The 72,089-nt window shown below is 38.7% G+C and overlaps 2 protein-coding genes, 1 long non-coding RNA gene and 1 pseudogene across 3 annotated transcripts in view; all 4 read left to right on the forward strand.

Annotated features, from left to right (window-relative positions):
• Nucleotides 1–7,629: 7,629 nt before the first annotated feature.
• LOC141569547 (uncharacterized) lies at nt 7,630–12,412 on the forward strand. Its single transcript, XR_012493265.1, has 3 exons — nt 7,630–7,870; nt 10,657–10,771; nt 11,991–12,412. It is a non-coding gene; the product is annotated as an uncharacterized LOC141569547 (long non-coding RNA).
• Nucleotides 12,413–28,928: 16,516 nt separating this feature from the next.
• On the forward strand, nt 28,929–31,139 carry LOC141569548 (akirin-1 pseudogene; annotated as a pseudogene).
• A 613-nt stretch (nt 31,140–31,752) lies between these two features.
• Nucleotides 31,753–45,675, forward strand: ADH6 (alcohol dehydrogenase 6 (class V)). The gene is made up of 9 exons (XM_019741143.2): nt 31,753–31,906; nt 33,431–33,532; nt 35,469–35,601; nt 38,577–38,664; nt 38,793–39,009; nt 40,386–40,646; nt 41,880–42,015; nt 44,578–44,716; nt 45,374–45,675. Exons 1-9 carry the CDS (start codon nt 31,889–31,891, stop codon nt 45,396–45,398), a joined length of 1,119 nt encoding a protein of 372 aa, XP_019596702.1. The 5' UTR covers nt 31,753–31,888; the 3' UTR covers nt 45,399–45,675.
• A 16,515-nt stretch (nt 45,676–62,190) lies between these two features.
• Nucleotides 62,191–72,089, forward strand: part of ADH4 (alcohol dehydrogenase 4 (class II), pi polypeptide) — a 14,810-nt gene continuing 4,911 nt past the window's right edge. The window contains exons 1-6 of the mRNA XM_019741145.2: nt 62,191–62,309; nt 62,808–62,909; nt 63,949–64,090; nt 65,471–65,558; nt 67,910–68,141; nt 69,261–69,521. Coding sequence (XP_019596704.1) covers nt 62,292–62,309; nt 62,808–62,909; nt 63,949–64,090; nt 65,471–65,558; nt 67,910–68,141; nt 69,261–69,521 — 843 coding nt within the window. The 5' untranslated portion in view covers nt 62,191–62,291. The remainder of the gene's footprint in view (nt 62,310–62,807; nt 62,910–63,948; nt 64,091–65,470; nt 65,559–67,909; nt 68,142–69,260; nt 69,522–72,089) is intronic.

Raw genomic sequence — 72,089 nt, forward strand, 5'->3', positions numbered from 1 at the left:
ACCCCAATCTCGCTGGCGGCCTGGCGAGACACAGGAAGTAGGATCCACATGATCTGCAATCCGCCGACTGCTTCTCTGCCTGCCTGCCTGCCTGCCTGCCTGCCAACCAACCAACCCACCCCACTTGCTAACTGCAATTCGCGCTTGCTAGCTCAGCCATGGCAGTTATACCAGTGGCTAATGGCTAACTGGTTACAGCTGATGGCCAACTAGTTACAGCTGACAGCCAACTACTACCTGAGCCAGCACCTTTCTCGTGAAGCTGAGAGCCTGGAAAATGCTCTCTGGGACTCTGTCCCCACAAGTGGCATGGGACTAGGAATATGTTACAGGTGAACCAGGGTAGGGACTCTTTGAAATGTTCATTCATTGAAAAGTCCCCTTTTAGGGCTTCATACTCCATGGTCTATATCGTAGGCATATAAATAAACAAGACAGTCTTATGACATTTAGGACTTGACCTCCCGTTACCGTCTGTGCAGCATCTGGACATCTGGTAGGAAGTGAATGGAGAGAAATAAGCTGGAGTGGCCAACAGGTTGCACCAGGCGTTATGCACTAAAGGAGGTAAGACTCACTCTCACTTAGCTCACTGGGTCTGAGAGCACAAGCTGCTCCCACCCTCTCCTGTATTGGCTCCCACAGCTGCATGAATCAACCCTCACCCCGTTCACAGGATGGTGAAGAGAGGCTGAGACAGCCCCCACCTCCGCCAGGCAGTAGTCTCCCTCTCTGCCCATTGCTACACAGGGACATCAAAATCATTGCATCTAAGAGCTCAATGGCCAATAGAAAGGGTCCTTCACCCTGACAGAGAGCTGTTTTTGCACATCAAGTACATGTCCCTGTGTTTATAGTAGGGCAAAGCCACCCCAACCCCAACCTACACCCCACCCTAAGAAGTTCCTTTTTACTTAGTCAAACCCATGTTTCCTGCCAGGAAAAGGAGGCCAGCTCTTTAATTATACACATGTTCACATATATATTTTTAAAAGTCCAATTTAGGTTTCTTTCCCAGTCTCTTTTTGCCATGTGGTCAGTAGCTGAAGCCTAAAAAGATCTGAAGCACCTACGTCCACATATAATGAGCACATATTGTTCTTCCACTGTGACCAAGGCAAAGGACCCCTTTGGCTGTCCTGAGACCAGTGCTGTGACAATTAACACTGTAGCTCCTTCCGGAGCACTCCTTCCACTTTATGATGAATTCTGTTCTGCACAGTTGTAAGGCAGCTGACCACAGGTTTTCTTAAGTCCCACGTCTTGCTCAGGGACCCAGCCTGCAGGGAAGGCCCTACTTTCGAAGGACCTCTGACTGCAGGCTTCAATCCTCACTTTGGGAATGCTTGTTAGATCTGAACAAAGTTTGTCCTGGTGATTTCTACCGCATTTCTGAGCTTTGAAGCTGTGCTAATCATACACAGGATCGACCACTAAAAATGAATGATTAGTGATGGAAATATGCTCTTGATTATCCCTAAAATTGAATTGTGGATGCAAGTTCGGGAGAGAAACCGTCAACACTAGATCTAAAATGACTATAAATGCAATGTGTTACCTAACATTGAACCTATAATAGCTATAGAACTGTGAGAACTGAATGTGGTTTTTATATCTTCTCAAAATCAGAAAAGTATCTTATATTAAAGAGTTATCCTGAAGCTGATACTCAAAGGAGTGACATAATATATACATAAAATTTCAACCTTGGTTTTCAAAGAGCAAGATTTTTTATCCCCATTTTTCAGAGAAAGAAACTGTGTGAAATGAGAAGACAGATCCAGCTACATACAAAACCAGTGGTGAGCTGATGTGAGAAGCTGTGCAGCTAAATGCCCTGTTTAGAGACCAAAGTGTGTCTCAGAAATTGGCGGGTTAGCATTATAGAGAAGGCCGATGTTCACGTCCCAGGATGGTCCCTCTTCAAGACACAAATCTCATTTTAAACACTGCATTCTTTTATACATTTGGAAAAATAAATTCCTATGTAAAGACATAATACATCCGTATTATAAAAGGGAAGATGGTGGTCACAAAGTGAACTGTAATTTTCATGGTGGCTTTAATTCTTCTCCAGAACATTAGTTGATCAAATTTCAAGACTTACTCCATTTGTTCTCAATATTATAGAGTCCTGAGGCTTTGAGAAAGGAGTGACAGGAGAAAAGAGCTAGTTGGCATACTAAATAGCGTGTGTCTTCTTCTTGATAAGGCTGCAGAGGTTAACTAAAACGTCAAATTGCTTTTCTTTTGGTTGGGCTGTACAAAGTCAGTATGGTGACCCTAGATATTTTATGATGATCAAAAACTGAGTGACAATGTGTGGTATTGATTCACGATAATTGCTTTAAAATTATGCTTGGCAGACAAATTATCTCAAAACCTGAATTCCATGAGGGTTTATAATAATGACAGGGGAATGGCTGTGAATCATTAAAGAAACACTAGCAATAGAAAGGCCAGTGGTCAGGTCAACCAGTCTTTGTTTGGTGAATAATTTCCCCGGCAATTCTTAGTCACTTTTGCATTAGCCTAGTTTGTCTCTAAATACTTCAAAGGAGTCGTGTAGTTACTAATATTGTTGGGACCTAAGTCACAGCACTTTGTTCGTATTGGAGCAAAAACTGGGAATGAGCATATGTCCTGTGCTTGTGACGCTCTGCCTGCCCTCAGATGCATTCTCTGCCCTCAGGGGTGATCCCGACCGCTGGGACACTAGGTCTCCCTCAGGCTGGGTGGATTAAAGAAGTCACCAGGAGGAGATTGGAGGACAGGAGAGAGGTTGGGGTGTTTGTTCTCTGTCTTCCTCATTGTCCACCCTGGTCTGGCCATTTTCTGCCTGTGGCCATTGCTCCTGTCGGAAGGCCCTCTGCTGTGGCTCCAGCTCCTGCTCGATTCTGGTCATTCTCCTCAGCCCTGTCCTTCAGGTCACAGGGTGATTACAGTTTCCCACTGTAGCGAGACCTTTGATACTTCCTCACTCCTTGTTGGAGTGACTAACCCTACCTACACCTCTGAAATAAACCCTTATTCATCTTTCTTCAGTTAAACTCTAATTTGATTGACTGTTTTCTGCTAGGATCCTTTCTGTATGGGTCCTGCCGTCAAGACGTTCACCAGATAAGTCAGTAGACAGGGACTATTCACGGTGAGCAGAACTGTGATGAGAATTCTAGGTTTTGGCTTACTGGGTTAGAAGTCCACCAACAGAAGGAACAAAGTCAAAAATATAAAATGAAAAGTACAGCAATGACCAACGCAAACACATAGGAATCACTAAACTAAACCACTGCAACTTCAAACTGCTTGTATTTATTTAGAACCAATTATAGGTTAGGAACTGCACGGGGTATGGTAGAACTTAACATGGGAGAATGAGCTCAGTTCAATTGTATTATAAACGACTAAATGTAAATAAAGTATAAAAGGAAGACTTGGAGTCACCGGGGGGATATACACACTCTATCCAATAATCCCTCAGTCTGTGAAATTGTTTGTAAGATGGAAGATGATTTACATAGTGAGTAACAGACCATTTCCCATGACTTATCTCTAGTTCCTGAAGCAGTTCTGGGCTGTGAACAACAAAATTGGGAGGATATGGTATTTGTAAGTTGCACAGCTGGTCCAGCATTGCAGGATTTGATGTCTCCATCGAACAGAAATTTTTCATCTGGTTTTCCATTTTCCTCAACTATACTGGAAAAGAGAAATAAACAAAGTAGCTGGAAAATGTCCCAAGGCACATGCGAAAGGAACCAGTTACTTCTGATTCTCCTCCTGTCTAAACTATGAACTCACTCCTGACTTTCGGGCTAGCTAGATACTGCCACCTGCAGCCTCTTACTCAGTCCTGCAGAGGAAATCAACCCTCATGGTATCAAGAACCTTTCGGACCAGACCGGTGGCTTAGGCGGTTGGAGCTCCGTGCTCCTATCTCCGAAGGCTGCTGATTCGATTCCCACATAGGCCAGTGGGCTACCAACCACAAGGTTGCCAGTTCAATTCCTCGAGTCCCTTAAGGGATGGTGGGCAGCACCCCCTGCAACTAAGAGTGAACACGGCACTTGAGCTGAGGTGCCGCTCAGCTCCAGGATGGCTCAGTTGGTTGAAATGTGTCCTCTCAACCACAAACAAGGTTGTCAGTTCAATTCCTCGAGTCCCACAAGGGATGGTGGGCTGTGCCCCCTGCAACTAGCAATGGCAGCTGGACCTGGAGCTGAGCTGCGCCCTCCACAACTAAGATTGAAAGAACAACAACTTGACTTGGAAAAAAGTCCGGGAAGTACACACTGTTCCCAAAAAAAGTCCTGTTTCCTTTACCCAATAAAATATTTAAAAAAAAAAAAAAAAGGAACCTTTCACATATGCATTTATTTCAGAAACACTGTTGGGCGTCTATTTTTGTTAGGCTCTCTGCCAGCAGTTGGATATAGATGAATAGACTGTTGCAGGAAGAAGCACATCAGCAGAGCACTGCAATATAACGTGGTGCACACAGTGACAATCATACGCAGGTTACTGAGACAGCAGAGAGGCACTGAGCTCAGAGGAGACATTTGGGGGAGGAAAGGCTAAACTAAAACCAAAAGGATGAGGGGATGTTTGCCAGGACAAGAGGACATGATGGAAGAATATTCTAGGAAGACGAATAGCAAGAGAAATCCAGGAAGCAAAAGAAACCCGAGCATAGTGGGTACAGGGGTACTCAAGCATTTAAGTTTGCCTGAGTGGGATGCGGGGTTCAGGGGGCAATGGGAAGTCAGCTCGCTGGTCACAAAGGGCCTATGATTCGTGTTCATATCCTGGAGGCCAAGTGCAGCCCTTGAAGTCTCTTGTAAGTACTGGGAGGAAGATAATAGGGTAGGAAAACTTCTCTTTTAGTACTGATAATCTTCCAAAACATGGAAAATTAAGTCAGTCACACAGACTATGAGTTTGGTTAGTACTGAAGTCAACTTAACTTTACAAACGCCGTAAATCTAACTCTAAGAATATTGTGATTCCCAAAGTCTTACTGAGCTTGCCTCTAGAGAAAGATAATGGACTTAAGTCCATGGTATTTAGACTCGCAATCTTCTGTCTTGGTTTTTAGGGGAAGTAAGCCAGTAGATAAATCCCCTTCTTCTTGAGGGAAAGGCAACATTAAGAAAGAGTTCCTGATCTGATGGGAATGAGGAGACCGCCTCAGTGAGACCTGAGCCCTGGCCCAGAGTCACCTGTGCTTGGACTTAATCCATCCTTTCAGGTGCTGGCCTCATCCTCTCACTCCCACACGAGCAGGGGCCCAAGCAGAGCTGGTCCAGAGAGCACAGGGCATTCAATCCCTCTCCACCCTACACATCCTCTCCATCCTGGGATCGTATCCTGCTCTCAGGCCTGAAGTGAGAGAATGGGGTACAGGAAGGTCTGTGGCACTTCCTCCTTAGCTCTTTAAAATATTTTTGTATTTCAAGAACAGAAACAGAGAGTTCTCAATTTGGGCTGTCCCGTGGCTGTGCTTGGAGGGTTAGGATAGGTCAGTCCAAAGCCTTTCTATGCTGAGACATGTGGTCCATGGTTATTGCTGGAATTTAGACAGGAGATGAGGGAACAGACCAGGGAGAACATGCTAGCAGGCAAGAGGGAGAGGGAAATGATTGATTCATATTTAGGTGGTAAAACCAAGAGCTCTTTATGATTTACTTGATGTGGGGACTGGTGCAGAGGGAGGAATCCAGCATGATGCTCAGCTTTCTGGTTTGAGTGGATGGTGCTGCCACAAACTAAAGTGGAGAAGTGAGGAAGGAAATCAACTTTAGAAAATGAAGGGTTTGATTTTGGTCATGTTACCTTGAGTTACCCATGGCACATCCAGGTGGTTATTCCCTAGTTGGGTGTTAATCTATAAGGGTAAAGTCCAAATGCCAAGCAATTCTTAGGGCAAACTAGTAGGGCATGGACTCTCGGGGATTTCCACTGTGTACATATTGAAAATGAAAAAATATTCTTGGGTAAAGGTAGAGAGACCTCATGTTAGAGGTCTCCTAGGTGAGGTGGGGAGACGTCAGGCAATGATTAGGTGTTTCCCCTTTAGGGACTCTTACTATTCCCACAAATATTGCCTAATGCACTGCCATCAAAAGACCATGGCTGACCCTTTTTATGAAAGCCTTTAGTGTGGAAGCCAGGGGTTATTGAGCCTCTGCAATGACCTCCAGGGTAGGGGAGTAGCCCAGTTTCTTCAATTTGCATTTACTACAATTAGAGTAAATAATTTGGATAACATGAGCTATTTCCCATGGTTTAGTCATTTAATAAAGCAACTGGAGGAAAGAGATGAGACCACATCCTTCAAATAAGGTAAACCTCAGAATATGGGGAAGTTGGCCTTTAAAAAATGACATATGTTATAATGACCATTTTTTGCATTTGAGATGGACAACAGCCCAAATTATGTTTCAATGTTGCCATAACATGCATCCTAGAAGCAGGTAGGTATGAAATAGGGCCCCCTGATAGTTCTAGGGCCAAGGTCCTAGAACCCAGTCAGTCCTCTCTCTCTTTTTCTGAGTTAGTCTTTGGTCAAGCTGACTATCTTGAGAGTTTCTCATGAATTCCGCCAAGTGCTTCCCAGAACCTTGATGGCTTCCTGGGGAGAGTCTATTTCCATGATTTTTATTTGCCAGAATGAAAGCACTAGCATGGGTCCTCTATTGTGCACAAATAAATTGTAAATGTTTTAGCACCTTTTATTGCTAGGGAGGCACTCCACAATCTCCTTTCCCAAAGTAAAGACAAAGCAAGTTTAGGAGTATCTCAAGAGGCTTCTTTCTAATTTGAGCCTTTGGAAGTTAGAGCTAGGTGGGACATCAGGAAACAGGTGCTGAGAGTTTTAACCCCAGGCGTGCCGAATCCAGCTACCACGTCAGGCTTTTGACTGATGTTGTAATCCACAATCAGAGTACAATATTTACATTTTATGTTTGGTTTGTTTATTTTGTAGAAATGTTTGTTTTGCAAATGGCTTTGCTGAATGAATAGTACTACATTTGGGGTGTGTCAGATTTTATGTAAGCATATGATTCTTTGCCAAAACTTGGATTGAAAGTTCTAAAATGCTAGCAGAGTTAAAACAGCTTTTTTTCCAAATGTGCAATTGCAAATTCAAGTAAACATTATTTTTAATTAAAATGTTTACTCGAATTTTAAGTGAGAGTCCTTCACTCACAGTAGAGAAAAATAAACACAAATTTGAAATGAAATGTTTGACAATCTGAAAGAGCAGTTGCTAAGAACATGTCTCGCTGCCTTATTTAATTTGTTGGCTACTATGATGATGTATTTTGCGTGCCGGATACCTAACACAGCCAGAAATATATAATCCTCCTTTTTTTTAATCATTAAGTAACATGTTCATTAAGTTGATAGAGAGAGTTACACGTGTGTTGTTGTTTTTTAAGGGAATAATTACAAGGTATTTAAGTTCTAATTTTTAGATAATCTTTCTACATGTTTGAGACATCAGGTTGTAAAAGGTTAGTGTTACCCCACAACACATTTGCTTTTAAAGTTTATAAATTACCAGCTTTTCAGGGTATGAGTGTCCTGGGTGTCTGAGTATAATCCTCTAATTCAATCACGAAATCAGCCGAGAGTGTTTACACAATGTCCACTGGGCACACGATGTCCTACCTGGTACTGTTTTAAGAAAGAACTTGGAGCACAGACCCAATCTTCTGCAACTCTAAAGGTAGAATGGCTTCAACTCTCGGGGAAGGCGTCAGTCACTTCTCTGCAGCCCGTGGGCAACTGGTAATGTCAGAGAGTGTTGGGAAGAACTCCTGGGACCTGCTTTGGGTACCAGGGAGTTTCACTTTCCCTCATGAAGGTAATTGAACTGTGTGAGGGAGTGAGAAACAGAAAGAGGGACAAATATATGTGCATGAAGATGGTAAATACTAGAAGCTAGTTTATGAGGCCTCAGTTAGCTAATTATTACAGAAGAATATTAAAAACCTTTGCTATAAAGAGGAGTGAGAAACGAGAAAGGGAATGCTGGTAGAAAGAATGTTTGCTGCCTGGATCTGATGTCATGAGGGCAAGAGCATTCCTGGGAAAGTGCTATACGTCCTTTTTCTTCCTCTAAGTAAAAATCATTTCATGTCAATCTTGTAACAGCTAAAGCCTGTTCTTTCCTGGATAAGTGTGTGAGGAAGCTGACTCTTGAGATAAATTAATGTATATACATGTTCATAAAGAATTATCATTTTCAGCTTCATGAACCTGAACAATTTTATTAACATTTTGAGGCAAAAAGCTAGCTACGCTCCCTTTATTACAATTCCCTGTAAGAGGAGGTCGGCTTCTTCAAAATAATAGCCTCTGGCATTTTGTTCCTTCAACTGGGAGGATTTTGCCCTCTGTTCTCGAGGCCTGCTCCAGCTCACCCTGGTCCCTGCCCTATTTAACACATTGCAAATTTAAGTGATATATTTATAGGTTTATTACTTATAATTGGCCTCTTGCCACACATCATATGCTATATAAGGGCAGAGACCATGTTTGTTTTATTGACCACTGTGAGTTAGATGTTTACGTGATTCAGTGCTTGGTACAAGGTTGAAATGGGGGGGAAATGCCAAATGAATGAATCAAGCATCATTTAAGTGATGAAATTCTAGGTTATTTTTTAAACAAGAAGCTGGGTATCTCGTTTTATATTCCTCTAGCTCTTTCTTGCTCATTTATCCTTTGATTTAACATCCAAGAACTTAGTCTGACATTGCTTCCTGGCTTCATTGACTAGAAATGAAAACTAAACAAAAACTATCAATGTTCTGATCTCTCCTTGGAATCAACATTTTCAGATGATTTGAAAAACTGTTCATAGGCAGTTTTCCTGGTAAAACGGCATAAGGTCTTCTGCTCACTATTTGGCCATGACAAGCTCTGAACTGAGAAATGATTCCACGAAGCTTCATAATAAATATTAAGTATGTAAAATTGTGGCATGTGTAACATTTATAAAAATAGAATTTATAGGAAACTCTATGCAAAAAGTGGAGTTCATTTCAAAAACTTGATCTGAGAATATACATGTTTATTCCTTAGATTTATTTCTTTTGATGGATCCATATTTGTATATAACTTTAGATATGCTTATTTAATATGTTTTGTAAAATATGAGATAAAAAACATAAACATTAATTTGTCTTACATATCTTTCTGGTTAAAAAATGCTCTGTGCAGCTATTTTTTTTTCATTAATTAGGTCCTAGGGATCTAGTATAGACATTGTGAATGGATGAGGAAAATGTCTCCAAATAATTCTTAGGTGGTGATTGTACATATACATTATGTATTTATATGTACATATAATATTATACATTTTTATAAACTGTGACTATTTATAAGTGCTTTGAGGATTGCCATAACTAAACTTAGCTGATATTTGAAAGTACTTCACAAAGGAATTCCATATACTTTTCAGGAATTTCACCTTTTTTTCCCACAAACCTAGATTAAACCTATATCAAGAAACTGGTAAAAGGAAAATCTTTTATCCCTTGGGTTCCAGCTACTTTTTATTGGGAAATATTCATTGTGCAAAAGTGTCTCATAATTACCTGGCTATTTTGCAATCTACCGAGCCAGGGCTGTCCAAGCTGCATTATATTCTTATATTGAAACCCTCATTTTCTGCTGTGCTTACCTGTTTTTCTTATGTTCTTATAAAGTATTTCATGTGTATTTAGGGGCTTTAATATTTTATCTATAGCCAATAAATGCTCAATAACCAAATGAATCTCCCTCTTCAAACAAAATATATCACTATAAAAAACTACTGTAAAATATTTAAACTTTATTAAGAATGTTTAGTATATTATTCATAGATAGATGTAAAGATAGTAATGCCCATGGAATTGTACCAAATTAACAACATTTTTTTTTGCTAAATGGAGTGATTACTAAGTAAACAGGGACTTAGGGTCTAACAAGTCTACTTTTCTGAAGTGAACATGAGGTTATATATTGTAATGTCATTCTAGCTGTCCTTTGATACTGAAGTAGTATTAGAAAAGGTACATTTACTGAAATATTAATATAGGCTGGCAAATAGTCTCATGCACCCTGATAGTATACTCGGGTTAACCTAGTTACATAACGATGATTTTAAAGTTAATCATTGAAATGTGCCCTTGAATTTCCTCATTTCTTTTCTAGTCTAATCAATGTGTACATGCAAATTTCAAAACCTATTAACTAGCGATTTAAAAAAAATATTTGCAATTGAATCCAAAAAAGAATGTTTACAACATGTTCAAGACCATCCTCAATTCAATTTACTGAAGTTATAATATTCAGTAAAATGAATATTACTTTAGGAAATACATATATCATATCTTTACATTCTAAACCCGCTCTAAGTGGCGGCAGCTGGTTAAAACTCAGATTTTTTAAAACTCTATTGTAACATAAAATTCCAAGTACACATTTTTTATGTAATGATAAAATATATCAGTACAACCTTAGAAAATATATATTTAAAATTATAATATTGTTGACCCAAGCCCCCTGCTAATTCCCAGGTGCTCATATGACTCTAAGAATTTATTTCACAAAGATTAGATATCTTCACCAAGTCTTCTACTTCTGCTTGTATTTATGAAATAGATCCAGGATCTCAGCAGAGGTGAGTGTGGAAAGGGAAGCTCCACGTCACCATCACACAACACGACCTCCTGCCACTGAGAATCTCAAAACGTCAGGACAGTTCGAATGCTGAAAGGTAAACATGATCGTTTTACTGATTTCTGTCCGTACATTCCAAACAAGAACAGTTTAAGCAATTATCTTCTTATTTGTTACAGGAGACTTAGGTACATTCTGCTGTTGGAAATCCTTCTGGACCTGAGGTCCTCACCAATTCATTTTCTTTCTTTGGGGTCTCTGATAGGGGTATCACAGCTGATTCTTGAAGCCTCAGCACAGTTGCAACAGGTTGACAAGGGGGAAGGAATTTTCTGGCTGAAGGGAAAGCATGAATAAGGCTAGGAAGGTGTGCACGGAGAGTGTAATCCAGGGTGCTTAGGCTTCTGGAGGCCTAGGAGATGGTAGAAGTAGGTGAGACCTGCACCCTCCTTTTATCCTCAGAGCCTGGCACAGAGGCTGCAGTAGAGTGGGTGCTAAGTTCTTTGCTGTGGAATGACTAGATACATTAATAAATGAATAGTAAGTCTTTCAAAACCATGCTAAGGCATTGACGCTTGCAGCAACTTGAGTTTTAGCTGTGCAGTGAAGGCCTGACTCCTATGGAGTCAGGATGCAGAAGGCGGGAGGCCTGTTCCCACACTACTGTGATAACGTGTCCAGGGGACACGATCGGACTGAACTAGGTGATGCTCATGGGCAATACGGTGGAGGCAAACTGGTGGAGACACTGGAGGCTGCGTCATCGGGACTCAGCATCAGCTTGCATGTGGTGGGCAAGAGTGAAGTCAAACGTGACGCTCTGGTTTCTAGTCTATAAAAGCAGAATCTATGCATTATTTGCTGAGATAAGATGTACTGATAGAAGAATTATTTGGGGCAAATCACGCAAATGGACCTATGCAGGAAGTTGATGGAAATTGAAGAGCTTAGGGTTATTATTTGGAAGAAAATTCCTGAGAGCAGAATTTATGTTTCTTTGGACAATAATTAGTAACTATGTTTCAAACTGACCATATTAAATTATTAGTTCTGCTTAATGAAGTGAAGGTGTACGGGAGGTTCTGACAGTTTAACCCATTGTTTTCTCGTTTAAAAAGAGTTTGAATGTATGGTCCTAATACAATGACCCAGTGGTCTAGACCAGGTGTAGAGACAAGAGACAACATTGAAATAGCACTCAGAGGAAAACTTTGTGGGAATTTGGATGTCAGGTTAATACACAGTTAGGTCCTTTTGCTAATGAAACCCAAATCCTTGACACATAGTGAGTGAAACCTCATTTTGTCTTCTACCAGGCTCTCTGATGCTGTTCCAGACGTCCGTGGGCAGATGTTGAAGCTGACATTGGTGTGCAGTCTTCATACTCTACCTCTACCTCTCCCAACCCTCAGCAGCAACGAGAACTGTGACAAGAACGCCCATGTTTGCCTGGAGCCTGCAACTCCATCAGAGGAGTTCGGGGCGTGGGGAAAAGAGCTCAGGCTTTGCACTGAATTCACATCCCTGTGCTGCCCCTACAGGGCCTGGCAAGTTATTTATTTGTGTCTCACAATCTTAGTTTGTTCAACTTGAAATGGTAAAAATAATAATACCTGACCTGCAAGAATCAGAAGAAAGCACATGTGAAAAAGCACTTATAAGACTGTAAAATGAGGAACTTTTGTGGTATTACTGAAAGAAGTTATGATGAAATAAAGAATAACCAAGATGAAATCAATCCAGTGTAGAAAACCAAAGCCCAGAGGATTTTTGAAAACTGGTTAATACAGGAGAATGATATACTAAGTCTATGAAGAAGAAGTAATCAGCCATATCAGTCTTGCTAGTCATGTGCTGTATAATGAAGTTTCGGTCAATGAGGGACCACATATATGACAGTGGTCCCCTAAGATTCTAATGAAGCTGAATTTCCTGTGAGAAAAGAAAAGATATGTGGTTCAGGAGGATTTTTTTTTTCTCCGACAGGATCAATATATGTGAGGCTTACCAATAGATTCCCTCTCACCCCCAGCATCTCAGTTTTCAGTGCACAGATTACACCCCAGTCAGCCACTAGCCTGTTTCAGCACAGAGGAGCCTGTCCCCCCAGTACCACATATTCAGAGGGCGCTACAGCCCTCCCACATGGTCTTCAGAGCACACGGCTGTACATGCTTTGTCGAGGACCTAAGATCCTGCACAAGGGCACAGGACCACAGGACGTACCTTACGAAGTACTAAGTGGCACTGTCATTTTAGTAAAAGCTTCCTGTGGTAGTGTGGAGCCAGCCTGTCCCTGTACTTTGGAAATATTTTCAGGTTGCAATAATGTAAACCATAGGTAAGTTTTTTTTCTTCCATCAATTTAATGCCAAGAGAGCCCTTTGTGCCAGACAGGGTCAATGGAACCAAAAACAAATTTCCAAAGTCAAAATACTGAGTCCTCAGTTTTATACCCTCTCCCTGTCAAATACCACAGAGTTCCTTAATCAGACCACTGCTCCAACATGCAAAAGCCAAAAGCACATTGCCACGACAATCCCGTGTTCCTTTCCCTCTCCATCTTGATTTCTTATTCCTACTGATTCTCAGGCCACCTTTCAGTCCTTCTTGACAGTTACTGTTATAGTGATCAACACCTTATACAGCTTCTCCTCAATATTTCCAATCAATGCAGCTCACACCCTTGTTCATAAAGCAGCACTGACAGCTTCGATGTTCTACCTTGTCAAGGAAGCAGGCAGCAGGCCTGTGGGACAGTGTTTATAAGTCTACAGCAGTGGACAGTTATGTCCTCGGCCTTCATATTTACTCACCGCTCACTCACTGACTCCCTGAGCAACTTCCAGTCCTGTCAGCTCCATTCATGGGAAGTGCCCTATACTGGTGTACCATTTTTTATCTTTTATACTATATTTTTACTGTAGCTTTCCTATGTTTAGATACACAAATGCTTACCATTGTGTAATAATTGCCTACAGTATCCAGTGCAGTAACATGCTGTAGTGGTTTGCAGCCTAGGAGCAATAGGCTAGACCATACATCCTGGGTGCGAACTAGGTTATACTATCTAGGTTTGCATAAACACACTCTATGATGCTCGCACAACAAAATCGCCTAATGATGCATTTCTCAGAATATATCCCCATTGTTAAGCAATACATGACTATAATAACAAGTAAAATATGAAACAGATGGCTGTATTTATAAATATTAACTTTTACAAATAACCTGTGGGGAAGAGATATGATCAACATAAAAAACATACCTTTGCCCTGAATACAGCAGTTCAAATCCTTCATTGATTTTTTTTTTTTTAAGATAAAACAGGTGTTATCATTTTTTTTTTTTTTTTTTTTAAGATACAATGAGTGTTATCAACTGCTCCAGGTCAAATTTTCTTGCCAGATAATTCATCACTATTTTTGGAACATCATTTCTGCTCTTCCAACATGTAATAAGTACATATTTTCTCTTTTGACTTTACTAAGTACATTTTATATTTTACTGTATTTGTTCCTTCTGTCTCCTGTATTTTTACCTGTTCCCCATATGGGACTATTCTCAATAGCACACAAATAAACTATTCTCCCATCTTAAGAACAAAAGCAAAAAATCAAACCCACAAAAACATTTCTTGACCCCCACATCTCCTTTGAGCGTCCCCGTATCTCTGTTCCTTTTATAGAATAACTTCTTTACAGAAAAAAATCATCTCCAATTTACTCTTTCCAGTTTCACATCCTTTCCTGCCAATCTCTCCTGAGTGCACTGAAACTCTGCTGCTACAGCTCTTGTCAAGGTCACCCATGACACAGGCAACGCTCCATGCAAGGCCAAAGATTGTTCTCTTCCCATGACATTATCTGGGGCACAAAGGCAAGAGGCTGGATGGATCCAAATACAATTCTTTAGAGCAGGATCCTCAGAGGAAGTAAGACTTGAACTGAGGAACAAACAATAAGAGATATAAGCTGAGCCTCCTCCCTCAGATTACTCATGTGATGTGAGGGGATTATTTGGGAATATTAGAAATAAAATTCAACTGCTCAGCAAATATCTATTGGGTATATACCAGTACCAGGCACCATGTAAGAGGCTGGGAATATAGCTGAGGCAAAACAGAGGAACTCCCTGCTCTCAGGAAGCATGAGCATCCTCTCATTTTAGTGCCGAGAAACTGACACTAAACAAGCAAATGCAGAGCACATCACCCAGTGACATTACAAGGGAGAAAAAGTAAAGCAGACTCAGGGCTATAGGCAGAACCAGGGGACAGTTGGGGAGAGGGGCAGGGAAACTATTTTATAAAGCTCAGGGCGAGGCCTGCCAGAGAAGGTGACATTTTGGCAAAAACAAAGGAACTGAACTAGCTGGGAATCTTGGGAAAGAATATTTCAGGGACAGGGATGAGTAAATGCAACGGCATTGAAGTGGAGTGTTTGCAAGTGAGACCAGCGAGGCCAGCATGGCTGGGGCGGAGTGAAACAGAAGAGCAGTAACTAGGGTCAGAGAACCAGATCACATGGGACCTTCTGCCATTGCATGTTTTGTGATTTTCTTCCGAATGTGAAAGGAAGCCATTACAGGGTTTTGAGAAGGACTTGACCTGACCTGACTTCCATTTTAACAGTCTCACTCTGGCTGCTCTGTGGGCAATGTTCTATATGGGGGAAGGTGAAGAGAAGGGAGGCCATTTAAGAAGTTACTATACTACAGGAAGGAGATGATGGTTGCTTGAAGAAGTGATGGTGCCAGTGAGAAGTGGTCAGATCCTGGGTGTAATTTGAAGACAGAGCCAACAGGATTTGCTGCCATATGCATCATGTGAGAGAAAGGGGGTAATCCAAGGTTTGGGACCTGATTGACAGGAATGATGGAGCCATCATTACTGAGATGGAAAGATGGTGGGAGGAGTAGATTGAGGGTTAGGGTGCAAGTGGTGCAATCAGGAGTGGTTTAGGGCAGGTTAAGTTTGCGTGTCTATAAATATTCAAATGGAGATGTCAGGTAGACAATTGGATATATGAGTCTGTAGCTGAGGTGGACATCTAAGCTGAAGATATAAACTTAAGGGTTATAAACAGGGTGTACTTAAAGCCATGTGACCAGAGGGGATTACATGGGAAGTGCATGTAAATGAAGAGCACGTGTGAGGACTGAGCCCGAGGACATAACAAAGTCGGAGGTCTCAGGATGCAGAGGATGCAGCACATTCCTGGAAGGAGTGACTGCTGACGTAGTAGGAGAAGAAACAGAACAAAAATGACAAACAAAAAAGTAAAATCAAGAAGGCAAGTGAAGACGGTGTTTGACAAAAAGGGAGCCACCAGCTGTATCAAATCCTGCTGATACTTCACATAAGACCAGGACTGAGAATTGACCATCGTCTGCATCAGTTATTCTAGAGTGAGTCAGTTGTCCCTATAAAATGCAACAATCCCTTTTTGTTCATTTATTTTGGCTTTGGGTCCAGAACTCTTCTGCTGATGCTACTGTGAGTTGAATAAATTCTATTTTTTATACATGTTCTTGCATATATTGAGAATGGATTAAATCAGCATAAAATCACCCCCACAGAGATACTGCTGATGCCTCTCAGTCAGGCCTTGGAGGAACTTGAGTTGCAAATACTGATATTAAACATGTGCCCACAATTACTGACCCTAAATCAAGGTGAGGAGTGGCCAATCATCTTTTGTGTCACTGCGCTCAGTCTCATGTTAGATCTCTTCATACCCATCCTTGGAAGAAAGACCCGTAAGGAAGATATGAGACAATAGGCTTCTCTTACTTGTCAAAGGAATAGAGTTAAAGCCACCAGCCCTGGGCTTTGCCTTCCTTACCTCCAAAAATTCATCCCTTCCACGTGCATCCAGTGAAGAGCAGCATAGGGTTTTGGTGAGCATATTGGCGGACAGTGGAGCGCCCACCACCACGCTGGTCCCATAGTTCAAATGGCAGGATGCGAGGGCATCAACCTGAGTTTAAAATGAAGGTGACTATTCGTTTAGGTCTCATAATATTCCTTGTGCTTATAAATGCCCTACATACTATCAGAGTTCCAGTAGTTATTTGACATTTCTAATTCATGACACTAAATTAGTCCTTTTGTTTTCTGCTTGTATTTAAAAATTCTCAACACAACTCTTGTCTGAGTTTAGCTCTTTGATACATTTGCCCTTTAGGCAGAAAACAGAAATTACTATAGTAAGTGTTCATGGCATTTTCAGTGTGCCATGGATCAAAATACAGGGGGAAATTCCTGTGATACTTTCAAATTAATATCTGAAAAGATAAGCTTATGAAGGTCATTTGAACTAAATTGAATTAACTATACTAAACCATTTAAGCTAGTTTTTTTTTTAAGTTTAGTTTGAAAATTAAATAAAATACTCATATTTGAGATACAAGAATCTGTGTTTTTTTGGTTGCATCTCTGAGACTGACCTCCCATTTTCTGGTCATTCACTCATCCATTGTTTCATTAATAGTTTTTGAATATTTGCTAGATTGTAGCAATAAATGCTGGCATTTTTCAGAGATCAAGGTTCATCAATGTATCCTCTGGAAATAAACAGGCCATAAAAATATATCCAATATGGCACGCTGACTGTATAAACATACAACATAGAATGCTATTTGTGTAGAATAATTCTTACTGGCACTAGGAAAGGAGTATGACAACAACGGTAATTTGAAGACTAATTTTTCATAAATTACCAAACTATTAAAGTGAATTGAATCTACTGCTCTACATGACCATGGTTGACTGTGTCCCATACTTCCAAGTCTCCTGACCCTAGCCCAGGTGGGGCTTTCTTACCCCCGAGCTCGGGACCTGTTTCTCAGATCTCCATGGAGGTCTGGTGCTGCTGGCTGCCACAATGGAGGCATGTTTGAGAAAGCTGAAGGCGCCTAGTCTAAGGAAATTCTGATGAGAGAAAACAAAGCTCGGGTGTCAAGAGTGAGAAGTTGGATATATCATGGATTTGGAGGAAGAGACTGCCAAATGTGGAATAGTCCCTTTTCCACACGGATCTCATCTCTCCTCAGGGAGTCATTTTGTGCTGTTTGGCTTGCTAAGGTATAAGAGATGGAATCACCTTTGCCAAGAAATCCACATACACAAAGAAGAGAACCCAGAAACTTATTTAGATGGTTGACTACCTTGCACTCAGCAATATGAGAGGGGTGTGATGTCGTGTGATACTTCACTTTGGTCACGCAGACCTGATCATTAGCTTTTGATTTTTTAGGCACAATTTCTTTGTGGTTACCAGTTTTTGCCTAATGGGTATTTCCATAGTTGGTTTAATTAAGCTATGGAGAATGAGTTTTACGTTGTGCGATCAAATAGGTTCGGGATCGTGTGGCTCCCCTAATCTTGGCTCTTACCATCGTGTCAAGATGCCCAATAACTTCAAAACTGTAGCCCACATTGTCGCCTGTCATTTCTGACAGCACCTCACTGATGGGCTTGGTAAAGTCCTTGGGGCTGATGCACTCGGTGGCTCCTACAGCCATGGCCTTCTCAAATTTGTTTTTGTCGAGGTCAATTCCAATGATCCTGGATGCACCAGCTGATTTACAGCCCATAATGACTGAAAGGCCGACTCCTCCGAGGCCAAAGACAGCACAAGTGGAACCAGGGGTGACCTGTAGAAAGTCGTCTTTTATCCAACTCCCTATCTGACATTTCCATTTGGATGTCTCAAAGGTAGCTCAAGCTGAATATGCATAAAACTGAATTCTTAGTTTTCATACCCCCAGCCCCTCAGATATATTTATGGCCACTCCAATTTTCTTCATCCTTGATCTTCCCTCTCCATCACCTTATATGCAATCTAGCAGTAAGTCCTGTTAACTTCACCTACAAGGCACAGTTTAAATTTCTCCAGGAGCAAACTGCCGGTTGTCCTCTCCCAGTGGTGTCCCATGGACAGAGCTTAATTCTCCCAGGAACAATGTGTAACAGCACATGTGTGTCAACCAGGGAAGTTCACTCAATTCTTGGTGTCCAGGGTTTCCACTGGGGAACCTACACATACGGAACTCACATGGGTGACCTCAGCTACTCAGACCCCAGCACCACCAGCAGTTAAGCTGACGGCTCAAAGCTCCAGGCATTCAAAAACAGGCACCCACCATAAACCACATTGTTCACATAAATGATCTGACACAGCACAAGGTCTCAGGTTCACAAAGACACTCATATCAGGCAGGAAATGCCAAAGATTCCAAAGTTATCTCCCAGGAGCTGATCAAGGGCCAGTGCTGAAGGCCTTTGGAACAGTGAAGCATAGATTTTTACTAAAGAACACTAAGGGGGTCAGAACAATGAAGAAAAACAATAGCGAAAAGTAAAACTTTATGATATTTTAAATTAATAAAATGTTTTTAAAAGACCTGTATTTAACACTTTTCTTCCACAATAATGATATGGGTAATTTACTATAGATATTAATTCCCAGCTTCCATTTCCTAGAACAGGAAGGTTGGGAAAGGGAGAGAAATGGTTGGTTTGTTGTTATTGTTGTTATTTTTGGTTTTTGGTTTTTGGGGTTTTTTTCCTGCTAGAGGAAAAATCTGAAGTTAGCAGAGACTAGGGCCATGATGTACCTAAAGACTCAAAGGCAAGGTGACAGGAGGGTGGAGAAACTATCACTTTACAGATGGGTGAGTAGGAACTAGGGTGAATTGTTTAGTTGTACAGTTCCTTAATGGTTAAAAATATCACACTTCCTGGCCACCACAGTCTCAGGCTTACTAGAGGTTAAATAAGGGAGCTTGATAGTGTATAAAGGAGACTTGTTCCATACCTTATTGGAGCTTCTAGTCCAATAAGACTAAAGATATAATGAAACTTTGAAATTGGAGGCATATACTATTAATGAAGCAATCATGTTCCCTTGAATAATGGGGAAAAGTTTCTGCTTAGATGGAGTACACAGAAAAACAATCACTTCTCTAAGCAAGCAGATGATTTTAAACTAAGAGCTACATTAAGGAACCAATCACACAAGAGCTTAGGAGATGAGTTTCTAGATAATCAGAATAGCATGTGTAAATGCCTTATGCAGGAACAGCTTGAGGTCTGAGGATCCTAAAAGAGGCAGGTGTGGCTGGATCATAGTGGGAGAGAGGAGACTGTTCCAAGGATGAAAACTACTGAAGGATTTTGGGCGGAAAAAAAAATGTAATGTAGTGCACTTTATGTTTTATAAAATTACTTTGGCTTGTAAATGGAGAATTACTAGAGCTGGTCAAGAAGAATAATGAGGTCAACAGAAGGGAGGCCATTGCATCTGTCCTAAGATGAAATGTGTCCCCACCCCCAAATTCATATGTGGAGTCTTAAATCCCATTACCTCAGACTATGATCTTATTTGGAGATAGTGTCTTTGTAGAGATAATCGAGTTAAAATAAGGTCGTTAGGATGGGTCCTAAGCTAATATCACTGGTGTCCTTATAAAAAAGGGGAATTTGGACACAAAAACTGGAATAGATGTAACATGATGTGAAGAGACACAGGGAGAGACAGCCAAGGAGAGATGCCTGGAACAGATCCCTCACTCAAGGCCCTAAGAAGGAACCCGCTTGGCCAGCACCTTAACCTGAGGCTTCTATTCTCCAGAATGTGAGAAAATTAAATTCCCATTAAGCCACCCAGTCTACGGTACTTTGCTATGACAGCCATAGCACACTAACACACCAGCATTGATATTTATTTTGTGAAAGAAAAAAAGATGAGTTTTAGACCGAAATTCTAGAACCTGAAATTTAGAAATGAACCTGAAGGAAATCTAGAGGAAACAAAATTAAATCTAGACATTTTATTTTCATTTATTTAGAAATAAAGTTTCCAATTTGAATTTTCATTTTTCTTCCAGTTGATTTGGCATTGTGAGGAAAGAGCCTGCATGTGAAATTTATTTTCAAATTTTTTTTTTAATCTTGAGGATTCTAAGAAAATCATTAAATTTTTTCCCCCTTCTTCCGCCTCTTCCTGCTGCACTCCAGTTCAAGCCTTTGTTTCTCAGTCTAGTTGTGTAGCACACAGCTCCCTGGCCCATGCTGGTATTATGAGCCTTGCACTGTGATTTGAGTCCATGTCAATGCAAGAATTTCTTTAAAATATTCCGAATTTTATGACCATAGATTTGCTTGCTTAAAAGGTGAAGAATGCAAAATTAAACTTCACTCTGCTTCATCCCTTCTCTTTGTACCCTTTTATCCTCTTAAATTGTGTTAAGACTCTCTCAAATAATTCCTAGTTATGCTGTTTCCTTTGATAGGATAATCAAACTCTACATATCTCAAACTTGTGACTTGACATCTGCATACCTGGTTTCACCATATGCAATGCTCTCCAAAACCTGAGCTGCTTCATGTCTCAATAACTGGAAACTTAGGCACCATTGTTCCTTTTTATCACATGGTCATCTGAGCAAAAGATTCCTGTGGCCAAAATCTGTGTTCAAAGGCAAGAATATTGCATCAACAAACACACTGGTCATGTTAGAGTTGGAAGGATATTTAACTCGCTATTGGAAAGATAATTGTTTATTCAGTATGATTGCCTAATAGTGTTGACTCATAGAAGATTCCAAGTCTAATATTAACCATGAGACAAGATCCCTCTCATCATGAGATTTATAGTATTATTACCTCTGGCCCTACTTTGAATCTCAGTGCCTTTCTAGAGTAAATTGTTGCTCTTGGGAGGGTATCAGAATGCAGATGTTACCATGTGGCTGGCACAAAAGTAGATTTTTCACAGCCAGGCCCTCCTAGGACTCTTGTAATGAAAGTAAAGGGAATGGCGTGTAAGAAGGTAACTGAGGAGCAAAATCTTACTGTTACTACAGTGCTCAGGTAACAGGAGAAGGTCAAAGACAGATTGGCAGCAACGCCTACTCAACAACCTGGTGTCCAAACCAACAGTTAGGCTCTGTCCAAAGGAATGCGGGAAAACGCTCCAGGAAGTTGTCATTTCTCCATGCACAAATGAGTTCCTTATTCTTTGTGGAAAGTAGTCACAATACTATCTGACTCCCAGAAGATTTTAAAAGAAGTCATTAGTCTTAATGACTAGCCTTTTTTTTAAAATCAGAACCATAAAAAATACAGCAAATAAAAGTTTTAATAGCTAGATTCGTAGTGTTGTTTTTAATGAATAATTAAGTCATTAACTACATATCCAATATAACAAGATCTTTAACAATAAACAAGAACCAGTATTTAGGAATCCGAAATTTAGAAGCCATCTCCTTAGTAAGAATCCAATCTTACAGCAATGATATACGAAGTCTGACAACTATGTTCGCGAACTTGTTGCAATGCTATTGCTAACCTTTTTTTGATATCAGAGGGATTATTCATTATGAATTTCTACCAACTGGACAAACAGTTAACCAAGTTTACTATTTGGAAGTGCTGAAAAGGCTGCAAGAAAAAGTTAGACGATCTAAACTTTTCTCCAACAATTCATGGCTCTTGCATCACAACAATGCGCCAGCTCACACAGCCCTGTCTGTGAGGGAGTTTTTAGCCAGTAAACCAGTAAACAAATAATTATATTGAAACAGCCTCCCTACTCACCTAAACTGGCCCCCAATGACTTCTTTCTGTACCCGAAGATAAAGGAAATATTGAAAGGAAGACATTTTGATGACATTCAGGACATCAAAGGTAATAGGATGACAGCTCTGATAGCCATTCCAGAAAAAGAGTTCCAAAATTGCTTTGAAGGGTGGACTAGGTGCTGGCATCGGTGCATAGCTTCCCAAGGGGAGTACTTCTAAGGTGACTGTAATGATATTCAGCAATGAGGTAGGTAGCACCTTTTCTAGGATGAGTTAAAAAACTTAATTGTCAGATCTCATACTTAATATAAGTGTGATAACATTTTAGGCATATTCATTCTAAGGCTGTTTACTGTAATATGAATTTCTTTGCTCAGGCAATTTCTATTTCTTAAATGGAAAAGGATTTCTTCCATTCCCATAACACAGCTGCTTTACATTTAATAGCCTAAAAACTGTTGAGGGTTATAATGGGTCCTAATTATATCTTCATAAATACAGACTCCCCAAATAATAAAAATATGGACAAAAGATTTCATATAATATTCCAATTTTTCCATGATGATTTTTATCGAAAGCTAAAATTGTAATCTTTAGAGACCATCTTGTGTGCACCAATGTTTGATATATGAGAAATGCAGCCCGAATGATTGCTCCATGGTCATATAAGTACCATATAATGGCCCATCACAGTTGATGGCCATTTACTACCTGAGCCAGCACCTGTCTATGTGAGGCCGCGAGCCTGGAAACTACTTTCTGAGGCTCTGCCCCCACAACCTCCTAAGTGCTGTGAGCCCAGTACCACTCCAAAAGTTTACAGGAGCCTCTAAAGAAATGCGAGAATGTCAGAGCACCCATGCCCTCTAATTTGCTCGGGACAGGACACAGGGACCTGGAAGGACTTTGAGAAGTGTGCTGCAGGAGTAAGGCTTTGCAGTCACATACACCTGGCTCAGGACCTGGAGACTTGCTGGAACATGCACGACCTCGGCTACCACAGTGGTAAAACGGGAGGAATAATCAGCATGTTGCATGGGTGTCCTGAGGTCAGTGGTGAGGACCATAACGCACTTCCCTTACAGCCTGGATCATAATCAGGAGCAAAGATCAGTATTAGTAACTTGGTTCCCATCGATAACCAAGGCTTTGGATTTTTTAAGTATTTTCAGTGTAACCATGTGGAATAAAATGAGCTGGAGTCCAGGCTCAGTAAACACCATCTTGCAGAAATCAACCGTAGGGTCCCAGAAGCCTCCAGAATTTCCTAAGAGTTTGGAGCTAAGAAGCCTCTGCGCCTGGAAGTGCTGCCAGAAATTCAGGTGGAATCTAAGAGGTAGAATGTGATCCACACGGGGTGACCCGCCGTCCTGGTTTGTGCTGGATTGAGGCGGTTTCCAGGACGCATGAATGTCAGTTCTACACCCAGGAGAGTCCTGGGGAAATGGGGACCAGTCGGTCACCCTATGCATAGTCTGCATCACCTCGAGTCCATCAGTGTACGTGGTCTACAGGGTCGTGTCAGCTTCGGTTGTCAGCCCTCGTCTCTCACAGCCCTGAGCCCTCACCTGCAGCAGCTGCCTTGGGTCGTGGACTGACGAGGACTCTGAGCGCCCCTGTCTCATAATAACAGCTAGCAAGTGAAAGCAGTCCCTGGACTCGGGAGAACTAGGGGAAATATCAGCTCCAGCAGTGACTGGTATGTGCTTGTGACAACACACGAAATGCTCTGAACTTCACAAGAAGAGGAAATTGTCCCTACCTCAAGGCTTGTCATGAAGCCCAAGTGAGATTATGTGTGTGGAAGTGCTTATTAAACTGTCGAACACTCAGTAAATAAAACTACCATAAGTGATATCCCTAAAGTTGAGAAAGGAAAGAGCCTCTGTGTGCACAGGAAAATGGACCTCAGTTTATTTCTGAACCATTCTTAACAGGAGTAGTTATACAATTCTAATACGGAGCGGCTACAACTGTTAGTCCTCCAGAATCAGCAAGAACACTAAAGACTGTTGTTCTGCCTTAGGCAACGCCAAACCTTAAGGGTGAGTGAAGTTTTCAATTTTCTTTCTCCAACACTGCAACTCGGGTGGTAAGTCAGACAGCCAGATGCAAGCTGAACCCCATTCTTGGATGCTTGAGTTCTGCCAAGGCCCATGGGGATGTGGCCCTGCTGGAAAGCAGGGTGGGGTGGGGTTTCTGCAGCTCTGTCCTGACAGGTGAACATGTTGCCAATCCTTTCCATGCACACGGTGCCAGCTTTCTCAACTGCTTGCTGTGTGATACTGTGCTTGGCAGTTATAGAAATTTTTCTTGTGCACCCACACCCTGCCTACAAAAAGAATCCAAAGCAGAGTTTTCCTGAGGCAAGGGCTTCACCTCTTTTCCAAGTGAACTCTGCATGGCACTCAGCTCAGCAACTGGGTATGCAGGCTGATAAGAGTCTCCATTCGAGGATATCAGGAATTGTGGGAAAATACAAATCCCAGATGTTTTGTTCCCCTGAGGATCTCTCTTTTGAAAAAAAAAAAAAAAAAAAAAAGACTCTCAGGAAATCATTTTTGCTATGTGTCTGGCTGAGGACAAGTGGAAAATAACTCAAGGCACCAAGGCCTGGCCATTCATTACAGAGAGGAGCCTCGGGGCTGTTTCTTGCAGAGAAAGACAGTCCACAAATTGTCACAGCAAGTGGAGGAAATATGGCTAAGAATCGGAAGGCAGAGGCCTGGAAAGAAGGCAGACTTGGCTCTAGGTGGCATTCCATGTCATGAGTCAAGTTCAGTGATTTTTCTTTCTTGGCATCTATCTCCAGAGTTCCCCTCTGGGCTTGTCTAAACATGGAGTAGGGTTCCAGAACGTGAGCACCACAAGCGCTGCAGACCACTTCTCCACTGCAGAGGTCAGCTTCATATTCAGCGGAACTCTCAGATGTCCCCTGGGCTGCAGCAGTTGTGGGTCAGGGTGGGCCTGTGAGTAGGCTCATTGGCCCCCACCCCATCTAAACTCCCACAGTTTTGCTTTAAACTGTTTCTTTTTTTTTAATTAAATTTGTTGGGGTGACATTGGTTAATAACATTATATAATCTTCAAGTGTACAATTCTGTAATACGTCATCTGTATGCTGACCATCCAGTCTATTCTCCTTCAGTCATCATATATTTGACCCCCTTTACCCTCTTCCAACTCCCCCAAACCCTTTCCCCTTTGGTAACCACCATTCTGTTGTCTGTGTCATTTGTTTGTTTTGTTTGTTGCTTTTTGTTTTATATCCCACATATGAATGAAGTCATATGGTCTGGTCCTTTTCCGTCTGACTTATTTCGTTCAACATGATACTCTCAAAATCCATCCATGTTGTTGCAAATGGCCGTATTCTATCCTTTCTTATGGCATGGGATACCACCTCCCACCTATTAGAATGGCTTTAACCTGTTTTATAGCCACAAGACTTTGTAAAGAAGAGGAGTTTCCTATGTGGGACAGGTAAAGAAATGCCCTGTGTTTTCAAGAGCATAGAGGTAAAAACACAAGTGAAACTCTTAAGGCTATTTGGTCTCAGTACATAGAAAAGAATTTGAATATTAAATGGGTTGCTTATGAAGTTTGTGAGCTGCTCATCATTAAATGGGCAGAACCACCTGCAAGTAACCATACGGAGCAAGCCCCCACACTGCTGGGGAGGTTAGACTAGCCCTAGTGTCAGCTCAGACGGGAGCATAAGGACTGGTCGTTGGAAATGCAAGGACAGCGAGACAGTACACAGCGAGGCTCGAGCCCACAGAGGTCAGTCTGACTTTCTTCCTTCGCTCAGGTGCACTGCTGTTTCTGCTGCTGGAAATGGGAAGCCCAGCTTGGAGCAACACATCTCAGCAGGTAAACTGCAAAGTCCTTGCTTGGGGTCTAAGTCTTCTAAAATAATCACATAACATTAACCTTGAAATATAGGAGTGTTTGCAAGAATGGGTGAGGGAGGTGAAAGAGAGGAAGAGGAGGTACAAACAAACACATTGTGAAAAAAAAAAAAAAAAAACACAACATTCATCCACTTTTGAACTGTTTTCTTCCAGTCAGCAAAATCTTTGCGTCATCCAGGCCTTCAAAGCACAAAGGAAATGCTCCTCTCATAGTGAATCAGCTATTTCTGCATTTGCTACTCCACCCTGCCACTCCTTGTATTTTGTATTATCCTTAAGATGATTAAAAAGTGGATCCAGGACAATGTTCAATCCCACCTACATGGGATTCTGTGGTATGATGAGGTTACCTTGGGCCTAGAAACCTCAGCTTTCCAAAATCAAGGACTTGATTTTATTAGTATGTCTAAGTTTGATTAAATTCTGAAGGCTGATTCACATGAATCATACTTATGAAAACTGATAAACTAGATACCAATTTATTAATTTGTATTTGTTAATGTATGATGCCTTTGAACAGTTTTTGCACCAGGAACATGATGGACAGATGTAATATTCAAAATATTTATCAACCTGAAAGGCATGGGCACCAGTTAATCAGAATGGATCCACAATCCTTTATAATAAGTGCTAGCTGATTTGCTATTTCAAGACATATTAGAGAGATGTCAGCCCTGGAAATGGGGGCAACAGTTAATATTTGAGGAACCTTACAACCTGCCAGACATTAGCATATATTCTAATAGTGATTGTAGTGATAGTTGCACATGTCTGTGAATATACAAAAAAAAATTGAATGGTACCCTTTCAATGGATGAATTGTATAGTAGGTGAATTATATATCAGTAAAATTGTTTTTAAAAGACAGAGATTCGCAGAGTGGATGTAAAAACATGACTCTTGTATATTGTCTGTAAGAAACTCACTTTGTATATAGGCAGTTTGAAAGAAAAGAGATGAAAAATGTATCGTACAAACATTAATCAAAAGAAAGCAGGAGTGGCTATATTATCAGATAGAATGGACTGCAGAGAAAATAAATGTATTAAAGTCAAAGAGGAACATTATTAATGATAAAAGGGCAATCTACCAATAAGAGACTGCAATTCTAAATGTGTAAGCACCAGAGCTGCAAATCTGTGAAACAACAGCTAATAGAAATGAAAGGGAAAATAGACAAATCCACAGTTTTAGTTAAAGACTAACATCCCTTCCTGAATAATCAATAGAAAAATTAGATAGGAAGGTCAAGGTATAGAAGAAATCACAACACCATCAACTAATGGTGATGTAGGAAACTTCTGTGAGTGCCGGGATTGTGGTCTCGCAAAACTGAAGAATGGAAGCACAGACCTGAGAGGCAAGGAGTTGCAAAAGAGGATCATTTATTAAAGCAACCAATCGCAGTTCTCAAGCTAGGGGAGGTCCCAACTGGGGTACCCAGTGGGTAAGGAAAAAGGCTCTTATCCTTATATCTTCTCTTGCCTGCTTGGAGAAGGGAGCTGGCGCCTTCTAATGGAATTTGTCTATCATATTTGCTATTTGTCCATCCTGAAGGGATTAATGAAATAACCCATGTCTGTCTGTCAGATCTGTTCTGTGTGTCTGGCCCAAAGGGATTATGGAATAACTTATTCACCTCAGGGCACCATTACATTTTTGTCCTGGGATAAATGAATTATTTCAGAACCTGGAGTTTCAGGATATGGCTGCTTTTTGTTTATTCCACCATGGACCTTCCTATCTACCTAACAACATGCTAACTAACCTGTGTTAATGGGACCTAAGTGACACTTCTTGAACACTCCATCCAAAGGCAGCAGAATACACATTCATTTCAAGTGCCCACAAACATATCCAAGATAGATTATATCAACAAATGTAAAGGAATTTAAATCATACAGACAGAGTATGTTTGTTATGTAACCACAATGGAATCAAACTAGAAATCAATTAGAAACACTTGGAAACTAAGCAACACACTTTTAAATAATCTGTAGGTCCAAGAAGAAGACTCAAGGGAAATCTTTAAAAAAACACATTGAACTGAATGAAAATTAAAAAAAAAAAACATATTGAAATTTGTGTGACACAGCTAAAGCTGCACTGAATCCGACATTTGCAACACTAAAAAAAATGTTTACATCAGAAAAGGGGAAATGTTGCAAATTAATAACCCATGCTCACACTGCATGATCCCAGAAATAAAAGAGCAAAGTAAAGTTAAAACAAGCAGAAGAAAGAAAATAAGATAATAGCAGAAATCAATAAAACTGAAAAGAGAAAAATCAACGAAACAAAGCTGGTTCTTTGAAAAGGTCGATAAAATTAACAAACCTCTAGCAATACTGACAAAGAAAAACAAAAAGAAAACAGAAATTACCAACATCAAGAATAAAACAGGGAGTATCCCTACAGACCGCAAACATCACAAAAGATAATAAGGGAATACTAGCAACAACGCTACACACATAAATTTCACAACTTAGATGAAATGGACTAATTCCACAAACTACAACGACTCACTGAATATGAAATCTATCATTTGCAAAACCCTACAAATATTAAGGTAATTGAATTCATAATTTAAAACATCCCCCAAAAAAGAAATCTGTAGATCCAGACCGTTTTACTGGAGAATTCTACCAAACATTTAAAGAATTAACGCCAATTCTACGCAATCTCTCCCACAAAAATAGAAGACGAGGGATCAAGGTTATGAAATGAGTATTAGGGTGACACCAAAATCAAAGGGAGTGCAGGCTGCTGGGTGCTGCATGAGCCATGGGAGCCGGTTTGGCTTGCGAGCTCCGCTGAGGAGCCGGAGCTCGGGCTGCAGTTACAACCACAACCTCTCCTGGTTCCCGGCGGTCAGCAGCGTGGCGTGTGGCGTGACGCTGAAGCGGCCCCTGGAGATGGAGGTGGCGCTGCTGAGCCTGGGTTCGCTGAAGCGGCGGTGCTGCGCGCGGCCGTGCGGCCCCACTCGGGACCTCAGGCGCCCCCTACCCCTGCTGCTGCGGCTCCAGATGCAGACCCCACCGCCGGCACTGCCGCAGCCTGCCCGGCCCGGCTGCGAGCGGCGCCTTCCAACTCCGGAGCAAATGTTTCAGAACATAAACCGAGAATATAGTCGTTACCAGAGGTGGAGACATTTAGAAGTTGTTCTTAATCAGAATGAAGCTTGTACTTCGGAAAGTCAGTCTCATTCCTGAGCAGTCCCAGCACCTAGTTCTCCAGGCCCCTCCTGGATAAAGAAGGACCAACCCACCTTTACGCTCCGACAAGTTGGAATAATATGTGACTGTCTCTTAAAAGATTATGAAAATAAAATTCAGGAGGAATAGGAGCAAATCCTCAATACCAAACTAGGGGAACGACACGAATCTTTTGTGAAATTCAGACACGATCAGATTATGCGCCAATATGGAACAAGGCCCACAAGCTATGTGTCCTGAAGCTTTCTTGCATATGTACCGGTAGGTACCAGGGTTAACCTCAAGAGATGGCAGCTGTACACGTTTTGCATCTGGTTTGAAACCACATTTCAGCTCCACCTTTGCATCCTGAGAACACTCAAATGTTTCTGCAGGTCCGTTTTCTACAATATACGTGAAAGACCTTGAAACTTTCTGGTTGCCACAAGGATGTCTTTCTTTTCTGCTCATCCGATAAACGGCTGTGCCCTACTGTGCCAGATTTTCTAAACAAAACACCTGGAGCAGCAGTTTAACAAAATATGCCATCAGTGGCATGCAACAAACAGAGTTTTCCCAAGCAATTCTGTAAGAAGTGTGTGTGAGAGTGTGTGTGTATATGTGTATGTGTATTTTAAATTATTATTTGTATTGTGCAAATTTCTTTTGATCTTGGGGACCCTGACTGTAAATTTGATGCATGACAATTACGGTTAAAAACATTTGCTTGGTCTACAGAAGATCATTAATGTTTTGGGACTGAGTAAGTTGCAAGAGTGGGTTGTTTTATATGTAGGTATTACTGTTAAATACAAGTACTGTTTCCAGCCACAGAATAGGAATCATAAATTAGGATGGACATTAGATGTGATTATAATGTCATAGCAAAGGTCTGTGGTCTTAAGTCTACCAATGCATGGTGAGGAATTAGAACAAACCTGAGATGAGCTATTTGACTTATGAACTCTGCCTAGCTAGGTTACAAAAATACTTTTTGAATACAGAATAGTTTTTATAATTAGGGCTTACTTTGAAACATTCTGTGTTTAATTCAAATGTATGCCAATACCTTCTAAATTAAAGTAAGGTAATATTCAGAGACAGTTCTGGTCAGATGGCTTAGAGAAATTTCTGGAATATTAGCGCTGGAAGATTCCTTATTAATAAATATCTTTGACTTCACTCTAACCAAAAATGGCAACATCATTCTTTGTACTTTTTCATTATATAGTGTCAACAAGCTTAGCTGCAAACAAATAAAATACTTAAGTTATTTGTTTACCTTGCTTTCTTAAAAAAAAAATGTGCAAAGAAAGAAAACTAACATTACTGAAAGAAAACTAACTGACTCTCATGAATATAGACACAGAAGTATCTATCAAAACATTAGTTAAATGAATCCATCAATATATGAAAGGAATTATACACCAAGTGGGATTTGTTCCAGGTATGTAGGCTGGTTCAACATTTGGAAATTAATCAATATGCTCCACCATATCAACATGCTAAAGAAGAAAAATCATATGATCATAGCAGTTGACCCAGAAGAGCATTTACTCTTCTCTTCCCTTCTAACAACCTGCGCACTGGTGTTGCCTTTCACTGGAAATGTATTTCCTCGTTCCCATTGTTCACCAGGGTCCTGGGTCTTGGTCCAGACTCTCTTACTCCACACAGAAAGATTGTCTCAAATCCAAATCCTGATTGTCAGGCTCCATATGCAAACTGCCTTCACTTGTTCTGAGTAACCAGCTCAGCATACCAAGAGGTAAGGAGCTTATGCTAAACTACTAGATAAAACCATCTAGTAATATCCTGATTGCCTCAACAGTGGGACACAGGTTTGGAAAATAAAAAGGATTATTCAACTTTAGAGGCACAAATTATTATATCTGCATTTGAAAAACTACATAAAAGAAATAATTTTATACACTCTAATAGAAACTTTAAATTTGGACATTTAAAAGACCAAATTTAAAACTCAGCAGAGTAGATATTAACATTAATTATTATTAGAAGGTATAGTCCAGTTCTTCTGCACTCAAGCCATAAATAAATAAATAAATAAATAAATAAATAAATAAATAAATAAATAAAATTATTGCTTAAACATACGCTGCATGTACCGTCTCACACCCCAATACAATTTTTCTTGTTATTTATCAGTCTTTGTATTCAAATTAGTTTTGCAATACTAATTATATTTTATATGACTGAGAGAAGAAAAACCATTTGCACAATTTCACTTTTTGTGCACTTTCACTGAACTAAATCTATTTCGGATTATATTAGGAACCTCCCTCAAGAAACAGGATATTTGGTTTCCAGGCATTTGTTGTGTTTCCAAATGCCTGAGCTTCCAGGCGTTTGGTGTGCTAATTACGATTGTACAAAAAGTTCAGGACCCAGCCTCTTGATCCACCAGTGACCTGTGTACTCTTGGACTTTCCATGGTGAAAGTTGTAAACAGCATCTACTTTTCTCAATATATTCATCTGTGGCAAGAAGAAAGTCAGCATGAGTACTACAGGAAAAGTAAGTACAGTCTTTTCCTTTATGTCATCTCACAATTGTGTCAATTTGTGTGCTTTATTTACCAACATCTCATCACCCAGCTAGTCTCTATACTCCTAAAGGTGAGAGACTGTCTTAATCTTACTACCTCTCCTCCTTTCCCTTTTCTTTTATTCCCTTTATGTATTTTGCCTTTCTTCAGGTTTATTTCAGTCCTTCAGTAAGCAATATATCAAGCCCTGTATCAAACTTTCCGGAGTTGAAGACATATCCCCTCCTTCAAGGATCTCACAAAGAGACAGAGTGATTATAAAATAATAGTTATAATAGAGGGTGCCTGGGTAGTAAAAGAGAAAGAGAGGACGTGCTCCTCACCAGGCTCAGCTTCCCAGAGGTGACACCTAACATGAGGAGAAACACAGAAGGAAGAAAAGTATCCCGTATGAGAATCTCTAGAATGTTTTTTGTGCCTGGAGGGTAAATTCAGAGGCAGGAAGTAACCAGAAATAAGGCTGGAGAAACTGATAGGGAAAAGATCATGGAGAGTCTTGTAGACCATGTCAACAGATGTTGATAATCAATTGGTAGCAGTATCATTTTCAGGTAGGGAATTAGCATGATCAGGATTATAGTTCAGATGGCAATCAGATATGTAGAGAAAGCTTTGAAGGTGATAAACCCAAGCCAGGTGGAAGACAAGGCAAGGACCTGGACTACACAGCAGGAGCAGGAATAGAAAACAGGGGAGAGATTCCAGAAAGTTTTAGATTGTGGAGATCGAGAAAGAGATAAACACTAAGGTTACTTCTCAGGTTTTTTTCTTGAGTGAGTGAATAAGTTACATGGTCACTCATGGAAATAGAGAATGCAGCGGGAGAAGCAGATTATGTGCTGTGCCTCCCACTGGCAGGACAGGGTGGGAGCAGGAGAAAGAAATAATGATGTGTTCATGTTTTAACATACTCAGTTTAAGGTACCTACAGAACATTCAAATAGCAGAAAAATGAGTGAATCTAAAGCTTAAGGACCAGTCTGTTTATAGATACAGATTGTCAAAGTCATCTACATAAAGGTAGTGGTTAAATCTATAAAATAGGTGCGACCATATAGGAAGAGAATATGTAGTAAGAACAGTGGTGAGCTGAAATCCTAACCCCTAAGAACTACCTTGCGACCAACAACCTCAACCTGCCAATGACCACCACCATCTGATGAATTGTCACAACTAGATGGTCTCCATTCCCTATTCCATTACTTACTTCTCCACCCCAAAACTGATTCGTGGTAAGATCAAAAGTATGACATCTATCTTCTTGGTTGTGTAGCATTATGTAACTATAATTAGTATTGTAAACCTAATTTGAATAAAGAAACTGATAGTACGAGAGAAGTTGGATTGGGGTTCAAGAAGCTACATATAGCATATATTTAAGCAATGATTTTTTTCTTTTTTGGCTTGAGTGTAGAACTGCACTAAACTTTCTAATAATCATTAGATTATTAACCCTAAGAGTTTCCCTTTCTGCCCCATATCCTATTTTCTAGGTTATCAAGTGCAGAGCAGCCATAATCTGGGAGCATGGCACACCATTTTCCATTGAGGAGGTAGAAGTGGCCCCACCAAAGGCAAAAGAAGTTCGCATAAAGGTAAAAAAAAAAATATCTACAACTGTTCCACACCAAAAATCAGATTTGTTTACTGAATCTTATATAGTCTTTTCACAATGTTAAATTCAGAAAGAAAACTACATAACGATTCTATTTCTTTTTCCTTAAACATTTATATCCATCTTTAAATCCAGCCAGAGGAAAGGTTAAGGAGGTATGACAGGCTAACTGCTAAAGCATACTTATTCACAATTGTAGTACTAAATACTAATTAAAAGAGGTTTCCACCCACGAACCATGTTTTAATGTGTACTTTTAAATTTATTTATGACATTCTTCATGATATTTACCTTGAAATATGTATGAAAATTTTGTTTGCTTATGGATAAATCAAGTCTGAATCCTAGAAAGTCTGGTTAGGCATACTTGTTATTTTACAGATCAGAAGATTAAAATCCATGAAGGTGTAGTGACTAGTCACACAGTAGAGTAAGAACACAGACTTCAACCGTTTTTCTCAACCTTGGTTACATATTTGGAATTACCTGGGAGCTCTGAAAAATGCTAGTAACTGGGTCCCACCCCTCAGACATTCTAAATTTGTGATTTAATTGACCTGGGGTGCAGTCTGGTCATGAGAGTTTTCAAATTTTCCCCAGGTGATTCTAACAGGGGACCACCAGACCAGAACATGGTTGACCTGACTTCTAGTTCAGAGTCCTTTCACTATTCTTATTTAATTTTATAATGATGAGTAAGTACTGTTAGTTAATGGATTACAAAGAGACAGTCATTTTCTAAGTTAACTAACCTGTGCAATCCATGCCTTCTTCTCAAGAGTCTTCTCTCGCCTACACCCCCTGCAGAGTGCACAGTGGGTTATTAGGCTATTGCCATCCACTCCTACCCACAGGGTCACAACTCATGCAACCAGATTTGAACCCTGACCCAAAGGCATCCAACCATTATCTGACAAGCTACAAATCTGAATCTCTTGCCCATGAATTTGAACAAGATGTAGAGGCTAAACAAAAGCAGGGCATGATGGGCACTGGAGAGGGTGCATGCACTCAGGCCTGACAGCCATTTTTAACCATGTGATCATGATAAAGAACAGAAAGCCATTCTGCAGAGAACAAAAGAAAATGCGGTTATGCACATGTTGAATCAAAGTAGAGAGATGAAGACAAAGGCTGCTTGATGGATTTCTAGATCCATGAGATCTGACTGTACTTCCCACAGTTGAGTTGTTATCAATTTTATGGTATTCTTCCAATAATCCTCTCAATAGATTTCAATTCTTGATGTCTGTTTGTGTGTGTGTGTGTGTGTGTGTATACACACCAACCACATACCCATGTTAGAGATGCATAAACTGAGGCTCATGAAGGATAATTTACCCCCTAGGACACACAGCTAAGAAGGGCAGAACCAGGATTTCAGTCTTGAACTTTTAACCACTGCCCTAGAGTGCCTTCATTTTAAATTCTCTGGCTGATTTACAACAAAAAGTGCAATTATGACTTGTGCCAATAACACAACTATAAAGCCCTTGTGTGGAATAAATTAAGGCTTCAATTATAATAGGAGATATTATCCCTTTCCTTTCTATGTTCCAATTCCTTCATTTCTATAATTGGTCTTTCTCCTCTACACTCCTACCCATAAGTTTCAATGAAGGACGAGGTAAGAACTTTGATTTCACCTAGTGGTTTTACAATTGTCTCTTCTGAACCCATTGTGCCCTCCCCTCTATGTTTTAAAATCATCATTTTAATTCTGAAATTAGCTAATGAAAAACATTGCATTGCTTTAAACAAATTGTTATTGACACGTATCTCGGAATAAAACTTATAAATGAATGCATTAATATTAATGCAGCATATCAAATTAGCAAAAAGACTTAAAACATAAGCAATTCTAAAATGCCTTTATCTAAGACAGAAAATTGTATTACTCTTTGCCTTCCCTACAGATTGTGGCCACAGGGCTCTGTGGTACAGAGATGAAAGTGTTGGAGGATAAAGCCCTCTATCCCATCATTATGGGCCACGAAGGGGCTGGAATAGTCGAGAGCGTGGGAGAAGGAGTGAGCACAGTAAAACCAGGTATGAGTTGGCACCCGGAGTCAGGAAATAGCAGAAACGTGGAACCCACATCAGGAAAATAAAAAGCTCCCTTAACTATGTGAAGATCAAGCGAAATAAAAGGTGAAATGCTGCCCATTTCTTAGAAAAGGAAGGATAATTATGTTACACAAAAACACTAAGTGTATCATATTCTTTGCATTTATATTTTGATATTAATAAGAACAAAAAATAGAATACGCTGAAAAAGAACCTGAAAGAAAGTGTAAATGAGACAAAAATTCACAAAAGGAGGGAAATTGCTGAACAACTATTTAAATGAAGCATATGATAAATGGTTGAACATATTACTGGAACCAAATAGAGGAAACCAGAACTGGATCAAATACATATAGGAATTTAATGCAGGATTAGGTTTGCCTTTCAAATGTAAGAAGAAAAACATGTATTATTTACTAAATAATGTTGGAACAACTGGATAGTCATCTGGGGGGAAAAAGTAAGTTTGGTTGCTATTGCATTCTTTATACAAAAATAATAATAATAATGCTAGATGAATCCAATAATTAAATGTTCATGTGATTATACTGGATCCACCTACATAATCCAGGGTAATCTCCCTATCATTTTATAACACATAAAAGTGCTATAAAAACCTAAGAGAACATTGTATTACCTCCGAGAAGGGAAGGAAATTTTATCAATACAAAAAAATCTAGAAGACATAAATAATGCATTGATAAATTTGACAACATAAAAAATTTTTTAAATTCTGTTTATAAATAACATATCCCCCCCCAGAAAAACAAATATGACAATGGGCAAATTGTCTTAATATATAAAGAAGTTTTTAAAAGGAATTTTTGAAAAAACAGCTCAGAAAAAAAATGGGCAAAGGAAATAAGTATCTAGTTTGAAGAGAAAGAAAAAAAATACATACACATACACACACACAAGAACACATATGCTTTTATGTGAAAGGATGTCCAACTTCAAACATATTAAATAAATAAAAATTTTAAATGCAATGGAAAAACTGTTTACCTAACAGATTAGAAAAGATAAGCTTGATAATATATAAGGTTGTTAAGAGTATAGGCAAAAAAACTTCCTTATACTTCATTATTTGGAAAGTAAATTTGCACAACTTCAAATCTGGCTATGTGTAACATCATTTAAATGCATCCATTTTGGACCCAATACTTCCAATTCTAGAAAGTTTTTTCATAGATACGCATCCATGTATTAGCTTTCCACTCCTGATGTTAAAAAAAAAAAAAAATCACTGCAAAATTAACAGCTTAAAACAAAACAAATTTATTATCTCACAGTTTCTATTAAGTCAGAAGTCTGGGTGAGTTTAACTAGGTTCTGTGCTTAGGGTCTCACATGGTCAAAATCAAGGTGTTGGGCAGCTGGGTTCTTATCTGGAGACTTTGGAGAAGAATCCACATCCAAGCTCATTCAAGTTGTTGCCAGAATCCAATTCCTTGAGGTTAGAGGTCTGAAGTCTTCAGCCGCAGCTGACCTTTTGTCAGTTGGTGCTGCCCTCAACTCCTTGAAGCTGCTCGCGTTCCTTCTCATGTGGCCCCTTCACCCTCTCCCAGCCTCAAAGCACCAATGTCACGTCAAATCCTTCCCATGCTTTGAATCACTTTGTCTTCCTCTTCTGCTTTCCTTTTATCTTCTTTCAAGGGTTCATGTGATTACACTGGGTCCACCTACATAATCCAGGGTAATCTCCCTATCATTTACTAATTGCTGAAGTTATCACCTTAATTACATTTGCAAAGCCCCTCTTTCCATGTAACGTGTATCCTGGATTATGTAGGTGGACCCATGTAAGCACGATAATTCAACATATTCAGTTTCCGGGGATTGGATGGGACATCTTTGGGGGGCCATTTTAGAATATCTGCCTACCACAACCCACAGGTGCACAAAATATTCATTGCATTATTATTTTTCATGTCAGGGGTAAAAAATCCAAACAAACAAAATTCAAAAAGCAGGCAACAAGGTAAATGTCTATCAATGTCCAGGATACTGGTTAAATAAATTATGATAATCTATACAACCGAATATTATGTAACTATTGAACAAAGTGATAGAATGCTATATGTACTAAAATGAGAACTCTCCAAGATGTATTGTTAAGTAAAAAACAAGGCGTACCACAAAGTAAATAGTATGCTAGCTTTTGTAATTTTAAAGGGGTTATATCTCTAAACGATACCATCGATATTGATAAGAGTAATTGTTTCTAGGGAGGGGAAAAAGGGACTGGAGCTATGGTGCCAATTTTCACATTGGTGCATTTTAAGTTCTTACCATTTGTATGTGTTACTTTTCTAAAACCAAAAATAAATAAAGCAAAAGAACCTAAATCCTACAAAAGATTTTAACTAAAAATATGAAATAAATTGCTCTATTTTATAGTGGTAGACAACAGGGCAGTCAGTAAGTCCATCACAGGAAGGTTATTGTAATCTCGTTATACTTTGAACTTTACTAGAGAAATCTCCCAACCTTTGGTCTCCATGGCCAAGGGGAAAGAACTGACACAAAATATACAGGACAGAATATAGACAATCCTTTCTCCCATATCTAGAAGTTTATTCTGTGACTGTGTAGCATCCATACTACTTTAAATCCAATTCCTGACAGCAGAAGTTATTGTAGGAAATGTAAGGTAATATTTGGCTCAATGGTGACAGGACAAAATCATTTGAAGCTTCAAAAGGAATTTACTTATAAAGGTGGCAAACCTGGGGCCAGATCCTTGGGATTCAGCCACTGAGCCCAGGGATAGGCACATGTGCCACAGACACCCCTCTTTTTTTAAGTATTTGATATTCTCCACAGTATCAACCACAGTTAAATGTGGAAATAATTCTCAGTAAGCATATTTTCTTGGGTGCCTTGTTGTTGAAATCCTGAGAGTTATCTCTTTATTTTAAAAGATAACATCGTAATAAATGATTTTGTTCTCTTAGGCGATAAAGTTATCACGCTCTTTCTACCACAGTGTGGAGAATGTGCCTCTTGCCTTAACTCTGAGGACAATTTTTGTATACAATTCAAGTAAGTTTTTACTAACATTTGCTTCCAAAAAAAATTAATTCAATTTCCTTAGATTCCTTGGGAGGAATCTAAGATTTCTAATTCAAAATAAAATTCTTTTTGTTTGTTTGTTTGTTTGCCTCTAAAAGACAGTCACAAACCAGCCTGATGTCTGATGGTACCAGTAGGTTTACCTGCAAGGGAAAACCAGTATATCACTTTGCAAATACAAGCACCTTCTCTGAATACACAGTGTTAAGTGAAATCTCAGTTGCCAAGATTGACGCAGTTGCACCTCTGGAGAAAGTATGCCTAATTAGCTGTGGTTTTTCCACTGGATATGGTGCTGCAATCAACACTGCCAAGGTGAGGAGCGTTTGTACCCATTATGGATGGAATCGGTATCGGGAGTTGAAAGGCCTCATGCATCTGGGCCATATCTGATCATACAACCTGAGGAAGAATCACAAACCAGCCTCTAAACATCCTTTAGTTCTTTAGTCTCTGTCTAGTCATCCCTTACCCCCTTAACATCTTTCCCATTCCGTCTTAGTCGACAGTAAATGAAAACGTAAGTCTGGATGCCATTCACAAGCAGAGACATCAGGAATTTCTGAGAGTTAAACATAACACAGTCACAAAATGACTATGTCCTTCCACATTCCAGTTCATTCCTTTTTCCTTTCAACAAACTTTTATGGAGTCATTCACTGTTCCAGGTATGGGGATTCAACAGCTAACAAATCTCATCAAGCTTCTATTCTGCTATATAATGCATTAGGTGGTGAACTGTGATCATAAAAAGAAAGGAGAGTAGAAAGACCAAGTGATGGAGGGGATGTTTCTACTGTGTTTCCCCCAAAAGAAGACCTAGTCAGACAATCAGCTCTAATGCGTCTTTTGGAGCAAAAATTAATATAAGACTCGGTATTATATTATATTATATTATATTATATTATATTATATTATATTATATTATATTATATTATATTATATATTATAAAGACCGAGTCTTATAGTAAAATAAGACTGCGTCTTATATTAATTTTTGCTCCAAAAATTAAAAAGACACATTAGAGCTGATTGTCTGGCTGGGTCTTATTTTCAGGGAAACACAGTGTGTAAGACAGATTGGTCAGGTGATATCACTCTGACTGAGGGGATTACTGTTAAACTACTGCTAAACACTGTTTCTGGAACATCAACCAATCTTGCCCAGGTCCCTTCTTTAAATGGCTGTTGAATATTAGTTCTTTATTTTTCCCAATTTCTTTTAGTCCCAATATTATACAGAGAGGTAGGATGGAAGGGATTTGATTTAAATTAGTCTCATTTTGGACCCCATATAAAAATAAGTCTTTGACTTTCTAAGGCATTGACATTGTAAGTAACGTAAAGTTTACAAATATCCATAAGAAAAGAGAAAGGAAGGGTTGCAGGAAGATGGAGATGGTTTTAAAGAACTCAAAAATATCTGGAATTAAATACTGTGCCAAATAAGTCTTAAGACTCAATGAAAGTTCATTAAACTGCTTCTACTCATACTAATTCCTGGGGGTTGAAACGCTCCATTTGCTCCCATATTTAGAAATACCTTGAGAAACTAAAACTCTAGTTGCAATATGTTTTTTTTGAAAATATCCTTTGCTATGTCTCAGAACAAGTATCTACAGACATAGTCTTTCCAACCGAATCCAGGGACACGTTCTCTTTGCTTTTGTTTTCTGCCTTTACGTGCTCAGGTGACCCCAGGATCCACCTGCGCTGTGTTTGGCCTTGGAGGAGTCGGCCTGTCTGTTATTATGGGCTGTAAAGCGGCAGGAGCAGCCAGGATCATTGGGGTGGACATCAACAAAGATAAATTTAAGAAGGCAATGGAAGCGGGTGCCACTGAGTGCATCAACCCACAGGACTTCAAGAAACCCATCCAAGAAGTTTTAGTTGATATGACCGGTGCTGGTGTGGAATTTTGCTTTGAGGTCATCGGAAATCCAGAAATGGTGGTATGTGATCATCTGGGGTGAAAATTACCAATATTTCTACCAGTCATCCTGGTAGATTTGAATTGAATGAAAATTCTAACATTTCCTCCACATTCCTCTATATAATGTTCCTGGTACCCCCATGGCTTCCCGTCTGGTACCCTCTGTCTACTCCTACAAATCTACTCAGTCTCAGACACCGAAACCGCATTCTGAGTTTTCTTCTCCCTCTGTTCCATCATGCCAGTCCTTCAAATAAGCAACCCCCAATGGACAGGGCAGAATAGTTTCGTAAAGAAATCTCACTGAATTATTTCATGACAAGCAGCAGCCTGGCAACATAATTTGCAAGCCAGGAGACTTAAGCAAGATAAGGATAATATTGGAGTAATGATCCTATAAAGCCCTGAGCTTTGTACTTTCGTCAAAGTATGTCATGTTGGATCTGAGATAAGCTTTTAAAGAAAATATTTACCGATCTTGATTAAATGGATTTATTTCAAAAATGAAGAAAAAAGCTGTTTTTCTAGCTGAGCATTGTTTATATAATAGGATATAAATGGAGAGGAAGTTATTTCACAATTTGAGACTTGCTTTCTTTAGGGATTTGTAGAAATAACGTATAATTGGGCTGCATGGTTCCATTTTCTAGTAGCTGTATGGAAACCCAAGAACTGTCTCTTCCAATCTAAGCTTACAAAATGTTTTCATACTTCTCACTACACAGAAATTTCCTCATCTGTAAAAAGATAGAACAAAATCTTTCTCACAGTCTTCCCACAGATAGTCTTGCTCTGAGAAATAGCCTTTGAAAATAACTAATGGAAACATATCTGTTTATCACTTTGCTAATATATGATGCTATACAAATATCCAACTGTACTCTTTGATACCTAAAGAAAATATCAATTCTAACAATCATTATCAATAATAGTTTTTATAAAAATTACTCCTACTACTACTACTACTTCTACTACTACTATTGCTATTACAACCAGGGGTCCCTTTAGCATTTTCACTTTTTAATTTCCATCTATGGAGTCTAAAATGCCAAGTACTGTATTAGGAAGCACACAATGTCTTACTTATGTTTCAGCACATCCTTATAAGATAAAGGTTATTTCAAAGGGGAAAGGGAAAACCAGAAAAGAAGGTAACAGACTATTCAGCAGTGAAACTGAAATACAGACTTATTTCCCCATCTCTCAAGTATATTTTTTAACCCCTGCATTTTCTTGCATTGCTTTACAACAGGCAGCTGCCTTTGCCTCCTGCCATGAGAGCCATGGAGTCTGCGTGATTGTTGGGCTCTTGAAATTTGGTGTCCAACTCAACATCAGTGGCTGGTTGTTTTTCTCAGGACGTACTTTGAAGGGATCTGTTTTTGGAGGTATGGATGAAACAGGGAAGAGTGGAAATTTGTGGGATTTTGGATGTGGAATAATAGAGAACTGTGTCATAAATGCTTGAGAAGGAACATAAAATGAGAGCTTTGATTACAATTTTTGTTTCAACGCGTAAATATCCAAGGTAAGGGGATGGATATTGGATGTATACAGTTGCTCCTTGGTAAACTTTTTCTCATGCAAAGGGAGGCAACAGATCTTTAAAAATTGATTGGTGGAGAAACCAGTATCCAAAGTTTAATGCAAATCCTAAACTGAATAGGAAAGGCAATCTTGAGATCGACTACTAAACTTCAGTTGAGTTATTTACCTGCCAACTGGGGTTCTTGAAGGATGTACTGAAGTTATTAGTAGTCATTGGTCATCATTCAACTAATGTAAATCTTATCTGAAACAACTGAGTTGTCACTTTACCAACTCAAAGATATTCAACATAATGGAGTCATGATTGAAAAAAAATACTGACAAAAAACAAATGAGAATTATTTTTTCCAATAGAAAAAAAAATTCATAGAATCCTTTGATTTTCCATTTTTTAAACATGTCTTAGAAATTGTAATTTTTTAATAGACTTTAGAAGAATCTTTTATTGAAAAAGTAGGGGGAAAGAGCTAAATTAAATAAATCTATTTAAGATTCTGGGATCATAAGTAAATAATCTGATATTTAAGAAATATATTTAGCCAGAGATTTGGGGCAATCTGATTTCTTGGGCAAAAAAAAAAAAAATGAGAATTAGGAGCTATCTGAATTATCTGGGCTAGTAAGCTATCTGTGGTCTCCAAATTAGCTATGGTGGTGTATTGTTACAGATATAAGGAGTCTTAGCCAATTTATTTAAAAAAGAGATAAATGGCAGGGCTAGAAAAAAAAGTAAGACTCCAGTTTAAACTATAACTTTCAGTTCCTCCATTTGGGATCATCGCTATGTACCCATTGCTATTTCCTCTATTGTACTTATAGACAATAACTTATTATTTCAAATACATATAATTAGTTAACTCATAAATTAAGATCACCAATATTTTAAATAATCTTTATAAAGAAACTATTTCACTGGCCCCTTTAACATTCATACGATGATCATTAATTTAATTCCTTCCTCTACTTCAATAGCTTTCAATTAAGGATGGCATTTAATGGGTGCTGACAGGCCTGCTAAACTTCCTACAATGTATGCAATGAAGATTTCCCCACCCAAAATGGCCTTTAGTGCCCCTATCGAGAAACACTGCTTAGCCTAGTCTGTGGTCCTGAAGCCTTCCTTTTCAGATTATTTGGTTGAAATAAAAAGCAAAAAACAAATGAAAGCATTCCTTATATAGGTATGAAAATGCTTTATTAGATCACCATTCAGAAAATAGAAACAAAGAGAGTAGACCTTAAAAGTTGTCATCACAAGAAAAAAAATGTAACGATGTGTGGTGATAAATATTAGCTAAACTTAGTTTAATTGTAACTATCTCATACTGTATACATACATCAAGTCATTATATTGTACACCTAAAACTAATACAATGTTATATGCCAATATCTCAATTTTTTTAAAAGATAAAAACAAATAGAAAAATACTAGCCCCTCATGTCATGACATACAACACTAGTTAGAATTCTTCACTACATATAACAGAAACCAATTTAAATGAAAAACATATCTATTGGAAGATTTTTTGGTAGTTTTGAGAATAAGTGGGAAGACTGGAGAACCTGGCCCAGGCTGGAACCAAGAAAATCAAGTAACTGCCAAGATCCTGTCACAGAATAAGCTGCTTAGGATACTGTTGTCTCCTTGCACAATTATACCACACTCCTCTTTTCCAGAAAGAAGCAGGCCACCAAACTGTGTGGTAACTCACTGGGCATGTTGCTTAGCACAGTGCCAAATATAAGGATAATACTTCTTGAAAATCACGAGAACAGAGGAAATACAATGCTAAGCTTCTGTTACCTTGGCTGACCCCACCTTTCCCTGTGTAATTCTTACTTCCAGAAGGCATATTTTATTCTTATCTTGCTTTGTGCACATTGTTTTTTCCAAAAGCTGTCACTAAGATCACTGCCATGCTGAAAATTCTTCTCCTCCCTTAAGATATTTGGCTCTTTCATTAAATTGCAGATCAAAACACACACACACACACACACACACACACACACACACACACACACACACACACACAGAGTCCTATTTCTAACATGTGAATTGCTTCCTTTCATGGCTCCCAACTTTGGCCTTTGTCATATATTAGCTATGGATTTACAGCTCCCCAGACAGTCTAATCTGACACCAAGAGCATCTAAGACGATGTCCACTTGCTTTAAGTAAATTCTCCTGTGTAGTACCCAAGGTCTCGAGACCTTCAGGAGCACAGCCTTCTATACAAGGTACATGGCTGGGACAGGCATTCTCGTGATGACTGAGACAAGTTAGTGGGACATCCTTAGATTTCCTCAGTGAAAGCCAACACCTCCAGCTGTTACCCTGTATGGCTCTTCTTGTGGAGTGAGTCTCCTGAATAAAATCTGTTATTAATCTGTTTTACTTCCAGGCTGGAAAAGCAGAGAGAATGTCTCTAAACTGGTTTCTGCTTATATGGCAAAGAAGTTTAACCTAGATCCACTAATTACCCATACGCTGAGTCTTGATAAAATCAATCAAGCAGTCGAATTAATGAAAACTGGAAAATGGCAAGTTCCTTACGTAATGTTTATGTCTGAATGTTTGGGCTGAGAGAAAGGCTGTTTGGGGGTCAGGGGGAGGCAGGGGAAGGGAAGTCATGGCTGGAGATGCCACAAGCAGACAATTGAAGAAGCTTTATGGAATTTGTAAAGCATCCCTTCCCCCTCAGATTTTATTCCCAGTTTATAAAACACGTAATCCTGAAATACTTAAGTGCTCACCTACCCTTACTATTAGCATTTTGTTTCCATTTGGCATTTTTTAGGTGACACATTAACTGATAAGGTTAGCTCATAAAATTTTAGCCAGCGTTTAAGTTTATAGTTTATAAAGAGGCCATTGCTGTTGTTCTATTTCAAAAGGTAAATTATCCCTAGAATTCCAAATTCTGACACCTATCTTTGGCCCACAGACCAGACACCAGGCATAACTGGGCACTAGCATTCCCCACAAGGGTATGTGCCTGCATTAAATATTCCTTAGCCTTGGAGTTTCGTGTCATTTTGAAATTTTTCACAACTGGTTTAATCTACCCATTTTTCATGTAACATGAAGGAAAAGAAATCTAACTTACTGGTCTACAAAGTGAAAATTTGAAATCCAAAACACAAATGTAGCTTTGGAAATGTTTCAACTTATTTTTCTTCTCTTTCTTCTTTTTTTAGTATCCGCTGTGTCCTGTTACTTTAAAAACAATGTAATGAATGCAAGAGCTATAGCATATTTCCTCAATGAAATTGTATTCTGCATGATTTTCATGATTAAGAAGAATTATCTACGCTAAACTGTTTCCATTTTCTTGCCTCTGATTCATTTAGCAGTGGGCTCATATCTGTCTCATGCCCTCACCACTTCATCAAAATTGCTCTTATACAACCCACGGTCACCCAGAAACAACCTCTCTGATGGAAGGGGAGGGGCATGGTCTTCATTACATCAACTTAAATAAATCCCAGCTGAACATTAAGTATGTCATTCCTTTTTTTTTAATTAAAAAGAAAAATTTACTAAATGTGGGATCAAATTTAAATAAAATTTGAGGATACAGGAATGGAATAAAGATACTCCCTGCATGAGAAGAGCACTGTCCAGTGGGGCACTGGGGCTGTAAACACACCACAACCAGCACCGTCGTGGGATGAGCCTTGGGATGGAAGAAACAGGGGGTTTCACCGGACAGGAGTCGGTCACATAGCCCGGGGTTGGGGGGCACAGGGTGTTGATTCCCCGAAGTAGTAACCGTGAAGGCGAGGCCAGGGGAGAGGCAGGTACAGGCCCCAGGAGAATGTGATGATGCTGGATGGTGTCTTAGGGACCGTGTGAGGTCTGCAGGATCCGAGGACCAGGGAGAGGACGTGGCTTCCAGCGCTGCCCGCAGAGTGGACACCTGCAAGGGAGGCGGGAGTCAAAAGGTGAGAATTCAAGTACCGAATGAGGGCTTTACATGGAGTAGGGGTGGGTGAGGAGGGTCAGTGAAGGGTTTTAAGCAGGAAAACGAGGAGGGTGATGTCCACATCGCTGGAAGGCAGAGAGTGTGCAGAGATCAGCCTCGGAGCAATTGTAATACATAATCGCGATTCCAGGACTCGGAAGGTCTGGTGACACCGAGACTCACCATGGGAGAGACGGGCATGTTTTAACATCCATAGTGATCCCCGAACCCAAGCTGTGGAGGTCTGCGGACCCGGAAGTCGCCAAGCGCAGCTTTGAACCAGAAAGGCAGAATCTCCCTCAAATAAATTTGACCTCTGCTTCTCTGATCAGCGACTGGGTCTAAGTATTTCATTCTTAATATAACTCACCCCGGAGAAACTTGAAATCGCAGGCTTCAAGAAGTGGTCCACCCTCCCTTGTCACAGGACAGCAGCCTCTCCTCACTGGAGACCACAAGGGGCCTTACTAAGGTGAATGCCTCCTAAGGTGATACCTACCCTCCTTAAGATACACCTCTACTTCCCCTCATGATCTCTAAGACAGTAAGTAAGTTCAAGTCTCAGCTTGGTTAGGGAAATAATTCACCAAAAGAACTAAAGGACCTGGCTCACATGTGCCAGCAAGAACTAGAAAAACATTGGAAATCAATCATGAACATACTGAACCAGGGGAGCAGAATATAAGGGAGAGATTTTTGGAATGGAGCAATCTCCTGGAATTCAGGATGTAATGCCCTGAGAAGTTCACCTGTTACTGGGATAGCTCCTCAAAGCTGGAGGGGGGGGGGGGGATTTACTAAATGTGGATTTACTAAATTTACTAAATGCCTATGACAAACAGGGTGGGGATACCAAAACTGCTTTGGCAGAGTACCAAGGAAGTCAAGAGGCTCAGAGAGGTGGGCATGTTAGAATGGATCGTCATATAAAACCTGAAAATCCACCAGATGACCATGGTTTGTCAGGAAAATTCGGAGGGGACACTGCTTTCACTAAAGCAATAAAAAAGGGGGGGCAGTGGTGCAGGGGCTGGGGTGCAGGCACTGGCCTCACTAAGAAGCTCAGTAGTGTCTGTGCTTTGCATGCCAGGTATAACAGCAAGGATGTACCCTAGTATCAGTGGGGATGATAGGAATCTAAAATAGCAGAAGCCAGTAGGCAGCACGTAACCATCAGAAGCAAGAGAGATGTAATTATCCAAATAGGCTGAATGGCAACCAGGGGACTCTGACCTACAGGGATCTGTGTTGATGGCTAATAGGTCACGATGTACCTGGAGCTGAGAGGGCTAAGAGTACTGCCTGATTTGTCCATCCAGAAAAGATTAATAATGGGTGGGCCAAAGGCCTACGTCTACTGCCACATTGGAAAACCATGATCGTTCCATCCAATTTTCCAACTTGAGCCAGTTCTCAAATCCAGAACCCTCAACTGAAGATGAGGCTAGATCTTCTTCAGAAAGGACCCACCATACAGTAAATACATATGTTATCAATTCCCCCAGTCCTTCCCCATGCAGACAAACTAGCATAAATATACACGGGGAAAGCAGGAATATCCATATCTTTCAAAAACTATCAGACACACAGCGTCTGAACTGCCCTAATACTAGGGTAACCAAAATGGCAGCATTTCCTCGTAGACTTCTATGAAAGATGAGGCATTCCAGTTGCTTAAAGAATTTTTTGTGAGGAAAGGAGTCAATGAGTGAAAGGTCTGAAATATTTTGTTTGAAAACTTTTTATTTGACCCCATGTATTGTTGGTTACTTTCCCAACATTGAAAACTAAAGACAACATGAATTCAGGAATCGAGCCCCTTGGTTAAACTTGTAAACTCAATTATGAAAACTAAATTGTCCTCACTTGTAAACTTTCATACAAAGAAAATGTTTCTTATTTGCCTCCATATACAAAGAAATAAATACTCTCATTTCTCTGGGCCGGCCCGGTGGCTCAGACGGTTAGTGCTCCATGCTCCTAACTCTGAAGGCTGCCGGTTCGATTCCCACATGGGCCAGTGGGTTCTCAACCACAAGGTTGCCAGTTTGACTCCCACAAGGGATGGTGGGCTGCGCCCCCTGCAACTAGCAACAGCAACTGGACCTGGAGCTGAGCTGTGCCCTCCACAACTAAGATTGAAAGGACAACAACTTGACTTGGAAAAAAGTCCTGGAAGTACACACTGTTCCCCAATAAAGTCCTGTACCCTTTCCCCAATAAAAAAAATCTTAAAAAAAAAAAATACTCTCATTTCTCTGATTATTTTGCAATCAACAAGTAGTCATTTATACCAGTCTTGCAGAATACATGAAAACTTACACTGTCGCATTGTCTTTGGCAGAATGACTACTTCATCTCCTGTATCTTTACCATATCTTGCATTCTACTTTTGCCATAACACCTACCACACAGACAAAGCAGTTAGGTACTGCTTTATGTAATGGTCTGTATTTGTTATCTACTGAATCATAACCAATTGCCTCAAAACATAGTGTCCCAAAACAGCCACACTTATCTTAGTTTCTGTGGGTCAGCAATACAGCAGCAGCTTAGCTGGGTGCCAGCTCAGGGTCTATCAGGAGATTGCAGTGAAGCTGTTGAGTGGGACCGTAGTTACTTGAAGGCTTGCCTGGGGCGGGAGTGACTGCTCTCCAAGGTGGCTCACTCATGTGGTTGGCAAATTGGCACTGGCTGTCTCTGAGGGTCTCTAGTTCCAACACCTGGACCCCCGCACAGAGCTGCTTAGGCTTCCTCATGATGTGGAAGCTGACCTCTCCCAAAGCCAGAGAACCAGAGTGAGTGAGACAGAATTTACAGCATCATCTATGACCCAGGCTTGGCAGTTACACACCATCAGCTCCACAATATTCTATTAATTACATGTCAGCCCTAGTCAATGTGGGAGGTGACCACATGAATAGAACAAAAGGACAATATTGAAATTATTAAAACTTAGAAGCTTGAGAGAGGGGTCAGCAGAATGAAACTCAGAATCCAAGGAAGGGGCTCTAGCTAGCTGGTGTCTCTGAGGGTGCATGATGGGCTACTTTTGCAAGGATTAGAAAAATTAACCAGATGTAGCTACTGCTGTGGGAAGATAATGCTGCTGCCAGGTAGAAAAAATGATGCTGGGGGGATATTCACAGGCACAAGTGTTTAAGAACAAAGCAGGAAACTCACAGGGCACAAACAGGAAAAAGCAAGCCCTTCGTCCTTCATCCTCTCAGTCTCCTTCCCACCCCTAATGCGCCCTATTGGCAGATAATAACGTGGAGCCGTCTGGCAAAGCAGGACCGTGGTTTGCAGAGTCCCAGGATCACAAAGCGGAGTGTAGAAGGGTGTTTGAAGTTGAGAGACAATAGTTTACTAACTGGCACACGGGGGGAACAATATTGAACAAGACAGACCCCACCAATGATGTCCACATGTGTTATGCACATGTAATCCTTATGCGGATTATACTTCCAGGGATATTTGAGTCACATCCCTTTGGGTTTAAAAACAGAAGGCTCTGTTCTGACAGAGAATGTTGTGTCCAGGCATGAGCAACTAGAGGTCCAGCATGGGATAGGCCCTCAGCGTTCCCAAAGATCCTTGCGGAAACAGTGCCATGGAAAATGTTGCTAGACGTTCCACTTAAATGGAAGTAATGAGTTTCAAAAGAGGTAAGGAAGAGAGAACATCCCCACCACCTCACGCATACTCGTATACAGATGCATACAGTAGGAACAGAGGTAAGGTCTCCAAATACAAAACACTTCTCAAAGATTGGTGGCAAGGGACTCACACCAAGAGTCTAAATAAGATACTCAAAGTGTGGATGGTGAACCAATGTGGGTCCAGAAACTTTTTGTTGTCAGTTCTTGACGGAGTAAGGACTAAAATTGAGAAACACTTCTTCAATGGCAATCATATTACAGAACATAAGTGTGTCAAAGTAACACTCTGTATACTTTAAATTTATAAATTGTAACATCAAATTCATCAAAATAAAAAATTTTAATAAAAATTTAAAAAATAATTGAGGGCGGCCAGGTGGCTCAGTTGGTTAGAGCATGAGCTCTTAACAACAAGGTTGCCAGTTCAATTCTCACATGGGATGGTGGGCTGTGCCCCCTGCAACTAAGATTGTAAACGGCAACAGGACTTGGAGCTGAGCTGCGCCCTCCGCAACTAGATTGAAGGACAATGACTTGGAGCTGATGGGCCCTGGAGAAACACACTGTTCCCCAATATTCCCCAATTTAAAAAAAAAATTCGTTAAAAAAATAATAATCATTGAGAGTAAGCATTTAGAAACTTCTGTAACACACTGGCAGAGTACTTCTATGTCTTGAATCTAACAATAAAAATTGAGGCTTGTATTTTGTATGTTTTTGGTTTTATTTCCCATTTCATTTTTCTAGCAATAAATTTTGATTATATTCTACAAAAAAAGTATCAGTCCATGATAAATTGGAAATAAAACAAAAGCTGTCCTTCACTATGGATAACTTGAGAAACACTGCCCTAAACCAGGGCCGTGCTGCAAATGGAACGGAAGATACATGAACTGGCATGATTTGACCCCTGAGGAAGGGCAGCTAGGGCTCTATTTGCATGTGGCTCAGGGAGCATCCTGGGAGAGATAATAACTAGACAAGTTGAGGCCAGTGGACTGATTCCAGGACCACGACACAATGGCATCTGTCCAGGCAGTTTGCCAAAAGAAGATGTTGGACTTCAGGAGTGAAAGTCAACGTGTTCATGACTGCTGGCAGAACATGGCACCAGATCACGCGTCATTGGAAAAGCTTCCAAGCAGCTACCTGACATGTTCAAGTGTTCAGCCATTGCTTGCATGAACACACTGAAGACCTCAAAGACTAGGGACGTGTGCCCTTTCCAGGACCCTAGATTTTTTCCATAGTATTCTGAGAGCTTGAGCGCTGGTTATAGACCAAGAGATAACACACAAACCAGGAAGAGGAATCTTGAAGAATGCCTACTGGCCATTTTCAAAAGATAAATCATACACAGTAATTTACCTGGTGTAAGATGGATGGAAACCACCCCAACTTACATCTACAACAAACTTGTGGTATTTGTGTAATTTTTAAAAGCAAATAATTAAAAATGTATTTCTTTAATACTCTATAACATGCTCTTATTAACTACTATCTACAAGTCTTGATGTATCTCATTAGTGTTTTCCAGACAGGGTTCAAACCCCATGGTCCTGAGGCATCTATCAAATATGATCTGTTTCAACAGCAATTGTCTTCAGCAATCCACAGATATTCTCTGCAATTTCCTCTCTTAATTCACGGACCCAGACTTTGGAAGTTTCTGGCAGTCTCACAAATTACAGTTAAGCCTAGTGAACTCTACTAAACATTCAAAGGGGATCAAATATCTGTCCACCTCAAACTCTTTCAAAAAAATTGGAGAAGAGACAATACTCCCTAACTCATTCTATGAAGCCAACATTACCCTGATACCAAAACCTGGTAAGGATAACACAAAAAAAAGAAAATCACAAAAAAAAAAAAGAAAGAAAGAAAATCACAGACCAGTAACTCTGATGAATACAGATGCAAAAATCCTAAACAAAATTCTAGCAAATCGAATATAACAATGCATTGAAAAGATTATACATCACAATCAAGTAGAGTTCATCCCAGGGGCACATGGATGGTTCAACATATGCAAATTGATCAATGTGACACACCACATAAACAAAACAAAGGACAAAAATCATATGGTTATATCCATAGATGTAGAAAAAGCATTGGACAAGATACAAAATCCATTTACAATTGAAATGTTTAATAAAATGTGTATAGAAGGAAAATATCTTAACATAACACAGTCCATATATGACAAACTCTCAGCCAATATCATAATTAATGATGAAAAACTGAAGCCCTTTTGTCTGCATTCAGGAACAAGACAGGGTTGTCCCCTATCACCGCTGCTATTCATAGCCAGAGAAATCAGGCAAGAGAAAGAAACAAAAAGCATCCAAATTGGGAATGAAGAAATTAAAAGTCACTTTTTGCAGATGACATGATGCTATATATAGAAAACCCTAACGACTCCACCAAAAAGCTATTAGAAACAAATGGATACAGTAAAGTTGCTGGCTACAAAATCAATGTACAAAAATCCATTGCATTCCTATATACTAACAATGAAATCTCAGAAAAAGAAGTTTTTAAAAATTCCTTTTGCAATTGCAACAAAAATAATAAAATATTTAGGAATAAACTTAACCATTGTATAGGAATCTATACACTGAAAACTATTAGACATTTGTAAAAGAAATTGAAGAAGACACAAAGAAATAGAAAGACATTTCATGTTCATGGATTGGAAGAATCAACATAGCTAAAATGGCCATATTGCCCAAAGCATTATACAGATTTAACGCAATCCCCACCAAAAATCCCAATGGCAATTTTTAAAGAAATAGAACAAAAAATCATCAGATTTGTATGGAACCACCAAAGACCCCGAATAGCCAAAGCAATCCTAAGATAAAAGAATAATGCTGGAGGTATCACTCTCCCTGACTTCAGCTTGTACTACAGGGCAATAATAATCAAAATAGCTTGGAACAGGCAGAAAAACAGACACACTGACCAATGGAATAGAACTGAAAACCCAGAAATAAACCCAAATAAATATGGACAGACAATTTTCAACAAAGGAGCCAAAAACATACAATGGAAGAAAGACAGCCTCTTCAATAAAAGAATAAAAAAAAAAGAAAAAAAAAAAAAAAAAGAACTTAAGGAAAAAGACAAAAAAGAAAATTTTATGAAAAAAACCTGAAAGAAAAAAAAAAAAAAAAAAAAAAAAAAAAAAATAAAAAAAAAAAACAAAAAAAAAAAAAAAAAAAAAAAAAAAAAAAAAAAAAAAAAAAAAAAACCAACAAAAAAAAAAAAAAAAAAAAAAAAAAAAATATAAATAAAAAAATAAAATAAAAAAAAAATCTCAACAAAAAAAAAAAAAAAAAAAAAAAAAAAAAAAAAAAAAAAAAGAGGACCTGAAGAGACATTTCTCCAAAGAGGACATACAGATGCCAACACAGACATGAAAAAGGTGCTCAACATCACTATCATCAGAGAGAATGCAAAAAAAAACCACAATGAGATATCACCTCACCCCAGTCAGAATGGCTATCATCAACAAGGCAAATAGTAACAAGTGTTGGAGAGGCTGTGGAGAAAAAGGAACCCTCATACACTGTTGGTGGGAATGCAGACTGGTGCAGCCGCTATGGAAGGCAGTGTGGAGGTTCCTCAAAAAATTAAGAATAGAATTGCCATATGACCTAGCAATCCCTCTCCTGGGTATCTACCCAAAAATCTGAAAACATTTATCCATAAAGATATATGTGCTCCGATGTTCATTGCAGCTTTATTTACGATGGCAAAGACATGGAAACAACCAATGTGCCCTCCGATAGATTACTGGATAAAGAAGTTGTGGTATATATACACAATGGAATACTATTCAGCGGTAAGAAAAGATGAAATAATGCCATTTGCGACAACATGGATGGATCTTGAGATTATTATGTTAAGCGAAATAAGTCAGACAGAAAAAGTTGAGAACAACATGTATTCACTAATATGTGGGATATAAAACTGAAAGCAACATAGAAAAAAGACAAACAAATAAAGAAACAAAAACTCATAGACACAGACAATAGTTTAGTGGTTACCAAAGGGTAAGAGGGGAGAGAGAACACTAGAAGGGGTCAAATATATGGTGATGGAAGGAGAACTGACTCTGGGTGGTGAATACACAATGTGATACATAGATGATGTAATACAGAATTGTACACTTGAAACCTATGTAATTTTACTAACCATTGTCACCCTAATAAACTTTAATTAAAAAAAAATTATAGTTAGCCCTGAATTGGCCGTGGACCTGCAAAAATGCATAATGACTACATACAGATCTAAGATTAAAGGTTATTAACAGGAAAGAACTTTTAACAAAAAAAAAATTTTAATGACATTAACACTCATGCCACAGAGGCCATACTTGACCCTTATTTAAAGATGGCTGAGCATACAGATGTTACTGAACCTCATCATCCAATATTAAGTAGACAAATCGTCTGTATAACAACTGTCTGCCAAGCATGGTTAGAAGCCACCGTGTGTGTGGTTTGAACTATACAGATGTGGTCCTTACCCTCACAGAACTTACAGTCTCATAAGGAAGACAGGGATTAAACATGTAAACACACAAACGGATAATTACAAATTGTGATAAATATGAAAACAAGAATTATATTAGCTGCTATGAGCTAGGATGAAAAGGTAGACCTATTTTAGATTGGAAGGCAGGTTTTAAATACTTAGGTGAGCTGTAAATACTAATATTTCAATGTGCGTGTATAATAGGCCTAGATATAAGGTTTGTATTTGTGCTGAGTCTTTTAGAAAACATGGCATTTATGGTCTTTTTGAGTGTGTGCTCTGATTTTGAGGTTTTTATTATTTGGTTTGGCAACCATTCTTCTGCTAACCTTCACATTAGCAGAATGTGAAGGTGTTTGAGCCATAATTGTTCATTTTGTATTTTATTAATATTCGATTAAACTTATGTAATGTTTAACAACTTAGTATTTTTGTCTCTTCAGGCTTCTTACCTTTGTTATCTCTTGAGGTAAAACACTTTACGTTGACCCTGCTTCAGAGCAACTCAGGTTCCTTCTGTGAACGCTCTCTGCATAAACTGTGATGCACCCAGAGCTTGCATTGTGAGCTATGTTAAAGATTTGCTATTAGGTTGATGCAAAATTGCGGTTTTTGCAATTCTTTTTAACACTTTAAATGGCAATCACTTTTGCACCAACCTAATATAAGCCTATTTAAATCCTGCACACTATATTCACGTTAGAGAAATCACTAGAAGAAAAAGACATCCAACTGAGCAATACCAAATTTGAAAGGGAAAGTTAAAAGTCCTATGAAGGAAAAAGATAGAGTGCTTTGAGAGTGTAACATGAGGGCCCTAACCCCTTCTAAGAGATTTGGGGAGGGCTATCTTGAATCAGTGCTGTTTACGCTAAAATCTGAAAAATAAGGGTTATATTTGCCTGGTATCTCAATGCTAGAATAATTATGCATTATTATAAATTGTTATGTTACAGACACTCATATACAGATGAAAAATGCACTTTTGTTCTAAGACGTAGTGTAGTAATTCCATGTAGTATTTATTAACTTAAAAGCAGTAAAAGTAAAATGAATAATATCCCAGAGGTCAAAATTCAGTTTACAGGTAATGGCAAAAGAAGGGAAGCTACAGAGTCCAAATTTTATCAAACAACCTAAAACTTTCCAGAGCAGCAGCTGAGCTGGACAAAACATGAACTTTATAACCAAACAAACTTCCAATCAAATCCCTGCTCCCCTAACTAATAACTGAATGATACCAAATAAAGTACTTTATTTGTTAATAGCAAACATAATATTTACCTCACAGGACTGCCGTGAGGATTAAATCAGTACAAAGTCCATGATGTTCACGAGGCACTCAATATGAGTTAGCTTCTCCCCACTAAATAAAACCAAACAACAATTTTATCTTCCTTAATAATAAATAGCAAACAAAAATCAAAACAGGAACAAATTCCTATAATAAAAACCAATCACTGAGAAGCCTTCTCCTTTTCCTTCCCCAGTGGAAATTACAAGAACAGTCGTTCTTTGGCTAGAAATTTAATTGAGTCCTTACTTGCATGGGCACTTCAAAGTCTCTTTTCTGGAAATCTGAGAATTGTCACTGAAGAATCAAGTGGCTTTGTCTGGCCCAAAGGAGAACTTCACTCAGCCTAAACAAAATGACCTGTAGATTTGGGAAGGCGTGGTGGTGGCCTCATGCTAATTGAGGCAATTAATGTGCCCTCTCTTTCTCTCCGCAATATAATTTCAGACCACAAATTCTCCAAGAATTAATATTTATCCTTGGGATCTAGGTGTGTGTATGTGGTATAAAATCAATCTAAAAGTTTAAAAAAAAACAAAAAAAAAACAGTAAGAAGATGAGATTACTGTTCAAACTAACAGAAATACCACCCAAGAGAACCAACATGGAAGATCCATACTCACCCTAGATGTGGGACCCCAAAACTACAACCCTACAAAAGGTCCTGTGACTGCCCCACACATTAAATAGAAGTTGATATTAGACTCTACTGCCTTAGTCTTGAAACTCCGGTGCTGTTTCAGCTGGAGCTTTGGGGATTTCTCCAGAATCCCAAACTATGTAACATAAATTTAGTGGGATGATTTATAAAGGGAAAGTAGATCGAGGAGTGAGACCTCTGGGATGATGTTTCTTGGGGTGCTTTTGTATTGCCACAGTACATATTTGAGGAGGGCACAAGGGGAGACAGATGCAGACCTGAGGTTTCAGGAAATGAGCACAGGAGCTGGAGGGGCTCTGAAAAGAAACCTTTACGACCTCTGGGTGGTGAACACACAATGTGATATATAGATGGTGTATTACAGAGCTGTACACTCGAACCCTATGTAATTTTACTAATCATTGTCACCCCAGTAAATTTTAAATAAATAAATTACCCTAAAAAAAAAAAAGAAAAAAACCTTTATGAAGAGCTTTCCCATGAGCTCTTTAGAGATATTTTCCATTTCTTCATATTTTTTAACCCTGCTGCAAAAATTTTGATAAGAAATACAATTATATTAACCAAACTAAAAGAGAATGCTAGTGAAAAACAGAATCTATGGAGTACTGCCTTCATTTACATTGCTTCAAATCATGACAAGATTTAACCAAAAATAAAAGCACAAGACTTCTTTGCTAGGGAAAAAAAAACAAAAAACCTAATTTTATCAGTGTAAGGCAGATATTTGCTGTGCATGTGTGTCTCCATCTTTCATTCACTATTCCCCCCTCTGAAAAAATGGCTGAGGTCCCCATGACAATTGCTGGAGCACGTCTTCCTCCAACCTTTCTGATTATCTGAAGGTTTTGCATTCATGTAGTCTGAATCGCTGCTCTTGCTGCTGTTTTGTTAATCGTTCCAATGGTCAGCTGTCCTGGAGCTGCTGTCATCTGGGCCACTTCAACATATGCAGTACTTTCCCTCTCCTTGTAGTTCCCAAAACATCACTAACACACGGCCCTAGTGGAAGCAGACCTTGCTGATAGTTTAGGAAAAAGAGAGATTGTAGTTCAGTGCAACATGAAAGGACAACATTCAATTTATGTTTGTTGCCCTCCTGTTGACTGGCCGTCCCCACTCATGGAATTTCCCAAGAGTTGTCTCTCTTCTCACTCATACCTCTTTCAAGTCTGTTCTTGCCCTTCTCTATATTTTTCCCCAAGTTCTGGTACTTCTGTTGCACCCGCCCACAAGCAAAAGACCAAAGATTCCTGCTATTTTATCACTGACTTACACGAACATAATTCATATTTGTCAACAGCTCTCCCATCTAAGCTCTGACCAAAAGCTTTACCCTACATTACCACCCATGACTACCACTAAGGCATTTTCCTACATCAAGGTGAACTTTTCATTTTTCTTTGGCTGACTGTCACAAACTTTAGCCAGATTCTAAACTAACACTTTTCCTTCCTGTTACATAAGTACATATTTGCTGAAATGGATGCATACCAATGCGCCTAAGGAAGCTGCATCTGGAATAAAAAGTTAGGATTCCTTACCAAGATGTAATAAAGACTTCCTCCTGACCAAACTTGAGTCAGGCTCCTCGGAGCCCTCTTGCCAAGTAGGCCCTGACCTTGGGGGTCTGTCCTTAGCCTCCTTAGTCCAGTTTTAGCAAGAATATCCTGCTGGGTCAGTTTAGCAGAAATCCCCCACCCTTGATATCAGATCAAACTGTTCATCCCCTACCCTCGATATCTTATCATCCTAGCATGACTTCAGCAAGACTCCTGGTGAGTTCCTGAGTCATTCTAGCAAGAATCCCCAGTCTTGATGTTTTCTCTTACCATAGTAATTTTCCTTCCACAGACTCCCACCCTGCTCCTTGGCTCTAAATCTCCACTTATCCCTGCTGCATTCAGAGGTAAGCTCATAGTCTCTCCCCTATTGCAAAGCCCCTATTGGAGTAGACCCTTTTGAATAAAGTCTTCTTTACCAACTTTAACAAGTGTCATGAATAATTTTTTCTTTAATAGGCGTGAACTGCAACTGAGGGTTGTTAGAAAGTGAAGGCATTCCAAGAAAATGACTTGTGTATTTTCCTTAAATCTTCAAAATATTCTTAGTTCTAAAAAACAGGAATGATCCAAAAGTTTGTTGGACTTAAATTCATAATTTAAGAAAAAATTATGACAATTAGTGACATACAATTCTTCAAAAATGTCAATGTCATGAAAGGCAAAGAAAGGAAGCCTAAGAAACTGTTCATAATTAAAGGAGATAAATGAGATATGACAACAAAATGCAGTGCAGGATCCTGGATGGATCTTGCAGTACTCATAGGAGAAAACAGGCTACAAAGGATATTATTAGAAAATGGTCAACACTAAAATATGACCTGTAGTTTATTTTCTTTATACTTTAAAGTTTTAAAAATATTTTGAAGCAATCCTCCCAACTGATAGAAGTAGCAGATATAAAACATAGAGTTTATCTTCCTGAACTATTCAATAATAAGTTGACAATGTAATATCCTATCACCCCCAACTACTTTAATGCATATTTTGTACAAAAACATCTCACAGTAAAAATATCAAAATCAGGAAATTAAGATTGATACTTTACTATCATCTAATCCTCAAACCCTAGTCAAGTTTTATTAACTGTCCCAATAATGACCATAGAGCAAAAGGATCCAAATCAGAATTCCAAGTTGCATTTAATTATCATGTCTCCTTAGTCTTTTCCACCTAGAATAACGCCTCATTCTTTCTTTGACTTTTGTTTTAAATTTATTTATTTTTTAATTTTTCAATTACAATTGACATTCAACATTTTTTATCTTAATCTCAAGTGTACAGCATAGTGGTTAGACGTTTATATAATTTAAGAAATAATTGCCATGTCTAGTCTAGTACCCACCTGGCACTATACATAGTTATGACCATATTATTGACTATATTTCCTATGCTTTACTTTACACCCCCAAGACTATTTTGTAACTACCAACTTGTACTTTTTAATCCCTTCACTTTTGTCACCCTGCCCCCAAAAACCCTTTCCCCTTCCATCTGGTAACCATCAAAATATTCTCTGTATCATTGTTTCTGTTTCTGTTGTTTCTGTTTTGTTAATTTTGTTCATTTTAATGATTTCACATATAAGTGAAATCATATTGCATCTGTCTTTCTCTGTCTGACCATTCAGCACAATACCCTCCAGGTCCAACCGTGCCACTGCAGATGGCAAGAACCTACTCCCTTCCATCGCCAACCAATATTCCATTGTATATATATGTACCACCTCCTCTTTATCCATTTTTCCATCGATGGACACCCAGGCTGCCTGCACATCTTGGCCATTGTAAACAATGCTTCAATGAACATATGGATGCACACGTCCCCTTGAAGTAACGTTTTGGTCTCTTCAGATAATCACCCAGAAGTGGAATTACTGGGTCCTTTGTCACATGCTATAGCCTTTGTTTTAAGGTCTATTTTGTCTAGAATAAGTATTGCTACCCCAGCTTTTTTGTTTGTTTGTTTCCATTTTCATGAAAAATATTTTTCCATCTGTTTACTTTCAGTCTGTGTGTGTATTTGAATCTAAAGTGAGTGTTTTATAAGCAGCATAAGTAAGGGTCTTGTTTTCTTATACATTCAGCTACCCTATGGAGCATTTAATCCATTTACATTTAAAGTAATTGTTGATAGATATGTAGTTATTGTCATTTTATATTCATATTTTTTATCTCTTTTTTTTCCCATCTTGAAGATGTTCCTCTAATATTCCTTGTAATATAGGTTTGTTGGTGATGAACTCCTTTACCTTTTTCTTGTCTGGGAAGTTTTTTTATCTGCCATTCAAGTCTAAATGATAGTTTTGATGGGTAGAGTAATCCTGGTTGTAGGTCCTTACTTTTCATCACTTTCTAGCTTGTAAAAATTCTGTTGAGAAATCAGCTGACAGTCTTATGGAGGCTTCCTCTTGCTGCTTTTAAGATTCTCTCTTTGTCTTTAACTTATAACATTTCAGTTATGCTGTTTTTTGGTATGGGCCTGTTTGGGTTCAATTTGTTTGGGATTCTTCATTTCCTGGGCTTGTATATTTCCTTTGCCAGGTTAGGGAAGTTTTCTGTCATTATTTCTTCAAATAGGTTTTCAATTCCTTCCTCTCTCTTTTCTTCTGGTACCCCTATGATGCTAATGTTGGTACATTTGATGTTGCCCCAGAGTCCCTTAATTGAACTATCCTCATTTTTTAAATTCTTTTCTTCTTTTGCTGTTCTTTTTGGGTGTATTCTGCTACCTTATGTTTTAAATCATTGATTCATTCTGCTGCTTCATCTAATTTATTGTTGATTCCATCTAATGTATTCTTCATTTCAGTTATTTTATTCTTTATTTCTGAATGGTTCTTTTTTATGTTTTATTTCTCCATTTTTATATTTCCTATCTCTTTGTTGAAGTTCTCCCTGAGATCATTGAACAAGATTATAACCAGTGTTTTGAACTCTGTGTCTGATAGATTGCTTGTCTCCATTTCGCTTAGTTCTTTTTCTGGAGCTTGTCTGTTCTTTCATTTGGGATATGTTTCTTTGTCTCTCCATTTAAGCTGCCTCTTGTGTCTATGTATTAGGTAGCTGTATTATGAAAAGGGCTCCCCAGGGCTGCAGCAGAATTCAAAGGGATATTATAAGTTTGGGGCTGTGGCTTTTTACCAACTAAAACAAAATTATTTTAATATTTTAACAGTCAGCATTACTTTAATAATGTGTACTGGCTGCATATTTGTCCTGAATTTTCCCTAAGGAAATTTTTTATGCAACCATTGATTCATGATAATAAAGAAAAAAAATGAATGATAATGAAAATTAACAACTACATGCAATTTGGATGAATCTCACAAAAATCGAATTGAAAGAAAAAAAGACATGAAAGAATACATACACTAAGATTTCATTCATATAAAATGTTTAATAAGTAAAACTAAACTACTTATAGAGGAGCATAAGTCATAAAGAAATGCAAGAAAATGATTATTAGAATTGTGAAGACAGATGGGTATAGGAAGGATTCTGGAGCAGTGGAAGTGACCCTTATAATTATGTGTTATCTCATGTGTATACAGGATAGGACAATTAAGCTTGCGAACTCATCCTAGAAAAAGTGTTACATACCTCATTGCTGAATATCACTATAGTCACCTTCGAAGTATTCCCCTTAGGAAGCTATGCACCAATGTCAGCACCTAGTCCACCCTCCAAAGCAATTTTGGAACTCTTTTTCTGGAATGGCCATCAGAGCTGTCGTTGTATTACCCTTGATGTCCTGAATGTCATCAAAATGTCTTCCTTTCAATATTTCCTTTATCTTTGGATAAAGAAAGAAGCCATTGGGGGCCAGATCAGGTGAGTAGGGTGGGTGTTTCAATACAGTTATTTGTTTACTGGCTGTTATTTGTTTACCCCCTCACAGACAGTGCTGTGTGAGCCAGTGCATTGCCATGATGCAAGAGCCATGAACTGTTGGTGAAAAGTTCAGGTCATCTAACTTTTTCATGCAGTCTTTACAGCCCTTCCAAGTAGTAAACTTGGTTAACTGTCCCATTGATACAAATTCATAATAAATAATCCCTCTGATATCAAAAAGAGTTAGCAACATCATTGCAACAAGCTCACAAACTTAATTGCCAGACCTCGTATGTTTAATAAACTTTATTATCTTATATTATGCAATAAAAGGAAAAGAATAAACAAAAATCAGCTCCAAATAATGGCTGGGAGCATTGGATGTTTGCTGCTGAAATATAATAGCACAAATGACGTGTGAGGTTTGGGCAGAGAGCTGTGGATCACAGCAACCAAAGGAAAGTGATTGGACAATAAAAGAGCAGGGCAGGTATTTATTCACTGACAGTTCATTACAGAAGACAGAGCACCCTGGATAGAAGTGGAAGAACTTATTTAGTCAGAGAGAAATTTCCAAGGAGAATTTCCCCAAGAAAAATGAGCACCAAGGGCAAAGTAAGCAAATGCACTATTTCTTTGTTCAATTCTTCTTTTTTTTTTGGTCTCAATGCATTTACTAAAAGAAGCTTCCTTCAGGTATTACTTCCAGAAGGCATTGATTTAAAGTTTATTGAAAGGATTCCCCATGATAGGAATTATGAATAATAGAAAAATATGGAAAATATTCATAGTACATTAATAAGTAGAAAAAAGTAGATTACAAAATATCATACACAATATGATCCCATTTGGGGATACTCAAAGGATTTACCTCATGAAATTACAGGTGATGAAATTACAAGTGTGGATTTTATTTCTGTTGCTTTTATTTGTACTTTCAAACTTCCCATAATTAATACATATCGAGTTTATAAATAAAACCAATGATGTTTTAAAACATGATTCACAATTGCATAACAACTATCAAAAATATATATTCTTTCTTTCTCTCTCTCTCTCTCTCCCTCTCTCTCTCTCTCTCCCTTTCTTCCTCTCTCCCTCTCTCTCCCCTAGGTTATTAAATGCAAAGCAGCCATTGCCTGGGAAGTAGGCAAGCCCCTTTGCATAGAAGAGGTTGAGGTAGCTCCTCCCAAGGCTCATGAAGTTCGAATTCAGGTGAGTGGGGACTTTCCCTGGACAGGACAGGCAAGGCAGTAAGTGCTGACGTGGCTTCTGTCAAGTCAAGCCCATGCCGTATGACTGAGGGGCCCTGGAGTTTTCTGTATGGGGAAATCATATTTTAAGCTTCAGATAAAAACAGACCTTAGCCCCAGGAGGCGTAAATTATTAATTATTTATCAGTAGTTATTGATAATGGTCTTAAAATGTAATTAAATTATCTTACTATTAATCATTAATGCTTTGGATTAGGATTAGTTATGTTTTCTTTTTGTTTACCATTTGCCAGTTTTTGGAAAGTGTTATTAAAAGGAAGTTAGTAAATTTGGTTCAAAACAAAGGAGAGGAAAAACTAAAGTGCTACCCTGGACAGTATAGGGTCTTGGGTGCCCAGATGAAGAGACAGAGGTGGGTTAGCAGGGAGAAGACACACTGCTAACCCACTCCTCACAGAGAGCTCATAGATGGCAAGTTTGGAGAATTTCTCCATTTTCCCCACAGCTGCCAGGCTTATGTTTTTCTTCCAGACAACCACAGTAAGAGTTTATATGTGAAAATAAATGGGATAGCCTCATGAGCAGAATCTTGAATAACAATAATAATACAGGAATTAATTTAGATAATCCTTTATCTGATATCTTACTGTTAACTATAAAATTTTTATTACCTCTATTTCATGTAATTTCAACACAATTTGAACAAGACCTAGAAACCTGTTCCCTCCATTCCTTCTGCCTGTTAAACTTATTTAACTTTTCCCTATTACCTTTGATCTCTCCTCTCCTGGAGACAGTAACTGACAATTATATCTCTTTTTATGATTTTCCAATGACAGCAAGAGGTAGAAAACAAAGGTATAAGAGGAAAAGAATATATCCTAACATATTTTTATTTTTTCCTTTTTTTTTCAAAATATAATTCTTTTATTGAGATCAAAGAATGTTGTTTCAAGGTGACATTGGGCCTAAAATTATCCACCTAAGGACCCAATCATATAATTACAGAAACACAACTCAAGTATGTGGTTACTTTGTAGATAATTGCCACTGCCCTGTGTCATACTGACGCCCATGTTATCCATCCTAAATTTACGGAGCCTATTTTCCCGGTGGTCCTTGGCCATGAGGCTGCAGGAATTGTGGAAAGTGTTGGACCAGGAGTGACCAGTGTCAAACCAGGTATTTTATTTTCTGATTCCAATTAAATGGAAATGTCAGGATATTTCTGACATAATTCCTGGCACAATCCTGGCTTTTCATGCTATAATTTACCCCTGTTTACATAGGGGCACCATCTTTTCCAAAGCAAAACTGAGACACACAATCTATCACAGTCTAACAATGAGACAGAATATTTGAAATCAGAATTATCTAAATAAAATCTAGGGAATATGGTCACTTTATTTACAAATAGCACTGAGAAACTGTCCCATGAAGCAAAACTACAGTTAGTTTAAACTGAAGCTTCCATGGAGGTACAAATGACAACTTATATCAACCTCTAAATAAAACAGAAAACTAATTTAATATTATAAGAATTTAAAGAATGAGATCTATCAGTAATTTAAGTGAGAAATATATATATGTCAGTGTTAGATTGTCTTTTTGGAAGTTTGAAAGATAAAAATAATATGTTAATGAAACACGCCAATGGCTGAAATTATTTACCTCATATTTCATAACAGATCCACCAAATACTGGAATAGGGGTTATGTAATCCTCACTTGTCAGGCAGAATAAATCATTTCATTCTTTTTCCTTTAATGTTCCAAACGTGCAGGTGTATTAGTATCTTTCCATTCCAAACAAGAGCATAAAAACCAGTTGTTCCCAAAAGGTTTGCATCCACGAAGGAGTCGGGCCAATGTCCCAGCTCTGCCATTTACTGACTGTGTGACCTTAGCCAGTTAAGTTACTTGTCTGTCACTCAGATTTCTGTTTTCTAAAGTGGGGACAATAATAGTACCCATTTCAAAGGGTTATTCTCAGAATTAAATGAGACAATACAAGGAAGCAGTTAGAATGGTACCAGGCACATACTAAATGTTGAACAAATGCTAATTATTATTGGGCCTTGGTAAATTTAATACAAAGTAGAATCCTGGAATTTGAGAGTGAAACAAATGGTGAAACATGGAGATGATATAACATTTGCTCTCCATATCTAGCCTATGACTGTCCGCCACCTCTCCTATTATGTAAGAATGTTGTATTCCATACAGGTGTTTAGAAATGTAGTAAATAATAGCCACAATGCAGAGAGTCGCAATGGCTCTGCATCAGCAGTGTCTCAGACAGGACTCATCATCTGATGGTATCAATACAGATTTGTTGTTTGACTGCCCAGCAGAGAAACAAAGACAAAGAACAAAGACAGTGTATGCAAGACTTGGGGGAATCAGCCATTTTATAGAGTAACAAAATGTTGTAGCCACCTATACTTTCTGCTGAAAATAAAATGTCTACCACAAAGAATGGTGTTTTCTACCAATACATCTGGTAGAAACTATTTATAAGTAACATCTTAGGCACCATCCAACGTATGGCCTTTCTTTCTAGGTGACAAAGTAATTCCACTCTATACACCTCAATGTAGAAAATGCAAGTTCTGTCTGAGCCCGCGCACAAATTTTTGCGCAAAACTCAGGTAAGCTCTATACACTGCTAGTAAGAGTATAAACTGGTACAAATATCTGGGGCAGTACATTGGCAATACAAGAGGGGCTGAAGAGGTGCATACTTTCTATCCACCAATTCCACTCTTAGAAACTGTTGTGAAACCACCGAAGGATACACGTACTAGAATGTTCATTGCAACATTGTTTCTATTAATAACAAACAATTGAAAAGAGCACAATTGTCCATCAATAAGAGACTAGTTAACAAATTATTATGTAACAACACAATGGAGTACTATATAATACTGAAAATGGCTAAACTTGATCTATATGTATTGACGTAAAATACAGTAATCCCTCTGATCCGTGGTTTCACTTTCACTCTACCCATGGTCTGAAGATATTAAATGGAAAATTCTAGAAATAAACAATTCATAATTTTAAATTGTACACCATTCTGAGCAGTGGGATGAAATCCCACCACACCCTGCCCAGAACGTGAATCATCAATTTGTCCAGTGAATCCACACTGTATAAACTCCCCAGCCATTAGTCACTTAGTAGCCGTCTCAGTTATTAGATCACTGTCATGGCCTCTCAGTGCTTGTGTTCAAGTAGCCCTTATTTTACTTAATAATAATCCCAAAGTGCCAGAGTAGTGATGCTGGCAATTCAGATATGGAAAAGAGAAGCCATAAGTGCTTCCTTTAAGTGAAAAGGTATGTATGTATGTAGGTATGTATGTATGTACAGGAAAAAGAACATAGTATATATAGGGTTTGGTACCATCCAAGGTTTCATGTATCCACTGAGAGTCTTGGAACATATCCCATGGGGATAAGGGGGACCCACTGTGATCTCACACAAATAATGTTAGGGAAAGAAGCAAGTTGTTAACAGATATATTTAGTAAGGTGTTGTATACAAAAATAATACCATATATTGTTTACGGTCACATGTATAAAGATGTAAATATATCACTGGAATGATAAATGCCAAATTCAGAATAGTAGCTATTTCTACAGAAGATGAGAGGAGAATTCAATGATGCACAGTAAAGTAGTTTATTCCAAAGCCACATTGATATAAGTCTTGGAGCTTAATTTTGAATCTATGCAATATGGCTTCAGAGTCCAAAATCTTAATCACCTTATTCTTTACTGAGACTATAGAAAGATTTGTCCTTAATGCTAATTGAAACTAGTTTTTGTACTTTTGTTACATCTATTGCTGTGTCTCATCTCAGTTTCCTCATCTATAAAATAGGGATGATAATAATAATGTCTACTTCACAGGTTTGTTGTAGGTAATCAAAGAATTAATACATCCTTTTGCAAACCTTTAATGAAATAACAGACTTTGGCATGGGCCATCAATTGTTTCTAACAAAAAGAGAGACAAGGTATTATACGCCTCCAGATGAAAATAATGCAACACAACCTGTGAAATACTCTTACAAAAATAAAAAACCCTAAATCAGATCAAGCATTTAGATCAAGAACACTGGTTTAGAGGAAATACAGGGATGGAGAAACATGGTAAACCAGATTATAATAACACAATCAGAAAAATCCAGAATGAGGAAAACTCTACAGGACAAACGACTGTTTCTTCAATAAATAAATAGCAAGGAAAAAACAAAGGGGAAAGTGAGAACCTATAAATTAAAAACGACTTAAGAGACATATCAACCAAGTATACTGTGTGGACCCACAAGAATCTTTCTCTTTTAGAGATACATACTGAAATATTTATCATGAAATAGTGATGTCTGGTATTTACTTCAAAATAGTGCAAAATGTGGGGAGGATAAGTGGTGGTGTGGGGGTTGGGGTGGGTAATAGATGAAACTAGATCAGCCATGAGCTGATAATTGCTGAAGCTGGGAGATGGTTACACTGAGATTCATTATGGTATTCTTTCTATTTTTATATATATTTGAGTTGTTCACAATAAAATTTTTTTTAATTAATACATGTAAAACCCTTAAAAGAGTTCTCAGCACATAAAAATTATTCAGTAAAAAGTTTGTTATTATCATCATTATCTTTAGACTATTTCTATTTGTTATATCATGTATTACATTATATATTATTTATATTATATTTATATATGATTTATATTATATACTTATATTATATATGTATATTATATAATGTTAATATGTCATTTATATAACAAATAAATATATAATGTATTATATTGTATATTATATTTGTTTATGTATAACTATTTAGGCAAAATTCTTAAGTCATTTACTCAATATTCCAGATCATAAAATTTTTATAACAAATATTTAATGCCTAATATTTTTTTCAAGAAGGTAGTCAGTGGTCCATTTATGGTCTCTTTTTTTGTATCTTTTTAAAAATTTTTCTAGTCGAGTCAAAAATCTTATTGCTGATCAAGAACTAATGGAAGACAAAACCAGCAGGTTTACCTGCAAAGGAAAACCAGTTTTCCATTTCTTGGGGACGAGTACCTTCTCTCAGTACACTGTAGTATCAGATACCAACCTTGCCAAAATAGATGATGATGCAAATTTAGAAAAAGTTTGTTTGCTTGGATGTGGGTTTTCAACTGGCTATGGAGCTGCAATCAATATTGCCAAGGTAAAATGGTTACCACCAAGTTATATAAAATAGAAGTTACTAGGGTGGCAGTGGGATAAAGCAGCTAGAATTAGCTTCAAACCCTGGCTGTGTCATGTATTACCTCTGTGATTTTAGCCAAGTTCTTTAACCTCTCTACTGTTATCTCTCTATCAAAATATCTACTACAAATTGGTGTGATAATTAAATCATATCATATATGTAAGACATCTGGCCCAGCCTCTGGCTCCCAGTTCATGTTAACATTCCTATCTTAGTATGTTATATTATAGACCATCCCTAGTTTAAATACAGCCTGCTTAAATATGTCCCCTAAATATAAATCTTCATCCTGGGACAGCAGACCCAGTCAAGAGACAATAGAAACGACAGAGACCCCCACGCATCTCCATCTCCATCTCCCTCCTACTTTCTCCCTAATGCTACAAATTCCTCTCCCTAAACTGTAGTAAGTCATCTCTGCTTCTCATCCTACTCCCTTTGTGGCTCCAAGAGAGGATCTCAGGTGAGGAAAGGCAAAGTGCAACTGTTTGACGTGGCTGTAGTACTGGAAATATCATGGAGATCAAGTTGGAAGGTAACCTGTCAGATAATAAAAATCCTTCAATGCCATGAAAGGAAATTTGGACCTCATTCCATTGAAATGAATTGATAATTTGAGATGATTGAGTAAGTTAATTCATGTTTAGAGAAACATTAGTGGTCATTCAAAACCAACTGTAATATTAACACAACCAAATAAGGGACATTAGAAATATAGACATCAAATTATTTGTGACCTATTAAAAAAGAAAAACAATAAACCCTTTAAAATGTGTGAGTCTTAGAGTTTTATTCTGATAACACTAAAGGAAAAAGCAAATAAGGAAATGATTTTCACGAGGGCTTGTTCCTTATGAACTGATCGTCCTAATGGCCCTCAAATGATTCCCCAAATTTAGTCAGTGATTCATCCACGTTGACATTGGCAGATTTCCCCAAGTGGCTATATCATTTCATCTTACGACAGGCAGTCCTTTATTTTTATGTTCCTGCCCCCACCTCACTCTGTCCCTTAAAAAAAAAAAAAAAGTGGGACCAGCTTCTTTTCAAGCTATTTTATGATTTTCTTGCCTGCAGGTCACCCCTGGTTCTACTTGTGCTGTTTTTGGCCTGGGAGGTGTCGGTCTTTCTGCTGTAATAGGTTGCAAAGCAGCAGGAGCTTCCAGAATCATAGCTGTTGACATCAACAGTGAGAAGTTTACAAAAGCCAAAGCCCTTGGAGCCACTGACTGCCTCAATCCTAGAGACCTCCATAAACCTGTCCAGGAGGTTATCATTGAAATGACCGACGGAGGTGTGGATTTTGCCCTTGACTGTGCAGGTGGAGCTGAAGCCATGGTATGTATGTTTTTTATAACAGCATATAATAATACTTGTTAACATGAATAAATATTGACCATATATATTAATATATTTATTCATTTCATATTTAATATTATTTGTATACATATATAATGTCTTTATATAATAATTAATGTTTATTAATAATATATTAGATATTATGTGGTCTATGGTGATTGATATTTAATAAATATTACTGATTACTATAAATATTAATGTTATTAATATTTATGTTTATTCTTCCACATGAGACTCAGCAACAAATTAAGAGAAAACTTAGAAATGGAAATTTTAAAAGAATTGTGCATATGAGAAGTGGACAAAAAAGTAAGAAAAGAAAAGGTAGATATAAAGGAGTCAGTAAGAGAAGGTGACTGGTGACACCCTAGCAGCCAGAGGTACCCACTCCCATCTAAAAGCAGAATGGGGAGAGGTCAGCAACCTACAATTGATCCAGTTCTGTCTGTTCAGATCTCAATCAATGGGCTACAAAATTAGGTACATATTATATATTTGAAATTTTCAATATATTAAACACACTCTCACACACACTGCAAAATTAAAAAGTAAATCTTTTTTTCCTAACCACTCCAATTTTCTATCATTGAGATTTCTTCTCCTCTCAGGATGGGCTACACACTTTGTAGGGCCCTTCTGAGAAGTCCCTGAGGGACTGCACTGCCTGCAGGCCCCTGAAGCCAGCCCTGTCTATTTTATTCCAGAAAGAGGGGTAAAGAGTCAACTGCACAGATAAAAAGTGGAAAAGTGAACCTACCAGAGTGCCCAGCCTTACTCTCCAGAGAATAGTTACCTAGTGTATATTTGCTCAAAGACACTGAGTAGAGGGTTTTTTGTTGTTGTTGTTTTGTTTGCTTGTTTGTTTGTTTTTATTAGATAACCAAAGACTTCACCAACTAAATTATCTGCCTATGGATCCTTCTCATTTCATTAGTGAGAGCTGTGAAGTAGTTGTGTGTTATTTGCTTTTATTTACACCTTCATTCAGCCTGGCTCCTAAAATTCTCCACTAGGGAAGGTATAAAAATAAAATCTATACTTCAACAGGAGCAGGCTTTGCTGGTGCCTCCCCTTGGTTGTTACCTGACTGATGCATTCCCCAGAAGAGAGTGGAGACCAGGCAGAGCTGCTGAGAGCAACAGCCTGGCATTCCTGGGTCTTTCCTCTCGGAATGGTTTCATTATAATAATGTACCTATTTAAAAGAGGCTCCAGAAGGGAACAAGCACTCAGTAGATGTTAGCTATTACTGGAAATCCATGCATTCAGGGCTCCTTGTCCTGCCCTGCTCCCCGATGTTCAAAGCTTCAGGCCCTGCTTTTTAAATTGTCCTTGGCACCTGCAGTTTGCAATGAACCACAGCGATTCCTCCACTTCCCGCAGTTCAATATTTTTTTTTGCAAACATTGAAATTCAGCCTATTCACCTTATTTTTCTAGTACAGATAGTCTCAACACTGGCTATAATTACGAAGTGCCTGGGGAGTTGTTGTTTCTTAGTACCACTGAATGGACCATACCCAAGGATAGTCTCACGAGTTGGGGGCCCAGGTGCCAATATATTTTTTAAGTTTCTAAAATTGAAGACCACTGATGTAAAACTTGGCAGGTTCTAATATTAACTTATTTATTACACCAGGAAACATATTTTAAATTATGGAAAAGAATTACACTAGAGATTCCAAATAAAAAGTGATGGATTTATTTAATCACACACACACACACACAAATTAGCTAGCTACCCTTCTACTAAAAGTTTCCATATTTAGGGAAAGCTACACTTTTGGATTATAGAGGAGATTCCATTAGTGCGTATGAACTTGATTTCAATGACCTTTAATGCTCTAAATCAGCCTAAAGAACCCAACAGAACAATTTGAAAGTAAAAGGGGTCAAATATAATATATGGTGATGAAAGTAGAACTGACTCTGGGTGGTGAACACACAATGTGATACATAGATGATGTATTACAGAATTGTACACTTGAAACCTATGTAACTTTACTAACCATTGTCACCCCCAATAAACTTTAATTTTTAAAAAAAGAAAGTCACAATAATTGACAATTTTATAAGATTTTTGAGAATTAAAAATAATTCTCACCAAAAGTTATCAGAGGCTACTACATACGATCCTGTATTTCATACAAACTCCCATTTAACTAAGTCATCATTGTGGAGGTTAATTCTTTGCTTGGAGTAAAGTCACAAATGTAGAAAAAGCAATACGAAAAACATTTTTCAAAAACAGGAGTCAATGTAAGCAGCTACCTCAGGTGACAGGTAGTGTCTCTGGTCTTTTCCTTCTTCACAGATCTCTCTATACAGTATATGTAAGCAAAACTGTTTCTGCCATACAAAAATAAGTACAAAAAGTAGAGAGTTGCTATTTAGAAATGTGGGCGGCCAGATGGCTCAGCTGGTTAGAGCGTGATCTCTCAACAAGGTCACCGGTTCAATTCCCACATGGGATGGTGGGCTGCACCCCCTGCAACTAAAGATTGAAAATGGCAATTGGACTTGGAGCTGAGCTGCACCCTCCACAACTA

Source organism: Rhinolophus sinicus, linkage group LG02 (genome assembly GCF_036562045.2).
Source record: "Rhinolophus sinicus isolate RSC01 linkage group LG02, ASM3656204v1, whole genome shotgun sequence".
Lineage (NCBI taxonomy): Eukaryota > Metazoa > Chordata > Mammalia > Chiroptera > Rhinolophidae > Rhinolophus > Rhinolophus sinicus.

What these genes read in the sequence shown, in the direction of transcription:
- ADH6 (XM_019741143.2), top strand. An exon ending in AATTTTTGTATACAATTCAA is followed by an intron (nt 38,665 to 38,792) that starts GTAAGTTTTTAC and finishes TGCCTCTAAAAG; the next exon opens with ACAGTCACAAACCAGCCTGA. An exon ending in GAAGGGATCTGTTTTTGGAG is followed by an intron (nt 42,016 to 44,577) that starts GTATGGATGAAA and finishes TTTTACTTCCAG; the next exon opens with GCTGGAAAAGCAGAGAGAAT.